The sequence below is a fragment of the Schistocerca cancellata genome, chromosome 9 (assembly GCF_023864275.1).
Source record: "Schistocerca cancellata isolate TAMUIC-IGC-003103 chromosome 9, iqSchCanc2.1, whole genome shotgun sequence".
NCBI classification, from domain to species: Eukaryota; Metazoa; Arthropoda; class Insecta; order Orthoptera; family Acrididae; genus Schistocerca; species Schistocerca cancellata.
The window spans coordinates 167,065,218-167,128,039 of record NC_064634.1 but is presented as its reverse complement, the minus strand read 5'-3'; the positions used below and the strand labels follow the sequence as shown (position 1 = coordinate 167,128,039).

General features: G+C 38.3%; 1 protein-coding gene across 2 annotated transcripts; it reads right to left on the bottom strand.

Annotated features, from left to right (window-relative positions):
* Nucleotides 1-12,675: 12,675 nt before the first annotated feature.
* LOC126100886 (nuclear migration protein nudC) lies at nt 12,676-61,996 on the bottom strand. 2 transcript variants are annotated; one of them, XM_049911555.1, is made up of 6 exons: nt 61,822-61,996; nt 60,780-60,857; nt 47,344-47,565; nt 31,642-31,830; nt 16,105-16,502; nt 12,676-13,298 (listed from the first exon to the last, which is right to left on the bottom strand). In XM_049911555.1, exons 1-6 carry the CDS (start codon nt 61,897-61,899, stop codon nt 13,247-13,249), a joined length of 1,017 nt encoding a protein of 338 aa, XP_049767512.1. In that variant the 5' UTR covers nt 61,900-61,996; the 3' UTR covers nt 12,676-13,246. The 2 variants fall into 2 exon arrangements, with proteins under 2 accessions (XP_049767512.1, XP_049767511.1); XM_049911554.1 differs by having other exon boundaries at nt 61,803-61,930.
* Nucleotides 61,997-62,822: the final 826 nt, after the last annotated feature.

The following is a 62,822-nucleotide window of genomic DNA, read 5'->3' as shown; positions in this document are numbered from 1 at the left end:
TGTGCCACCCCTGGGGGGGATTTCATAAATTGAGTGAGGTACATGTTTGTACTTTCTCGGCTATTTCTCTCCCTTCACCAAGTCCGCTTCATGGTTTAGGTGTTCCATGACAGATGGATTATACATCCAGTTTCCTTGGTGGCTATTATACATTACACATGGTTTTATGACTGATGGGTCATATTTTAGTTCATGTTGTCTGTGTAGCTGTGCAAGACAGGACCATGGCCTTTGCCTTCATTTGTATCTAACTGACTGGTTTCTTGTTCTTGGGGACAATGTGATGATCCCCCAAAAAGGCTGAAATGCATCATTGACATTAATAATTTTGCAGTCAAGACTGTTTTTGTTCAGAAATGCTGAAAGAGTAAGTATTTGTTGGACCACAAATAACAAAATCGATGAAATTTCCTACTGTTGAAACCAAACTCTCAAAAAGAATTGTGAAATGCTTTTTGGGCAGCAGAAGAGACGATAACTACATTTCCACTGAGAATGATCTGTTTGACAGCTACAAGGACATGGGGTGTAGAATGTAACTTAAAATTCATTTTTTACAATTCTACCATCAGTTCTTTCCAGAAAATTTGGGAGTTGCAAGTGATGAGCAGGGTGAACGCTTTCACCAATACATCCATACTATGGAACACCATTATTCAGGCCATTGGAACCCTTCGATGAAATGAAAAACAGAAGACAAGCAAGCATAGTTGTTACATTTTTTAAATATCAAAAATGATTACAGTTGAAAATACGTTGTGAACTAATTTAGACCTCCTACTGGTGTCATGTCATATTACTTAGTTCTAAAGTTCTGAATGTGTGTTTTCTTCTTTTAATTCTGACCATGTTCGCCAGTACTATTTTTGGTTCTGCTGCGTATATAAGAAAAGTGACAAGATAGAAAAAAACTGATTTTATGAGTGAATCTACAAGAAGCAGAAAAAAATTTTAAAGTTGATCTACATGACTACTCGGAAATTCACAATTAAGTGCCAGGTAGAGGTTTCATTAAACTACATTCGAGCCACTGTTCCTCTCCCTAACAGCACGCGGGGAAACCAAACACACAGTTCCTCTCTATGTAAGCCCTGACTTCTCCCACTTCATCACACTTATCATCCCTCTGTACAAAAACATATAATCTGTTATCTCTGTGGACTACCTGTAAGAAGATATTTGTAACTGTTTTGTTTATATAAGATATTTTCAATGTGTAAAGTCTACAACAAGTTGTTTGTGATGTTTAGTGTGTGCGAGACAAATGGACCATTGGAAAACCAAGTACAAATTCTTCTAAATTTCGCCTCTAACTTCACAAAAAGAATTGATACCCAACTAAAAATTCATGTGTTTTTATGTATTGCAGTAAAAGTCAACTAAATGAAGCGCGCACACACACACACACACACACACACACACACACACACACACAACATCAAAAGAAATGGCTTAATACACACAAAAACCACACTTGAAAATGGGAATTATTTCTCAAAAAGCGTCGTGCGAAAAGTAAAATAAAGAAAAATCGAGACTGGTAGCAGAAGATTTATTTATTTATAAACAAGCCCATTGTTTCCACAGTCACATGCTTTCAAAAACCATTTAGAATGGATCAAATCAGGTTATCATCCCTCTCCCTACAGGTGGGCACCAACAAAATATCTTGGCATTCGAGACTCAAATTGCCACTGCAACAAAAAATGCTCCTGTACAAACAATTGCCACTCCAACTCACACATCACTCTTTCCCCTATTTAGCAACACAAAACAAGCTACCCTCCCCAAAACCACCTCGACGTCCTTGACCAATCGCATCTGATGCAGATCTCACATCACACAGCAACACTCCAGAAGAGGACGGACAAATGTAGTATGGGGAGTCTCTTGAGTAAAAGTGCTGTGTCCTCTACATGTCCTGTCAATAAATTGAAGTCCCCAGCTAGCCATCCTCACAACGTCGTCTATGTGACTCTGCCAGTATAAGTTATTCACAACTCTAATCCGGAAGTGTTCCGCTGAACTGACAGCCACCAGACCTGGGCGATTCATCATGTAAAGGAATTTAGCAGATTCCCTTTAATACTTATGTGGGTGACCTCAAACCTTTCACTATGCACAATCAATTGCCACGTATCGCACCATACAGACATCCTGGCCAAATTGATTTTCAGTTGCTTTTGATCATCTGATGGCTTTACCAGGTGGCAAACCACAGCCTCATCTTGAAACAACGCATTATAGCCTCCTAAATCGTTTATATGGATTAGGAAAAAAGACACCTCCCGGAGTGTGTCGTATCTCTGCTCCATCCAATCACTACTACAAACTGTGACCCTTCTAACAGGAAGTCACAAATCCAGTCGCACAACCAAGATGACACACTGCATGTGTTCAATTCAATCAGAACTTGCTCACTTCGTAAGGTGTCAAAAGCCCTCAAGAAAGCCAGAAGTGGAATCAATCTGAGATTCCATGTTTACACCATTCATCACTTCTGTATGAATAAAGAGCCAGTTAAGTTTCACAAGAATGGCACTTTCCGAATACATGTTGGCTATCTGTCAATAAACAAAGACTTGAAGTAAAATGGACACTAGATTCCACAATCGGTATAATCTGTATCATTTCATGCAGGGAGTACCTTCATTTAGCATATGTTAAAATTCAGAAGTAAGAAACACATATTTTTTTGTTTTCTGCAAAAAAAAAAAAAAAAAAATCCCTGCCCAGAGATACAGGCCTCCAAAGATGACACTGTGAACACTAATTTCTTTGTTACAATGTTTATTTCTGTTGTCTTTGTTGCAGTTATTTCTTATCACTTTCTTTGTTGCAGTTGTTTCTTAGACTTTGTTGTAGTTTCTTGTCAGTTTCTTTGTTGTGACTGTTCACTGTAGGTGTCTATATTGTAGTTGTTCAGTGCTAATTGGTTTATTGAAGAAGCTTCTAAGAAATCCGAGACCATCCAGTGAGTTCTGTGTTTTCGGGAGGAATTTGCCAGTTGACATACTTGCAGTATGTTTTGTGAAAAGGACTATTTGAAATGTCTTCTGACTGTGGCCACAAGAGAGTGAAGTGTGTTGACTATTTGCATATCCATAAAAGAGTGATACATAAGACGAACAACAAAACAGACTTCATTCAGGTTGGGACTAAGTGTTCTCATATGAAGACTCTGTTTCAAAGTGAAGATGTCTCCAGTGATGACTTTTTGTTTTTGTGTTGTAAATGTTCTGACAGAATAACAAAAATGATAGTATCTGAACAACGTGAAGTATCCCATGGTGCAGATGATGCAGATTTTGCATCAGTAGAGGAAGAACTAAATACCCTGAATCAGTCAACTACAGAGGTAGGTGTTAGTCCTCTTAAGAAACGGTGGTCAGTGAAGTCTAGTCGTAAGCTCTATGCATCAGAAGGTGCAGAGAAATTACTAAAGCTATGGATGAATACACTACAGCAAAACTGAGCACACTATTCAAAGTAGAAAAACCATCTTCAGAAGAAAATGAACCAAAGCACTCCTGCACATCTTACCAGGAATATTTGACAAATATCAGTTCAGCTGTTGAACATTGTGCATCCTACAGTGAAAAGGTGCACGGTTTAACTATTATTCCAGAGACATTTTCAGAGAAAACAATTTTTAACCACATTCCATCAGTGTCAAATTAGATGGTAGACAAATCAAGAAATGCGATGTCTGTCAAAGGAGTCTTTGGAAGACCAGATCCCTATTATGGTCATCCTGATAAAGCACCTCAAGTTCAAATTGTGCAGTCATTTTATCTGCAAGATAAATGTCACTGTTCTCACTAGAGTGCAAAGTTGAAGTTCAAAAAGTCTTGAAAGTGAAGAGGTACATGACTCACAGTATTAAAGAAACTTTTGCAAGTTATAAGAGCAACTATACAACTTCACATATTGAAAGATCAAAATATTATGCACTATGACCTAAATTGGGTAGTTCCACACCCACCTAGAGATGTCTGCTTACTGTGTGAATCCTGAACTTTGTGTGGTAACTTTGAAGTACTTACTGGAGCACATGACATATGACACCTTGGTTGGGCGTATGAAGTCATTAGTAGTCTGTGACATAAAGTGAAATACTTGTTTGTTTCAAGAATGTGGTGACTACCCTGGAAAGGGAGGGCTGTCTTTACAGACACTTGGCCTGGAAGATGTAGCAGATAACTCTGCAGAAATTAACATATGCGACATGGGAGGAAAATAAACTAATTAAGAAAAACCTTGTACAGTTTCATTGATGAACTTGGTACATGGTCAGTGAAAGCAGTAACACTCCAGCACCTGAAGAAATTGCAACAACACATTGCAAAAGTGAAGGAGTGTGTACAGGCTGAAGAGCTATGTTCAGTGATTTTGCTGAGAACTGGTCTGTAATTCTCCCACAAGAAGTACAAGGGTATCATTGGAGTAATGACCAGGTTTTAATTTTCACAGGAGTGACATATTTTCAAAACAAGACCATAAGAGCTATGTTCAGTGATTTTGCTGAGAACTGGTCTGTAATTCTCCCACAAGAAGTACAAGGGTATCATTGGAGTAATGACCAGGTTTTAATTTTCACAGGAGTGATATATTTTCAGAACAAGACCATAAGTGTTGCAGTTATAAGTGATGACACAGGACAATGTGCAAAATTCTTCAGGTGCAAACAGGGGCAGAGAAGATCGTTATTTCTGACGGTGCTCCTAGTCATTTTAAAAATCGTTACCAGTTGTTTGAATTGACTAAGTCGCTTGTGCCAACTGAATGGGTATGCAGTGCTACTGGTCATGGGAAGCGGCCTTGTGACAGTGTAGGAGGCCTGCTGACGCACCATGCTACAAAAAAATCTTTCCAGACCAAATACAGCTGTGATTCAGAATGCTGAGGATTTTACAAGAGTCATGCAATCTTACACATCCAAAGCCCTCATTCTTTTGCCCAAAGAGGGAATCAAAGAAATCCATGAGCAGAAAAAAGGAGAATGGTCCAAACAAACTACTCCTGTGAAAGGAATTCAGAAAACACATCTTTGCACTCACAAGTGATGGGCGAACTCATATTGCACGCACTTTGAAAAGCAAGAAAGAAGAAACTCAGAAACAGCAGGGTAATATTCAGATTCACAACCTGAGAAGGGGGATGTTAGTGACGTGTGTATGACTGACTGGTGGATTGCAGAGATTATAGACACTAGTTATGAGTTAAACAAAACTGAACTATATGCTACCACATGGACCAGCTGCTGGATACAGGTTTCCAGTTGAAGGACAGCAACAATGTCATCAGTTCTCATTTCTGTTCACAATGTTTTGAAGATTGTAAGTGCTCCAGTTCCTATTGGTTCAACAGGAAGGCATCACTCTATATCAAAATAAGATACTGAAGCAGTGGAACACATTTTTAGTTCTTTGCCTGGCTAATTTCAGTATAAAACAGAGTGCACAGAAGTTGTATAAATTGAAATCTTTCCTTAAGTCTTTTGGACCTTTCACATACGTTGGAATTACTTAAAATGCTTGAAAAAAAGAGTCTCTTACTCACCTTTCAAAACTAAAATTACATTAAATTAGGCTAGGTTTTGATTTTTATGAGCCTCCTATGTGATATTAAAACTGGTTTTATGTATGGTAAAAATTTCAATTTTTTATAAAATCTGTTCAACCTAAAAGTAGAAGCTCTCCTTTTCAGGGAATGTAGAACTATATGGTACTAATCAACAGAAAAAAATCAAAATGTTATGAATTGGCTTTTTGGGAAGGGGAAAAAAAACTTTTTCCATAAATTATAAAAAAGTTCAGAACGCTACAGTAAAAGAACTTTTGACAGATAAGTCCAAATGGAGGATTTCTTTGTAATTGTAAAGCAATTATCTTTCAATTAAAAAGAAACCCAAACAAAATACCTAGAACTGTTCCAGAGATATAGCATTTTAAAATTTTTTCCAAAATTTGGTCTTCAAAATGGTATGCGCACTGTCATCTTTGGAGGGCTGTATCTCGGAGCAGAAATTTGGAGAAAATAAACAAATGTGTGCTCCTTACTTAGTCCTTTATTTTAACATATGCTAAATTCAATAACTTCCGAGACTATGAAGGTAAGATTTTCTCATAGTTTGCCTGAATTGGTATGGAATATGCCAATCAGGAATTTGAGGACAATGAGTTAAATATAATAGGTAATTAACAGTCATAATTGCATTATTAATGTGTTTTATTTAAAAGATGGGCATAGTATGGATCTAGTTTCCGAAGGAAATTAGAGACACTGTATTGTAATAGTATGAAAAACTTGCTGAAAATGGAAATGCAATGAAAAGCTGAAAGTGACAGTTCAATACTCGGCAAAGAGATAGTAGAAGTTTATTGTGCTTTTGTAAAACTGTATGTAGTCATTATTTATCTCATACTGCACCATTTCAATCAAATCTTTCTTCTTTTTTCACATATAGCACTTGTTACATCCAGGGCAGGTAGTTTCATTTTCTTGATCTCCTGCATTCACACACATTTTCCTCAACATAGGAATACCCCCCCTGGCCTTAATTTCATTTCACCTTTTTATGTTAATTACATGAATCTTGTGTTTGTCTAACCATAGCCACTGTACCTTGAATGTCACCAGATCTGCTGTGTTTGTATTACAATCTGCTGCTTTCTTTAAATCTAAAGAAGTCAGATGCATTCATGTTCCTGATGATCGATGATTTCATTTGTCTTGACTAGGGTATCACATCCTTTACATCTGCTGGAATAATACCTCTGGTAACTCAAAAATACTCCGTATGTCCAGTTATAGTGTAGGTTAGCAATCAATAAGGAGACTTACCTCCTGTGTAGGATGAGCTTTTGCAGGAATGCATTTATTACTTTAACTTTTGTATCCATCCCTCCATTTTTCAGCTTTTCCTCATTGCTCCCACAAGATCTTTTTTAATTCACTGTTCCTTACCACTCAGATTGTTACAAACATCTGCTGTCTCCGCTATTTTATCTAACACCGAGGACTACTTGCACAGAACACACAGCCTTACTACACATGTTAGCAGCAGTGGCTGTTTAACTGCATGCCATCTGTTGATTGCATTTGGTACTAAAGTTTCATTTGTGGCAGTTTGACCCTTTTATACATTATTGGGCTTGTCTTGTAAACCCCATTCCATACAACTCTTCAAAATACATTATTATGGCACTTAGAGCCTCTTTCATTTCAAGTCTTAAAATCATCTGATTTCTCCCAGTACAAAATTTTACTTAAGCTTGTATTTAATCACATACTCATCTCGACACCTTTTGCTCCCTTCCTCCACTACAGAGCTGGGTCTCTTTCGAATCAGATTTTGAATGGCTGTCCTGCACCCATTCCCCAGATTCCTTCCTCCCTGGAGAAGGAATTATTATACTGAATTACAGAAATGCTGTGATCACTTTTCTGTGTTTATATCTGCTGGACCGGTACGTACTCCTCAGTCTTTCTGTTTGTGAACAAAAGCCAATGACTGACAGACTCATATTCTAATATAACACACAATTCTTGGGAGAGAAATAAGATAAATGCAATAATGAGATAGACTGCCAGACAAGAGATCTTGCATCATACAATAATGAACAATAAGAAGCCAATTAAGTCTAATGGAAGCTCCACACATACAACATTAACAATTTGACACCAAATTATGGTTCTATTATTGGTCTTTAGTATTATTTCACACAATGCCAATTTATGTAATCAGCCTTCTTATGAGTCTAAGCCCATACACATATAATTCATTGACCTGAATAAAGAAATGGATCAGGGGGAGCACAATCATTATACTTTAATCATTCCATGGAAAGCTTCTAAAGACAAACAACAGAAAGTAATCACTGTCATCTCAACAATGAGCCGCTTAAAGACTGCTCTCTAACTTATATCAGGATAATATGTCAATACATACATCACTTTTTAGCTTCAGTTTTTAGTTTCCATTTCACATACCTTTCTAGAATGTTTACCTTCAGTACCTGGTGTTTACCACTTAACTGCTTTAGGTTTAGATGCAAGAAGTAAATTATTATGTGTGAAACATAGCTTTTATGAATAACTTCCTCTGGTCGAGGGTTATTTCATGTGGGTAGCCGTCCTTCCACATGCAGCAGCTGAAGGGATTTGTTTTACACTGACCTTTGTATGACCTAACAGACAAGAAGCAGGGATCTGAAGTCTTCACTCTCCATACCTGTTAAGTGAACTGCTGCTTCTCACTTTACACAGAATCAAGATGGGAGCCTTCAGGTAGGAAACAGTCAGCCACTTGTTACCAAGACAGGTGCACTAATACTTCGACCGTCATGTATAATTTCAGTACACATTGTCAGGTCTGCAGTTTTAATGTTTCTGTCCATTGCGCACTAGTTATCCTTAGTGTACAGCAGGAGATTTTTTTTTTTTTTGTGCATGTCTGTCAATGGAGAAAACTGACTATATTTGACATAATGTGTTTCATTCTGGTGTGTAAAGTAGGCTAGAACTGTGAGACTGTTTCATATCTGACCCTGCAAACACATTAGGAAAAGGCTGAACCTTCTAATGAAATGTGTTGATCATAAAAAAGGATTTTGGTACCACACGGGGAGAAAAGGTAAGTATCTGTAATATAATAATTCACATTAATCTTCAACAAGGTATTTATCATATAAACATGTCTAGCAGATATATGGAGTTCTTTCAGTGCTAAATTTTGTTCTTTGAGCTGCACAATTTTTCAGGCATAAAGTATAGAACATTGTTGCTGGAGATCACCAGTATTGATGACACAGTAGCCTGTGAAATTATTTTAAATAGTTTTTGCTGCACTCAATCTGCAGTGTCTAGTTGAGCCACATTCTGTATATTTAATGCCACCACATTGAAACACATCAAAATTTCATGCCGCAAATGTGAAAAAATTTAAGTACAACACAAAAGTAGATGATATCTTCCACACACTCAGAGTAGACATTGGAAGGTTGAATAATACTACAAATCATTCAATAAGACAACTTGCTATAGACTATAACAAACACTTTTCAAACAGTAGATGTCTCCTAGTAAAAAGACAAATTACATTGGTAGACAAACCAAATGCCTTGATCTGCAATAGGCATAGGCTAAGAACATCAAACATCCTTTTTTCCCAAATATTTAGCATTCTTAGTGAGGAAAAAATTTGTGCCCATCACATCTGCTTCTTCTATGCGAAACATTTTATGAGTAATTTTTCAGCAAAACAAAGGCAGGCAGCAGTTCAGCTACCACAAGCAGTATTTCAGCTGTGAGCACCAAAGGACTACTACAGGATGCGACTCACTGCACTCAGATGAAACGACCTTACTCATGAAAAGGGCCCTTATTGTGAAAACCGGTGTTTCAAGCATTTGCTACTTCATTTTAAAAAAATGAAAATATGAAATCTAAATCTTACTTCCCACTTTGTTTCTAAATAAAAGGTGAAGGAAAGTTCCACCTGTAAAGGTAAATGATGTTGTTATTGTGGTCTTCAGTCCTTAAGACTGGTTTGATGCAGCTCTCCATGCTACTCTATCCTGTGCAAGCTTCATCTCCCAGTACCTAGTGCAGCCTACATCCTTCTGAATCTGCTTAGTGTATTCATCTCTTGGTCTCCCTCTACAATTTCTACCCTCCACGCTGCCCTCCAGTACTAAACTGGTGATCCCTTGATGCCTCAGAACATGTCCTACCAACCAATCCCTTCTTCTAGTCAAGTTGTGCCACAAACTCCTCTTCTCCCCAATTCTATTCAATACTTCCTCATTAGTTATGTGATCTACCCATCTAATCTTCAGCATTCTTCTGTAGCACCACATTTCAAAAGCTTCTATTCTCTTCTTGTCCAAACTATTTATCGTCCATGTTTCACTTCCATACATGGTTACACTCCATACAAATACTTTCAGAAACGACTTCCTGACACTTAAATCTATACTCAATGTTAACAAATTTCTCTTCTTCAGAAACGCTTTCCTTGCCATTGCCAGTCTACATTTTATATCCTCTCTACTTCAACCATCATCAGTTATTTTGCTCCCCAAATAGCAAAACTCCTTTACTACTTTAAGTGTCTCATTTCCTAATCTAATTCCCTCACCATCACCTGACTTAATTCGACTATATTCCATTATCCTCGTTTTGCTTTTGTTGATGTTCATCTTATACCCTCCTTTCAAGACACTGTCCATTCCATTCAACTGCTCTTCCAAGTCTTTTGCTGTCTCTGGCAGAATTACAATGTCATCGGCGAACCTCAAAGTTTTTATTTCTTCTCCATGCATTTTAATACCTACTCTGAACTTTTCTTTTGTTTCCTTAACTGCTTGTAAGTCTACAAACGCTAGAAACGTAGGTTTGCCTTTTCTTAATCTTTCTTCTACAATAAGTCGTAGGGTCAGTATTGCCTCACATGTTCCAACATTTCTACGGAATCCAAACTGATCTTCCCTGAGGTCGGCTTGTACCAGTTTTTCCATTCGTCTGTAAAGAATTCACGTTAGTATTTTGCAAGAGTTCACGTTAGTATTTTGCAGCTCTGACTTTTTAAACATAGTTCAGTAATTTTCACATCTGTCAACACCTGCTTTCTTTGGGATTGGAATTATTATGTCCTTCTTGAAGTCTGAGGGAATTTCGCCTGTCTCATACATCTTGCTCACCAGATGGTAGAGTTTTGTCAGGACTGGCTCTCCCAAGGCTGTCAGTAGTTCTAATGGAATGTTGTTTACTCTCGGGGTCTTGTTTCGACTTAGGTCTTTCAGTGCCCTGTCAAACTCTTCACACAGTATCATATCTCCCATTTCATCTTCATCTACCTCCTCTTCCATTTCCATAATATTGTCCTCAAGAACACTACCCCTGTATAGACCCTCTATATACTCCTTTCCGCTTTCCCTTCTTTGCTTAGAACTGGGTTTCCATCTGAGCTCTTGATGTTCATACAAGTGGTTCTCTTATCTCCAAAGGTTTCTTTAATTTTCCTGTAGGCAGTATCTATCTTACCCCTAGTGAGATAAGCCTCTATATCCTTACATTTGTCCTCTAGCCATCCCTGCTTAGCCATTTTGCACTTCCTGTCGATCTCATTTTTGAGACTTTTGTGTTCCTTTTTGCCTCCTTCACTTACTGCATTTTTTGTATTTTCTCCTTTCACCAATTAAATTCAGTGTCTCTTCTGTTACCCAAGGATTTCTACTAGCCCCCGTCTTTTTACCTACTTGATCCTCTGCTGCCTTCACTATTTCATCCCTCAAAGCTACCCATTCATCACTGTATTTCTTTCCCCCATTCCTCTCAATTGTTCCCTTATGCTCTCCCTGAAACACTGTACAACCTCTGGTTCTTTCAGTTTATCCAGGTCCCATCTCCTTAAATTCACACCTTTTTGCAGTTTCTTCAGTTTTAATCTACAGTTAATAAGCAATACATTGTGGTCAGAGTCCACATCTGCCCCTGGAAATGTCTTACAATTTAAAATCTGGTTCCTAAATCTCTGTCTTACCATTATATAATCTATCTGAAACCTTCTAGTATCTCCAGTGTTCTTCCATGTATACAACCTTCTTTCATGATTCTTGAACCAAGTGTTAGCTATGATTAAGTTAAGCTCTGTGCAAAATCCTACCAGGCAGCTTCCTGTTCCATTTCTTAGCCCCAATCCATATTCGCCAACTATGTTTCCTTCTCTCCCTTTTCCTACTCTCGAATTCCAGTCACCCGTGACTATTAAATTTTCGCCTCCCTTCACTACCTGAATAATTTCTTTTATCTCATCATACATTTCATCAATTTCTTCAACATCTGCAGAGATAGTTGGCATATAAACTTGTACTACTGTAGTAGGCGTGGGCTTCGTGTCTATCTTGGCCACAATAATGCGTTCACTATGCTGTTTGTAGTAGCTTACCCGCATCCCTATTTTTTATTCCCTACTAAACCTACTCCTGCATTACCCTATTTGATTTTGTATTTATAACCCTGTATTCACCTGACCAAAAGTCTTGTTCCTCGTGCCACCTAACTTCGCTAATTCCCACTATATCTAACTTTAAACCTACCCATTTCCCTTCTTAAATTTTCTAACCCACCTGCCCGATTAAGGGCTCTGACATTCCACGCTCTGATCCATAGAACGCCAGCATTCTTTTTCGTGATAATGACGTCCTCGAGTAGTCCTCGCCCGGAGATCCGAATGGGGGACTATTTTACCTCCGGAATATTTCACCTAAGAGGACACCATCATCATTTAATCATACAGTAAAGCTGCATGCCCTCGGGAAAAATTACGGCTGTAGTTTCCCCTTGCTTTCAGCTGTTCACAGTACCACAACAGCAAGGCCATTTTGGTTAGTGTTACAGGGACAGATCAGTCAATCATGCAGACTGTTGCCCCTGCAACTACTGAAAAGGCTGCTGCCCCTCTTCAGGAACCACACATCTATCTGGCCTCTCAACAGATACCCCTCGGTTGTGGTTGCACCTACGATACAGCTATCTGTATTGTTGAGGCACGCAAGCCTCCCCAACAACGGCAAGGTCCATGGTTCATGGGAGGGGGGGAGGGGGGAAAGGTAAATATAACAAAATATCAAACATTTTGCTAGTAACATCTGAACGTACAACCATACGTCTTTCATAAACTTTTATTAAAATTCACACATGAAATGTGGTTTTAGGTGTAAATGCTTAAAGGTATTGACCAGTAAATGTGAAGTGACAGAAAAACAAAAAACAGAAGTTTAAATCACAAGCCTTTATACTTTAAGCACACAGCTTTGAAATTTCTGAAAGATGGTTGCATTTTGACATATTTGAACCATATTGAGCAGCAGAGCCAGAACAAAGAATAACTGCATCGAATAAGAGTTAAATTTCCATGAAACAGTGGTGATTCAGTATGTGAGTTTTTCTCTATTACATCCTTAGTTCAACTAGTATTTGGAGCAGTCCTCCATGTAATCTTGTCCTCAAACAACTGAAAAGCCAATTTCTTTAAAAGTCTTCTGTCAGAATCATATATACACCACAATAAAGGACACAGACAACAACTTTCTGTGAAAGAAACAAATATGCTGATCCTTTTCATATTCTTACAAAATTATACTAAAAAGAAAAAAAATATACATATAATTGAACTGTCCAGTTTCTCAGTCTTAGTAACACTTGCTGTAATCAACAACATTCACTTTCTTTCACAATATTAATTAAATTTGCACTTTGAGAAGTCCATTTCTGGATGCTGTTCCATAAACCTGGAAAGACAAGAACAAATTAATTCATCCATAGAAAATACTGCATTATAAAAATAATAAAAATAGGGACACACAAAAGAGTAACACATATGTACCAATGATATTATGAAAAGGATAGACTGTTACTGATCACATAGAGGAGACATCGAATCACAGACAAACCTTTCTGTGACTCATGTCTCCTGTGTATCGTGAGTAGCTATCTATCCTTTCTCATAATATTGTTGTTATTCAATCCTGATCCTTCCACTGTTTGACATTTGTACCTAGGGATGTATAGCTGAAGCAGGGCAGACAAACATGTAGGACATATGACAACACTCACTAAAAAGAGCCACATGAGGCAGCTCCACCTCCAACATTTTGATCACTTTTCAGTTTATCTGCGCTGCCTCAGCAGTTACCGTTTGGGCAAATTATAAGTGGTGATTTTAATCTTGACTTATTTATTACACACATATAATGTTAATCAGGTCTTGACGAAAACATAATAAAATACAGTATAATATTAAAAAGGAAAAACATTTCCTATACAGCATAGATATATGCATGTACTGTAGTAGTATTATGATGATTTAAGTTTTCCAACAGTTTCATTTGATTCTCCACACAAATAACCAGGTAAGCTATTATTTCTGTCAATTATATATGTGACCATTCATTACCTAAACATGTTGAAATACTCAGTGTTATTACATTTAAAAGTGTTACCACTCTCTCTACAACACATGTCCTGTTTCTAAATGGGTACTTCATTTTTAGGTGTATACAGACATTTAGCACCTGGCAGTACTCCACTTTAAGAGTACTGGAACGTACACTATTACTACCTTAGCTCGTTACTTTTCAGGTGTAAACATGGAGGTTCTACCACCCCGGCAATGTTATCTGCTAGCCTTGCCAGATGATACATAGACAGCCATATGTGTCAAAAACAAGTCTGTCAGTTTTCACAGTGTGTCAACATTGCTTCACTTGTTTAGTTGAAATAAAAGCAAAACATAATAATGTATGGTGCTAAATGAACCTCAAATAATGTTACGGGCAACATAGTTTAATATCATAAAATTGTTCTTATATTTGTAACACTGTATATGGATGTGGTAACTAACACTCTTTCATAAAATACTGGTTCAAAGACTTACATGACATTTTCTCATGTTGTCTTGAATGGCTACAGCCTTTGAAGTAATAATATCAGCAATAGCAGGGAGATATGAAATACCTTCTGATTTGGGATAGAAACACTAACAAATATCTACAATATCTACTTATGTTATTACACAGTACTTTGACAGCTTGTTTCATGCTAAAATAATGATTCCCAAATTGTTTTCTACATGATTCAAAGGCGAGCAAACTGCAACAACGTAAGTGTAACAGAATGATTAATTGTGGAATGTATTTGGAAGATTAAAAAGAAGTCATGAATATGTGAATTTCTCATAAGATTTCCACTTATCAAATAATTTCACATTTGCTAATTAATCTTCTCTTTGTGGAAATTTAACACCTGTAATAAAACCACAGTTAAAAATTGAAGATACTATATTTTACTGTATCTGAGTTGCTGATGTGTTATATTGCATTGCTTATATTATTTCAGTTACTCACTGAAAATACTGAGGACAATTTAACTTTGGTCCATTATCACACTTCCAAGAAAGTTACATGAAAGCGAGCAAACTAATCCATAGTTTACATTTTCAATAATGCAAGACCACTGGAACTTTAGGACAGATGACACAATGGGGGAAAACACACACACACACACACACACACACACACACACACACACACACACAGTAGAAACAAATGAATGTATTCTCACTTCAAAAGAGACAACAGTATTGACTGATCTCATGACAAGCAGAAATTAACTGTTGTAGCAATTTTTATACACCTGGTACAATGTCAGGCACATCTACACATGGTAAGACATATTCCCACAAACTTTTGTAAAACCACTAAGCTGGTAGGAACTACGCTTATCAAAGTTCACCAAAAGCATGTTAATATTGTAGAAAGTATACTTCCCATGTTTCATGGGGAAAATACTTTGGTGGGAAGCAAATTTCCCAAGGGCCTTAACAACAACATTATGTGGTTGTATGTATACTTCCCACAGCCTTAAAAGCTGTATTTAACAACAAACAAAAACTGCAGCTGGTCAGCAGACTGTCACTAGCTGCCAGGAGCACACGGAAGTGGTATGATGTATTCCCATAAATGCATAAAGAAATACTGTTACTGGCAATTACATTTCCCACAGCCCATGAAAGGGTTACTGTCTAGTAGGCACAATGTCTTTACAATGATCAATGCTCTGACTGAACAAGAATGAGATAGAAATTAGTTGTAACCTTACTGAAAGAATTATTTCAGCATTTGTGATAACTGGTTGAGCATTTGATCCCCAAGCCTTCAAATTTGAGTTCAATGTTCCGATCACTGAACCACCTAGGTACAAACAGTGTACAGGTGTCCACTTTCTAACTGTGCAGTACTCTGATGCCGAAAAATAAACAACAAAATAAAGTATATCAGAATTTATAGACAACAGTGTCCTTTCCATCCATATAATTTTCAGAGGAACTGCACCAGCATTGCCTTGGGTGATATAGAGCAACCACGGTCAAACCTAAATTAGGGGGACCGCATAGTGATTTGAACTCTGCTACTTCCAAATGTAAGTTCAGTATCTTACTCATTGCACCACATCTCCTTGAACATTGATAAATAAATAGGAGACTAATCATTTGAGAAACCTTCAATGAAAGACTCATTATCAAATGAATAAACTTACTTTTTAATTACATCTTGTTTCTTCTGTTCGTCTGATGTTGGAAGGCCCATTTCTCGTTGTCGCTGATCATACATCATTTTCTCTACAAGTCCACGTGTCTCTCCATCTAAATCTGACAACTTGGATGGTTCTGGATTGATTTTACGTGTAGATATTTCTGGGTCTGTCAGTACTAGTCTGCTCCACCATTCCATTTTGTTCACTTTTTCAAGACTAAGAAACAGAGTTCGTCCATCCTCTAGCACCCATGTTGATTCTTCTATTTTTATTTCTGAATGTAAATCTCCATCTATAATTGGAGGCTGGCCACGGATTCCACACACCAGGTGCTTCTTTGTTATGCTCACCACCAGATCTCGTGGGCGTAGAGGATTTGGAGTATTCAGAGGTACACGTAACTGCAGATTAACAGAACAATGCACTTTTGTAATATCCATAGCAGCAACTGACATAGCTAGTAATTTGCATAAAAAATAACATGTTCTTTAAAGAATTATGATTTTTCCACAAGAGGTCTATTTGGTGCGCACACACACACACACAAATTTCTTATAATTTATTCTGCTTGTGCTTGATAAATGAGATTTTTAAAAAACGAAGAATATTTCACTGAACTTGCAATACTGATCTGTGCAACTTTCAAATCACCAAGAGAAAAAATCTGAGCAAAAACCATTAAAATCACAAATCCCAATGCTTGTTGGTTACTACTGAATATCAATAAGAACTGAAAAGCAACTACAATATGGATCGGGGGAAAAAGGGGGGGGGGGGGGGGGCAGCAATTTAAATACAAGAAATTATACGTAAAAGCAAATATTTGCAACTGACACCACATAATCCATTGAGTATGAATATGTGAAATACTGTTTATGTTTTTTTGGGACAAGAACACAGCACCTACTATTTTGACAAGGCAAGCATACACTCAACAGGTCATTCATCTTTCAAAAAACTGCACAACATACTTAGAGGTAAGAGATACTGCTCTAGTACGATGTGCTTCGAGTGTTTCAGAGCAAGGAATGATCGAATTTTTCCGACCCTGTTGAATTCCGTAAGATAGTACCAGGTGATAAGCAGCAGCATTAGTACAGCCAATCAGAGCAGCATACTAGAATCGTGTTTGTACTGTATTTGAGTCACATTATTTTCTTTCTTTTTGTCCCTCTTATCTTCCACCAAAAAGTCGTATCACTACAGTAAATCACTTTTCTTCGGACAGGAAAAAGCAGCAGGAGCAGGAGCAGCAGCAGCAGCAGCAGCAGCAGCAGCAGCAGTAGTAGTAGTAGTAAGAGTTGTTGTTGTTGTTGTACAGTCATGGCAAGATGAAACAAACATTTATTTATTGATACATTCATGCAAATCTTGCAAGAATACTATACATTACTTAAAACAGTTACAGCCCACCTTGATCCAATATGTGCATACGCAGTATACAGCTAGACAACAATGAACCGTGTCAAAATGAATATTTATTTAATGGTACACCCATGTACATACAGCGTCCACATCTCGAAGCAGGTATAGAACAGTATATGACTTCACTGTAATATGCACATGAAAGTGTTAAACAATAAATGATCCTTACTTTGAGAGTCCTTAATACAATTTAATACAATTATTTATTGCACAAGAAGCAAACATTATACAGATATCATACATATGTCTTGTTGAAAAGAAACCCTGAAAGTTTTTTTCATGTATACCGCCACAGCGTTGCTTGGTAATTTGCCGATAGTCAGCACTAGTCACAAACATGGCGAGTTCAGGTGCGGAGCGAGCTTTCTGTGTGTTGGAGTTTGACAAAAACAAGTGTGCTACAGCTGGTCAACGGATGTTTAGAACCAAGTACGCTAAGAAGCCACCAACAAGGTAGGCCATTTACCACTGGCACACCAAATTCATTATGATGGATTGCTTGTGTTCAGCAAAGAGAAGTGGACGTCCCAGTGTCAGTGAAGTGAATGCGGAGCACGTACGAGACACATTCATAAGGGCATGTTGCAGCAATGGCTGATGCCTCAAATGCAATCGGACTCTCCTTTCATCTTTCAGCAGGATGGGGCTCCACCTCATTTTCATTGTGAAGTTCGTGGGTACCTGACCACGGAGGCTGCCGTATCAATGGATCGGCCATGTTACAGAAGGAGACAGCAGTTTCATGAAATGGCCTCCCCGATCATTTGATCTCACTCCGTGTGACTTTTTTCTGTGGAGACACATTACAGATCTCGTGTATGTACCGCCTCTACCACATGATAAAGCAGAGTTCCGGGAGATAATACAGGAAGCGACTGCCACAGTCTACGATGCCATGCTGGGACGGGTATGGCAAGGATTCAATTACAGTGTTGACGTCTGCCAAGTCTCTCATGGTTTGCATATCAAATGTTCGTTTAAAAAAAAAAAAAACTGAAAGTGTTTCCAGACTTTATGTACACAGTGTATTACCTAGACTACCTTGGCATGGATGGACCACAATGATTTATCATTATTCCTCTTGTTCCTTCCCAAAGAAATATGTTTCGTTATAGTGACAAGTATTTGATTGAAGATTAAAGGGATGAAAATAAATAAATAAACAATGATCTGATGAATGATGAACCAGCAGGCTTCTAGTGTGCTACTTAATCATGTTATGTTAAAACCACTGCTCGATGACTGGAACTCTTATATGGTACAGTCTAAGAAAACTTTCAGCTCTGATTTCTAGAAAATGTTTAAGAATTATATCATACTATAGCTGTATTTTTATATCTGAGTATGTGCTACAACTGTGCAAAAGATGATCCTAATTGGTGATCTGTTGGGTGTATACTTCCCTTGGGAGTCACTGTACTGACAGAAGAAAAGGTTGAAAACATAGTAAAATACATAAAATGATACAAAAATGTTTACAAAACATGTAACTTCAAAAATGGAAATGATTAACTAGTTACACCTACTCAGGGACACAGCTGCGTATTTCCTCTAAATAATTTAGAGGCAAGCTGTGAAGTTTAACAGAAATTTAACTAATACATGACAACACAAATTGTCGTCACCCAAATTAGAGAGCAACTGCATAGTGAAATTATGGCTTGCCTCCCACATGTTAACAGTGTATACTCTTCTGAAGTATAGTACACATCTAGCTGCATGCCACAAGCAGTGTACACTGGTGGGTTTACTCACTGGACAATAAACCCATGTGTCAGCAGACAGTGTCAAGTCAAGAGGTGTGTTAGCAACTTTTGTGTAGCTGAAAGTAGCTAGGCCAATGTAAGCCACCCATTCACTCACTGATACATGACCTGAAATGTTTCTTCCTGTCCATCCTCAGAGCACCCTAGACATCACACAAAATTACCCACATGGCCACGGCCAAAATCCAAGCAATCATTGCAATGAGTGGTATTCAAGACCAATCACACTATGAATTCTTCCACAGATTCTTTTAAAAACCTTTATTGGTGGGCTCAGATTAATTCTGTGCAATGTTACACATATGCTAACAATCTAAATAAGGGTCACTAGCTTCACTTTGAGCTCAGCGGCAGTGTTAATATTATTACTACATGACACCACTAATCAATGCCTTGTAGCAATTCAATTGCTTTCGAAAGACTCTCAGATTCAACCAATGGATTGGGACACACAAACCCCAGTCACTACACTGTCCCAAACTGCTATTCAGTCTCTTCTGCCAATAAACTAAAATAGGATAACAGCCCAAAAAGATGATGTCACACTTCAAATTTCCACTGGGGGAAAAAAGACAATGAAATTATCTTCTGATAAACTATGCCTAGTCTGCATCATTCATGAAACACACCTTCAGCTAGTTAACAGCTGCAATTTCTGCTATATGGTGTCTTCCTATAGAATAAGTGTACACCCACTGAATAGCACTGGCCAGCTTATACACAGGAAAATGATTATGCTGGTTCCTATGCCTAGATTCAGGTACATATCAGTGAACTCTTTAGAAACATCTTACAACACTACCTCTGCAACAGAGAATACATGACTCCTATATGCCCATGAGGAATGTCAACTGACTCTAAAGACTGGCTCACAAAATTATCTCTACATTCAGGTATTTGGCCAATCAGCCGTAAGTGCAGATTACAGGCACTTTACTAAACAGTTCCCCTCAGGGGCACAATTCTCCTAGATATGTCACCATGAGAGTGCAATGCCAATCATGAACCTGTAGTACTGCCCTGAAAGGAAGCATCATACTACAATGATAAGACAAACCCAGAAGGCCCATTCATAGAGTTGTTGAACACTATTTTATTTCCAAGTAGTGCCAAAAGCCTTTTCAGAAAAAATATTCCTATCTACAGTTGCAAACACAAAATGGCCTCCTGTATTGCTGCCTTAGGAAGTATTATATTGTTGAATGCAGGATACTGGTGGGAATCACACTGAAGGTGACAGAATTTCTGGTTTCTACAAGCCAAACTAACTGTCCTCTTGAAGTGCACAAGCTTCCTATTTTAGATGTTATGCGCTTCCATTTTATTTTTATTTTGTGAACTAAGACATTTCGACTGTGTAGCTATTTTCAAGCAAACTGTTCACCCATCAACTACATGTATGTTCTGGGTTATAGTCATACAATTTCTTGGGCAGTTTGAGGTTAGCAACATCATCAACAAAGGAAACTTCTTTCTTTCAAAAAGTTTACCACAGCTGTGGACCCTGTGGTGACTAAATTACCCAAACTAAATGCCTGTTGATAAATAATTTGCCATCCATACAGAGACAGTGAGTGCTATACTGTGATAAACACTTGGCTACTCGGGCTTGGTTTCGAGGGAGGGGGAGGGAGATCATAAATGGTCCTCTCCCCCTCCCCCAACGAATCTAGGCATTGTCCTTCAGACAATAACAGTGAAGTCACTGATGACAGTGCCACTAAAGCAGAATCATTAAACACGGTTTTCCAAAACTCCTTCACCAGAGACAACAAAGTAAATATTCCTGAATTCCAATCAAAAACAACTGCCAAGATGAGAAACACAGCAGCAGATGTCCTAGGTGTGGCAAAGTAACTTAAATCACATAATAAAGGCAAGGCCTCCAGTCCAGATTGTATACCAGTCCGGTTCCTTTCAGAGTATGCTGATACAATAGCTACATATTTAGCAATTATATACAATCACTCAGCAATTATATACAACCACTCTCACAGAAAGATCAGTACCTAAACACTGGAAAATTGCTCAAGTCACACTAATACCAAAAAAGGGAAGTAAGGGCAATTCACTGAATTACAGGCCCAAATCACTAACTTCGATTTGCAGTAGGGTTTTGAAACATATACTGTGTTCGAACATTATGAAGTACCTCAAAGAAAACAATTTATTGACACATAGTCAGCATGTATTTAGAAAATATCATTCTTGTTAAACACAACTAGCTCTTTATGCTCATGAAACAATGAGTGCTATAGACAGGGGATGTCAAACTGATTCCATATTTTTAGATTTCCAGAAGGCTTTTGACACCATTCCTCAAAAGCGTCTTCTAACCAAACTGCATGCCTATGGAAAATCACCTCAGTTGTACAATTGGATTTATGATTTCCCGTCAGAAAGGTCACAGTTTGTAGTAATAGACAAAGTCATCAAGAGTAAAACAGAAGTAACATCTGGCATTCTCCAAGGAGGTGTTATAGGCCCTCTATTGTTCCTGATCAATATTAATGACATAGGAGACAATCTGAGTAGCCCCCTTAGATTGTTTACAGCTGATGCTGTCATTTTCCATCTTGTAAAGTCATCGGACGAACCAAATTGAATTGCAAAATGATTTAGATAAGATATGTGTATGGTGCTAAAAGTGCCAACTGGCCCCGAATAATGAAAACTGTGAAGTTATTCACATGAATACTAAAAGAAATCGGCTAAATTTCGATTATGCGATAAATCACACAAATCTGAAGGCTGTAAATTCAACAATATACTTAGGAATTATAATTACAAATAACCTACACTGGAATGATCAGATAGATAATGTTGCGGGTAGAGCAAACCAGAGACTTTGATTCATTGGCGGAACACTTACAAGCTGCAACAGGTCTACTAAAGAGACTGCTTACACCACGCTTGTCTGCCCATTCTGGAGTACTGCTGTGCAGTGTGAGATTCGCATCAGGTAGGACTCACAAATGATATAGAAAAAGTTCAAAGAAGGGCAGCTCTTTTTGTATTATCACAAAATAGGGGAGGTAGTGCCACCGACATGATACATGAATTCATTGTGACGGGATCTTCATGAAATTTCAATCACCAGTTTTCTCCTCTGATTGTGAAAATATTCTGTTGGCATGCACCTACATAAGGGAGAAATGATCATCATGATAAAACAAGAGAAACTGGGGCTCACACACAAAAATTTAAGTGCTTGTTTTTCCCACACGCTGCTCGAGAGTGGAACAGTAGAGAGACAGTTTGAAGGTGGTTCACTGAACCCTCTGTCAGGCACTTTACTGTGAATAGCAGAGTAATCACATAGAAGTAGATGCAACACATTTAAGAGCAATCTGTTTGGCACTGGTGTTTTACTGCAGGCCACATAAACAGCAATCACCCATGAAAATGGGTGATCGTACTCCCACTGATATAGATCAGATATCCACAATGAAGAGGTATCTGTCGAGAGACCAGACAAATGTGTGGTTCCTGAAAAGGGCCAGAAGTGTTTTTGGTAAATGCATGAGCAACAGTCTGGATGATTGACTGATCTGACCTTGTAACATCACAAAAACGGTCTCTCTGTGCTGGTACTGCAAATAGTTGAAAGCAAGTGGAAACAGCTGCAGTTTTTCCCAAGGGCATGCAGCTCCACTGTGTGTTCCCCATTCGGATCTCCGGGCAGAGACTACTCGTACTCAGGAGGAGGTTGTCATCAGCAGAAATAATTACATATGTTTTTGGATGGGGTCTGCCTTTAGCAAAACACAGTTTTGTTTTTAATCCCAAACATGTGTCACTGCAGTTGCAGCATCATCAGTGTTGTTTTTATTATTTTATGGCTGTTAAACATAAAGAATGTTTGTTTACTGTTTATATACATGTAAATATTAGTTTTTAAATCATAATTACAGATTTTGAAGTGCACATAAAATTATGTATTCATACCTTTATACCACATGGTGTGGTTTTCCTACTGTATTATGGTTTTACAGTGTCTTTTCTTTTACAGCTTGTCATCTGCAACCATATACAATTTAACGTAGACAAAATACTTAAGCAAAAATTACAATTTCGAAGTGACAGCTCAAATCGCAGAACTCCACAGTGAAGAAGGCGAGAAAAAAAGAAAAACTACGCTGAAACATAATGTAAATAGACACACACACACACACACACACATCACACTTTCACATAAAATTAATTAATTTCAAGCAAGCCATAACTGTTTCAAAATCTTAATTTCTGCATAAATATTTTGTCTACATTACGTTGTATATGAATATAATAGAGGGAAACGTTCCACGTGGAAAAAATATATCTAAAAAGAAAGATGAGACTTACCAAACAAAAGCGCTGGCAGGTCGATAGACACACAAACAAACACAAACATACACACAAAATTCTAGCTTTCGCAACAAACGGAAGGAGAGGGAAAGACGAAAGGATATGGGTTTTAAGGGAGAGGGTAAGGAGTCATTCCAATCCCGGGAGCGGAAAGACTTACCTTAGGGGGAAAAAAGGACAGGTATACACTCGCGCGCGCGCGCACACACACACACACACACACACACACACACACACACACACACACACATATCCATCCGCATATACACAGACACAAGCAGACATTTGTAAAGGCAAAGAGTTTGGGCAGAGATGTCAGTCGAGGCGGAAGTACAGAGGCAAAGATGATGTTGAAAGACAGGTGCGGTATGAGCGGGGGCAAATTGAAATTAGAAATTAGCGGAGATTGAGGCCTGGCGGATAGCGAGAAGAGAGGATATGCTGAAGGGCAAGTTCCCATCTCCGGAGCTCTGACAGGCTGGTGTTAGTGGGAAGTATCCAGATAACCTGGACGGTGTAACACTGTGCCAAGATGTGCTGGCCGTGCACCAAGGCACGTTTAGCCACAGGGTGATCCTCATTACCAACAAACACTGTCTGCCTGTGTCCATTCATGCGAATGGACAGTTTGTTGCTGGTCATTCCCACATAGAAGGCTTCACAGCGTAGGCAGGTCAGTTGGTAAATCACGTGATTTACAGTCGCAGAGGGTGGGCTTACTGGTAGTTGGGAGCTCCAACGTCAGGCGCGTAATGGGGCCCCTTAGGGATATGGCAGCAAGAGAGGGGAAGAAAACCAATGTGCACTCCGTGTGCATACCAGAGGGGGCGGGGGGGGGGGGGGAGTCATTCCAGATGTGGAAAGGGTCCTTCCTGATGCCATGAAGGGTACATGATGCATCCATCTGCAGGTGGTCGCTCATGTCGGCACCAATGATGTGTGTCGCTATGGATCAGAGGAAATCCTCAGTGGCTTCCAGTGGCTATCTGATTTGGTGAAGACTGCCAGTCTCGATAGCGGGATGAAAGCAGAGCTCACCATCTGCAGCATTGTCGACAGGACTGACTGCGGACCTTTGGTACAGAGCCGAGTGAAGGGTCTGAATCAGAGGCCGAACCGGTTCTGCGACCGTGTGGGCTGCAGATTCCTCGACTTGCGCCATAGGGTGGTGGGGTTTCGGGTTCCGTTGGTTAGGTCAGGAGTCCACTACAGGCAGCAAGCAGCTACATGGGTAGCAGGGATTGTGTGGCGTAGACTGGGCAGTTTTTTAGGTTAGATGGCCTCGGGCAAGTACAGAATGGGCAACAGCCTCAAAAGGTGCAGGGCAAAGTCAGGACATGCAGGGACCAAGCAGCAATCGGTATTGTAATTGTAAACTGTCGAAGCTGCATTGGTAAAGTACCGGAACTTCAAGCGCTGATAGAAAGCACCGAAGCTGAAATCGTTATAGGTACAGAAAGCTAGCTGAAGCCAGAGAAAAATTCTGCCGAAATTTTTAAAAAGGCACAGACAGTGTTTAGAAACGATAGATTGTTGCTGTTAGTAGTAGTTTATCCTGTAGTGAAGTCGAAGTGGATAGTTAATGTGAATTATTATGGGTGGAGGTTACACTCAACAACCGAGCTAGGTTAATAATTGGCTCCTTTTACCGACCTCCCGACTCAGCAGCAGCATTAGTGGCAGAACAACCGAGAGAAAATTTGGAATACATTTCACATAAATTTTCTCAGCATGTTATAGTCTTAGGTGGAGATTTCAATTTACCAGATATAGACTGAGACACTCACTCAGATGTTTAGGACGGGTGGTAGTGACAGAGCATTGAGTGACATTATACTGAGTGCACTATCCGAAAATTACCTCGAGCAATTAAACGGAGAACCAACTTGTGGAGATAACATCTTGGACCTCCTGATAACAAACAGACCCGAACTTTTCGACTCTGTAAGTGCAAAACAGGGAATCAGTGATCATAAGGCCACTGCAGCATCCCTGAATATGGAAGTTAATAGGAATATAAAAAAGGGAGGAAAGTTTATCTGTTCCTTCTCTAAATCCTCGCACAAATGAAAAAATGGCTGACATCGAAATAAGTGTCCAAGGAATAGAAAAGCAACTGGAATCACTCAACATAGGAAAGTCCACTGGACCTGACGGGATACCAATTCGATTCTACACAGAGTACGCGAAAGAACTTGCCCCCCTTCTAACAGCCGTGTACCGCAAGTCTCTAGAGGAACGGAAGGTTCCAAATGATTGGAAAAGAGCACAGGTAGTCCCAGTCTTCAAGAAGGGTCATCTAGCAGATGCGCAAAACTATAGACCTATATCTCTGATGTCGATCTGTTGTAGAATTTTAGAACATGTTTTTTGCTCGAGGATCATGTTTTTGGAAACCCAGAATCAACTCTGTAGGAATCAACATGGATTCCGGAAACAGCGATCGTGTGAGAACAACTCGCTTTATTTGTTCATGAGACCCAGAAAATATTAGATACAGGCTCCCAGGTAAATGCTATTTTCCTTGACTTCCGGAAGGCGTTCGATACAGTTCCGCACTGTCGCCTGATAAACAAAGTAAGAGCCTACGGAATATCAGACCAGCTGTGTGGCTGGATTGAAGAGTTTTTAGCAAACAGAACACAGCATGTTGTTTTCAATGGAGAGACGTCTACAGACGTTAAAGTAACCTCTGGCGTGCCACAGGGGAGTGTTATGGGACCATTGCTTTTCACAATATATATAAATGACCTACTAGATAGTGTCGGAAGTTCCATGCGGCTTTTCGTGGATGATACTGTAGTATACAGAGAAGTTGCAGCATTAGAAAATTGTAGCGGAATGCAGGAAGATCTGCAGCGGATAGGCACTTGGTGCAGGGAGTGGCAATTGACCCTTAACATAGACAAATGTAATGTATTGCGAATACATAGAAAGAAGGATCCTTTATTGTAAGATTATATGATAGCGGAACAAACACTGGTAGCAGTTACTTCTGTAAAATATCTGGGAGTATACGTGCGGAACGATTTGAAGTGGAATTATCATATAAAATTAATTGTTGGTAAGGCGGGTACCAGATCGAGATTCATTGGGAGAGTCCTTAGAAAATGTAGCCCATCAACAAAGGAGGTGGCTTACAAAACACTCATTCGACCTATACTTTAGTATTGCTCATCAGTGTGGAATCCGTACCAGATCGGGTTGACGGAGGAGATAGAGAAGATCCAAAGAAGAGCGGCGCGTTTCGTCACAGGGTTATTTGGTAACCGTGATAGCATTGCGGAGATGTTTAGCAAACCCAAGTGGCAGACTCTGCAAGAGAGGCGCTCTGCATCGCGGTGTCGCTTGCTCACCAGGTTTCGAGAGGGTGCGTTTTTGGATGAGGTATCGAATATATTGCTTCCCCCTACTTATACCTCCCGAGGAGATCACAAATGTAAAATTGGAGAGATTCGAGCGCGCACGGAGGCTTTCAGACAGTCATTCTTCCTGCGAACCATACACGACTGGAACAGAAAAGGGAGGTAATGACAGTGGCACGTGAAGTGCTCTCTGCCACACGACGTTGGGTGGCTTGCGGAGTATAAATGTAGCTGTAGATGTATTCTGGAACTATCCACATTCCATTAATCAGAGTTTTTTCTCTCCTCCTTTTCTGATCACACCAGCTGAATAGTGTGAGGAGAAGCTGTATGACCTCCCACTTTGTCAACATATACATCCATTTCCATTTTGGAATCACCTTATTCAATTAATACAAACATTCTCTTACCTGATGAAACAGGTTTCTTTAGATTCTGACTTGTGGATATGGATTTTGGTTTTTGTTGTTTTTATGCAAGCTATTTTGATAAGACTGAGCTGTGTAGTGTATCTAGTTTTGTCACTGATGGTTGTCTCTACAGTTTGGTAGTGATCACTGGTGGAAGTGGTTTACAAGGATCTTAATCCCGTCTCACACAGAGTAAGGTTCACCATAAATATGTTAGGTGGTGAGCTTGACTGTTGGCATTGAGGGAGGGGAGATGGCTAGCTCATATGGCCAAGCTCTTACACAGTGTAATGTTCAGTACAGAAGCTGGCTGGCTCACCAGAATGTGTGAACAGCAAAAAGTGCTAGATCTGCAATCTGTCTCGGATCTTAAAGAAACTATTCCATAAAATAATTTAATTCTATCATGCCTCATAACATCTATAGTCAGCATCACAATGAGTACCTATCATTCCACTAACAGTCATAGTTATTGAGATATTTAAACATTAAGTAAACCACTGTAAGAAATTCTAACAGTTTGCAATGAAAACTAGTGATTGGTATGAATCTACATTTTGTGCATGTTAGAGCACTTATTATTGTTAATGAAATGTACCTAACACACTGAATTATTCTTTAAACTTGGAAGGATGTCACTATCTATCTACAATTTTGAGAAAATGGATTGTATGTACACACTTTGTTCCAATCACATGCCAGGAATACAGCCAGAATGAAACATTCGTAACATCCCTTTTATCTCAAACAGTGTGATATATCTAAATTAGATTTTGGGAAACAATAGCATGCAAAGAAGAGTTTTTTTTTTTTGTTATATGGTTCAAGATGATGAAGATGATTAGTGTTTTAGAGCTCACAACAGCGAGGTTATCAGCACCCGTTCCCAAAAGTTCAATTCAGAGCCAAATTGTGAGAGAATTGGTATCGTTCAAATTGCAAGATTGGACACAGCACTGAAACTTCCTTATCTACTGCGATACTCAGGTAACTACAGATTTTTTTTTCAATGAAATAATGTAATTTTTAATGGCCAATGACAGCTGGTGAAATAAAACTTGCTGAGGCTCATGCAGCAATATATATTTACTTTTGTACTGAGAATGGGCCTTTTCATAAACTATTGTCCTGTATTTCCTTCATTTGCTATTTTAATAATACCCAGTTTCAGGATTCTGTCAAAATTTCTATTGCATAAGAATGTTTGTGAGATGAATATTAGTGAACTCTGCTGTGTTTTGCCTAAAGAAGCAAATTTTAACAGTCAATCAGATTGGTTACATAGTAATCCAATTTCACATGTAGGATTCTCTAGTATATCAAACATTTTTCTCCAACTGATTTAACAACCCAAAATTAAATCTAATCTCTGAAGTTTTCGAATTTAATAGTTTTGTGAGTGTGGTTTAAAAAAGGAAATTTTTTATTAATAAAGATACCAAATCATCACAATTTCACAAATTTTATCAGATTCAGCTTATATAAGCATCTCCAAATTGTTTTCAGATTTTAGCACACTGATGCTGCACACAGCAAATCAATGTCACAACTTTCTATTTCCAAGAGCTGGACTTCAAGCAGCATCAAATACGAACTTTATCAGTAAACCCCTGCCATCTTTTGCCACTCGGTAGATGAGAATTTTATTATTAACAGTATTAAACAGATTGACTCTTTGCAGCTGTGTGAGGAAACAAGCAGTAGAGTGTGATAGCCTCTTCTTTGAAATCATCCGAAAATCATACAACTATACCAGTCTGTTGGTATTTAGTCACTTTAAAAACATCCTTAGGTCTTACATCAAACTCAAATTTAATCGAGTTACGTACATAACCACATAGTCAATTTAATCAATTAATTTCATCTATTTTCAATTTCTACAATGTCTACATTTAAATATACATATATGTAGTGACAGGACAAAAATATGGAAACACTGTGAGAAATGTATGCTTGAACAAAAATACAGATGCTAACGAAGACTGCAGGTTGCACTGTTGTATTTGATCCTGAACAGCAACTGTGCAATGTCCTCAGAATGTTGCAAGTGTCAGCCGTGGTCAGAACAGTTTCCTGTGCAGTTGTAAGTGCATTATCCTGGAGCTAACAAGGGGACCATACACACTTGCTCTAACCGATTTGATTCATATTGATAGGGTGTGTAAAGTTTCAGTCATCCATATACAGGGTGTTACAAAACGGTATGGCCAAACTTTCAGGAAACATTCCTCACACACAAATAAAGAAAAGATGTTATGTGGACATGTGTCCGGAAACGCTTAATTTCCATGTTAGAGCTCATTAAAAATATATCATTTTTTCAAACCAACAGCTCAATTCATGGAATCAATACTAGAAATAAGAATAATCTTCACAAGGATTTAAAGTCACTTAGTCTTGTACAAAAAGGTGTGCATTATTCAGGAACACACATTTTCAATAACTTGCCAGCAGCCATAAAAAGCTTAACAACCAATGAAATTCAGTTTAAGAGAAGCCTAAAGAATTTATTGGTGGCCAACTCCTTCTACTCCATTGATGAATTTCTTAGTAAAACCAACTGATTTGTATATAAGTACAACATAATTTCTGCACAATTTCAGTGCAGTAATGTGTTCACTGAAAATTTGTGTGTGTGTGTGTGTGTGTGTGTGTGTGTGTGTGTGAGTGAGTATAATCTAACTTCTGCACCATTTCAGTGCAGTAATGTGTTCATTGTAACTAAGTATTACAGTAGTTGTATTACATGTTTATTACCTTATAAATAAATAAATAAACTTTTTTATTTTAAATTCAGTGCATTAGTATTTGTAAAATGACTCTTAGTGTTCATTAAAAATGACTATCATTCCACTTGGGACCTGTGGAATGGTACATTAGCTTATTTGTTTTAGTTGTAAATATTTGTCATGTATTGTTGTTTTTCTGACATGTTCCACATCCAGGAGGACCTCCTCACTACGGATCAATTGGAATGAAAGTAAATCTAATCTAATCTAATCTAATTTTAGTTTCGTCAGTATGTACTGTACTTCCTCGATTCACCGCCATGATTTCATATGGGATACTCTACCTGTGCTGCTAGAACATGTGCCTTTACAAGTACGACACAACATGTGGTTCATGCACGATGGAGCTCCTGCACATTTCAGTCGAAGTGTTCGTATGCTTCTCAACAACAGATTCGGTGACCGATGGATTGGTAGAGGCGGACCAATTCCATGGCCTCCACGCTCTCCTGACCTCAACCCTCTTGACTTTCATTTATGGGGGGGCATTTGAAAGCTCTTGTCTACGCAATCCCGGTACCAAATGTAGAGACTCTTCATGCTTGTATTGTGGACGGCTGTGATACAATACGCCATTCTCCAGGGCTGCATCAGCGCATCAGGGATTCCATGCGACAGAGGGTGGATGCATGTATCCTCGCTAACGGAGGACATTTTGAACACTTCCTGTAACAAAGTGTTTGAAGTCACACTGGTACGTTCTGTTGCTGTGTGTTTCCATTCCATGATTAACGTCATTTGAAGAGAAGTAATAAAATGAGCTCTAACATGGAAAGTAAGCGTTTCCGGACACATGTCCACATAACATATTTTCTTTCTTTGTGTGTGAGGTATGTTTCCTGAAAGTTTGGCCGTACCTTTTTGTAACACCCTGTATACTAATGTGTGGTCACTAGCAGCCAAGGAGTCCATAGCCGACCGAGTAAGCACTTGGTTTCACAAGATGGAGGACTCAGATCGAAAATGGTATGATGGGATAATTGCACAGTGTCTGAACCAAAACTTGTGTAAAAAATCAGTATACACAAACATCAAGATGAGAATATACATAAAACTGATCTCAATATTTATGAACTTCCAGCATGCTGGAGTAGCTTGGGTCAGAAACTTCCATTAACCAATAGAACAAAACACCAGACCAAAGTTGGAAACTGTACTTTTTTATTCACTTTATGACTAGTTTCAGGCCGAGACCCCATTTTGAGATCATCATAACATTGTCAAAAACGGCATTTCCAAAGATGTCACAAATATGCAACGAGCAGTTACAGCACTGTAACTGTTCGCTGCACATTTTGACATCTTGGGAAAGGCAATTTTCAACTATGTTATGATGATATGAAAATGAGTCTCCCCCAAAACTAGTCATCGAGTGAATAAAAAAGTACAATTTACTTAGACTGGTTTTTTGTTCTATTGATATTAAAATGACACTAACCTCCACTTCTGATAGAGTCTGTGTCCACCGGTAGTTGGGAAGATCGCATCCATTGCCAGAGTTTGGTTTTAGCTTTCCTTTTTCTTTTGGATCTTCTTCCTCCTCAGCTTCACTAGCCTTGTCCCCAGAAGCATCCACATTCTCATTACTGATTTCCATGGGAATCTGATTAGTCCTTTTGTTTTTCTCCTGTAACAATGAAAGTAAAAAGTCTTAGACACAACAATCTAAATTACAGGGCACAAAATACTGAAATACATCTTAAGCTACACTCTTACACAGTACAGTGTATGATTAAAAGTACACAATGTAACAATCATTCTTCTCCTCCCTGCATGTGGTACAAAGGCAATTATCGATTTGTTTTTTGACTCACATTACAACAGGGTCACTCAAAACTGAGTATAACGCTTACTGGAATGTGCACCATCTTCCCTGTACCATCTCCCAAGTACTTCTTTGAGCATTTTTGTGATTCATTCGCACTCAGTGTACAAACTCCCTGTTAATTCAATTTGGAGAGCATCTCAGATGAATGAAAAACTTTCTGCAATTTCTTCATTTATTTCTACAAATAAGCCATTCACTTAGCATCTAAAAGGAGGCACGCTAGAGTCTAGACAATAGCTGTTTAATTTATTTTTCATTGTGGTTGCCGTACTAGTCTACTTGGCTATAATTTTACATTACATACAATGCATGCATTTCTAGTACTTTCCATCAAACAGTGCAAGCATCTGTCCCAGGCCATGTGCTGGTGAGTGGTTCACTATCTACAAAACAACTGTACATGCAAACTACTACTAAACAACACACTGTATTTTACATCAAACTAAAAATTCATTTTTAGGTAGCACACTTTTAGAGGAAGAACATGAAGAACCAGTTTTAAATTTAAGCTGGGGATGCAGCTATCTGCTTACATCAATCCTTTACAACATTTATTATATTTCTCAATATTGGTAAGGTGCCATTGACACTCCACTCACAACATTTTACATGTTCCCTGCCAAACCTGTAGATAACAAGCACAAATCCATCTGATCGGACCTAAACATCCCTGTTCAGACTTATGGTAAGTGGCAGCCCATGTTAATGTGTAATTGGGTACTTCTCTCCACATTATTGGATCTATTTTCAGCCTCTCCACTGATTATGATGGATTTAAGGTGCTGATCAGCATGGTCATCAACACCCTTAATGGATATAAACACACACACATCCTGGTTCAAACGATGTCTGTTCGCACGAGGAAAATTGCTACAATAATAACCCAGGAACATATAGTAGCCATCCACTCTATCACTAATATTTTCTCCCCAACACTGTACATTTTTACTGTTGTCAGCTACGATGATGAACACATCTCCCAGCTAGGATAGTGAACACATCTCAAACCAAGCTGAGGGTTGATCTTAAGTCAGCATGTGAATCATATGTAGCTAAAATGTGTTGTACCAAGAGTGGTATTCCACAAGCTTCACATACAGGTGAATCGTCATGCTAGAAGAGGAAACTGTGTGTCAACAGACACTGTCCTATTTGTAGCCTGGTGAGTGGTAAGCACCATTTCTTTTCATTGGTACGGCAGGCATGAGGTTTACCAAGCCTGCACAGTCAATTTGATAGTGTGCATTTTTTACTTGCAACCAATCATCTTTCTACTGCCACATGATCCATATATCTTATGATAAAGTGTGCAGGGGGACAGCACACTGAATCATAAAGCCATTTGTTGGCTACATCATTTTCCCATATCCTTGTCCTGGTGCTCAATGGGTGGCAGGGAAAGAAGATGGGAAAATTTCTACTTTGATGGCATAGGCAGCAGCCCATACATAAATGAGGAAGTCAAACATAATGAGCTTCCATGTCCTCTCTCCAGCACCATGGCCATATTCAGTGTTTGCCCCCATCTTTATCAGGTCTACACAAACTCGATTGCTTTTGAGGATTGAAAATGCTTCACTTAACAGATTTCTACAGTCAAATTTTTAATTTCCCATTCATTTCGACAGACAATGTATTTTTTTTCTGTGGTGTGTTTTTTTTCCTCCACCTACTAACCAATAGATGGCAATCTTTAATATTAAGAGGACAAAATCCCATCATCAGCAATAGTCCATCTACAGATGTGTCAAAGGCACCTATATTTCCTAAAATGATCTCTCTCTCTCTCTCTCTCTCTCTCTCTCTCCCCCCCCCCCCCCCTGCATGTCCTAGTAATTGGCCTACAGCCACACTAGAAGGGAGATGAACCTCTTTTGACCTACACTGAAAATTTCATTTTATAACAACAGTCCCATGTTGCTTACTTGCTCAGTATTTGGTTCCTAAGTCAAATCTGAAAAGAGAAATGCAAAGGCTCAATCTAGATATAGTAGGGGTCAGTGAAGTGAAGTGAAGTGAAGTGAAGTGGAAAGAACACAAGGATTTCTGGTCAGACGAGTATAGGGTAATATCAACAGCAGCAGAAAATGGTATAACAGGAGTAGGATTCACTATGAATACGAAGATAGCGCAGAGAGTGTGTTTCTGTGAACAGTTCTTATAAGAATCAACAGCAAACCAACACCGACAACGATAGTTCAGGTGTACATGCTGACATCGCAAGCTGAAGATGAAGAGAGAGAGAATGTGGCTGAGGATATTGAAAGGGTAATACAGTATGTAAAGGGGGATGAAAATCTAATAGTCATGGGGGACTGGAATGCAGCTGTAGGGGAAGGAGTAGAAGCAAATGTTATCAGAGAATATGGGCTTAGGACATGGAATGATAGAGGAGAAAGACTAATTGAGTTCTGTAACAAGAAACCATGGCTAAAAGAAGAAATATTTCAATTGATTGATGAAAGGAGGAAGTACAAAAATGTTCCGGGAAACTCGGGAATACAGAAATACAAGTCACTGAGGAACAAAATAAATAGGAAGTGCAAGGAACTAAGACAAAGTGGCTGGAGGAAAAATGTAAAGACATCGAAAAAGGAATGATTGTCAGAAGGACAGACTCAGCAAATATGAAAGTCAAAATAACCTTCGCTGACATTAAAAGCAAGGGTGTAACATTAAGAGTGCAACGGGAATTCCACTGTTCAATGCAGAGGAGAGAGCGGATAGGTGGAAAGAATACATCAAAAGCCTCTATGAGGAGGAAGATTTGTCTGATGTGATAGAAGCAGAAACAGGAGTCGATTTAGAAGAAATAGGGGACCCAGTATTAGAATCAGAATTTAAAATAATTCTGGAGGACTTAAGGTCAAATAAGGCAGAAAGGGATACATAACATTCCATCAGATTTTCTAAAATCATTGGGGGAAGTGGTAAGAAAACGACTATTCACATTGGTGTGTAGAATGTATGAGTCTGGTGACATACCATCTGACTTTCGGAAAAGTATCATCCACACAATTCCGACGACAGCAAGAGCTGACAAGTGCGAGAATTTTCGTATAATCAGCTTAACAGCTCATGCATCCAAGTTGCTTACAAGAATAATATACAGAAGAATGGAAAAGAAAATTGAGGATGCACTAGATGTCAATCAGTTTGGCTTTAGGAAAAGTAAAGGCACAAGAGAGGCAATTCTGACATTGCAGTTAATAATGGAAGCAAGACTAAAGAAAAATCAAGACACATTCATAGGATTTGTTGACCTGGAAGAAGCGTTCCGCAATGTAAAATGGTACAAGATGTACAAAATTCTGAAAAAAGTAGGGGAAAGCTATAGGGAGAGACAGGTCATTAGTATATGTACAACAACCAAGAGGGAATAATAAGAGTGGATGAGCAAAAATGAAGTGCTAGGATTAAAAAGAGAGTAAGATACAGATGAAGCCTTTCGCCCCCACTGTTCAATCTGTACATCGAGAAGCAATGATGGGAATACAAGAAAGGTTCTGGAGTGGAATTAATATTCAAGGTGAAAGGATATCAATGATATGATTCGCTGATGACAGTCTCACAGTGAAGAAGAATTAAATGGTCTGCTGAATGGAATGAACAGTCTAATGAGTACACAGTATGGATCAAGAGTAAATCGAAGAAAGACAAAGGTAATGAGAAGTAGTAAAAATGAGAACAGCGAGAAATCTATCAGGATTGATGGTCACAAAGTAGATGAAGTTAAGGAATTCTGCTACCTAGGCAGTAAAATAACCAATGACAGACGGAGCAAGGACGACATCTAAAGCAGACTATCTATGGCAAAAAAGGCGTTCCTGGCCAAAAGAAGTCTACGAATATCAAATATCAGTCTTAATTTGAGAAAGAAATTTCTGAGAATGTACGTCTGCAGTACAGAATTGTATAGTAGTGAAACATGGACTGTGGGAAAACCGGAACAGAAGAGAATCGAAGCATTTGAGATGTGGTGCTGCAGACAAATGTTGAAAATTGGGTGGACTGATAAGATAAGGAATGAGGACATTCTGCGCAGAATCGGAGAGGAAAGGAATATGTGGAAAACACTGGTAAGGAGAAGGGACAGGATGATAGGACATCTGTTAAGATATGAGGGAATGACTTCCATGGTACTAGAGGGAACTGTAGAGGGCAAAAACTGTAGAGGAATACATCCTGCAAATAATTGAGGATGTAGGTTTCAATTGCTAATCTGAGATGAAGAGGTTAGCACAGGAGAGGAATTCGTGGTGGACTGCATCAAACCAGCCATAAGACTGATGGAAAAAAAATCGAGGTCAAATGATCAGGTAGATATATATGTATCTTGACACATTTTGACCTGTAATGCATTCACAAAGTATATTAATTATGGGATCTCCTTAAAATGTTCCCTAATAACACAATATTAGATGTGTTTTGCCACCTTTAACTTAATTTGGTTACATCATATCTTGAGTATCCCAATTTATTCAATTTGTTTTTTCGAGTTGGCCAGCGCCAATGAGAGATCGTTAGCATAGGTCACAGCTCTAAGAACTGCAACCTCTGGTTGCAACGTGTTCAACAATGCTCTATGTGAAAGATTAAGAATTAAAATTAGACCTCACACCGCACCCTGGTCACCCTTTCACAACCATCTTTTAACCCATGTCAGGTGAACTTAGCCTGGCGTCTCTATTTTTGTAGTAGTCTCATAGACAACCATACAATGACTGAGGACTCTCCATCAATGGCCACCACACATTGTCAAAACCTCCTGTTCCCATGACCCCACCCACTTAGGCTCACTTGGAGACTGATCAGCTCAATGACTTGATTGATTGCATCCTCCATAAACCTGCATTTGGAAATCACCATTTATTCATTCCATTTAGCTTAGACCTTAACACAGTTCTTATCCAGGAGGAGGAGAAATGCGATGGTCCCTTAGATCCACGACCAATGGTTGGCCAAACTTTTGAAGCTTCTAAGATAAAAAAAATCCTATAAATCCTATTGTGAGGTACCAAAATAAAAACTTTTTAAAAATCTTACATTTGTTTATCTCTCTGTTTAAAATGCAATGTCTCAACTGACTGACTCACTAACTTGCTGACTCATCATTGCCCATCCCAAACCACAAAGGACAAGAACTTGGAGATTTGCAGATGGTGTTGATCTTATACTGTAGGCATCATTTAAGAAGGAATTTTTTGAAATTCCACCCCTAAGAGGATAAAACAGGGGATGAAATTTGTTACTATTAAGGCAATTCTGAAGCTAGACCGAAAACTAGTACTTGGTTTCTCCATCAGAAATAAAGAAATACTGCTACAGCATTTTTACAAGTTTAACACCTATGAGGGTCAAATCACTGGTGAAAGAAAAATAAAAACCTACGCAGACCATACAGTCTATGCTAATGAACTCGCAGGCGCCAAGTTAGTTACAGCTACAGACTTACATTTCTAGTATACATGAAATTAATTTTTAATTAAACTGAATGTAAGAAAAAAACTCAACTGTACATAAGGAAGAACTTTTAAAGTAGTTAGTAATAAAGTACTGTACAAACTTAAAAAACACTTTTTCATCAGACTATTAACTTCAAATGAAAGGATAGCACTCTCTTCTCTCATCAATGTTTTTTATTTTTAATGTTGGGAGAGTATGCAGGGGCTGCCTTTCATTGTTACGTGTTAAGCTCAGATTTTTAGCCGTCTTGTGCTTTCTTTCCTTGAAGCAGAATCCATTGCGAAATTCTCTTCAATCCCCAAATGAATGGTTTCGAAGGGACAATCCATGTTTCCTTTTCAGGGAGTATACGCGGACAAGGAAAAAAAATTCCTGGATTTTTCCCGGTTAAAAATACAATTTCTCCTGGGTGAAAACACGCGTTTTCCATGTTAAGTGACAATGTATTTTCCCTTATCAATCGTAGAATTTCCTGACACTTTAGAAAACGAATCTCAGGGAAAAAGACACGTTTTGGAAATATCTTTGATGTGCAGCACCCTGTACGCTGGGTATTTTCGTATTACGAAAATATACATTGGAATTCTACCAAACACCGCATGTTACTTTCCAAATAATTGAAATTGAAATAGCGATGTGCATCTGTAAGCCAGTCATAGCTCATGTCACGTGATCTCGCCAGCCGATGGCAGCGGATATTCAGAGCATAGAGCACGTGATGTAGTCAGCCAACAGCAACATCACTGTTAAGTGGCACAAACACACAAACAGGGAAAGTTAATAGTTTAAATTAATATACATAGTGTTGTTACAATAAAAGCAAAGCTTTCACATATAATATTGGTTTAGGAGGTTAATAAGCTGCATGAGAAGCTAAGCTTTCGCATATAATGTTTATCTTTTTTGCGCGTGTTACACTTGAGCTATATCACACAAACGTGCCAGTAAAATTTTTAATAATGACATAAATGTCTGATCTTCAGGGTTAGAAATTCTTCTACATGGCTCGTCATCGAAGAGTTGATTTTTAAATGAGAGTCAAACGCTCTGTGATTTAATAAATTCATGGTACATTCTCGCACATAGTTCAACATACGTAACAGAATATTTACTTTAAAAGTAACTCTTTTCAAAACACCATTCGCAATATTTTCCCGCGACCTGTTAGAAATAGTTTTGTTTCGGCATTTGCCAGAGAGCGCAGATAACAGGCGACACCGTCTTGCGCAGCTATCATGACTTAGGAAGCCCGTATATACGTACGTGTAAAATATTAAAAGATCATACATTGTCATAAAAGAAACAAGACTTCAGAGGATACTCCAAAAACATCAGAATTTTCAGATTCCCAATGAAGTAGACCTCGACCTTTTCAGCGTGGTTTTCGGGACGTAAATTTTCTCTGAGCAGTAGTACTGTATATGATGTTTGGTTCTTTATTATGGCAAAATGCCATATGTGGTAGAAGATGATAACGTGCACTTGAAATGCAGCGAACAATTGAAACTAGCCAGTACTGTGGAATTACACATTTCATTTCAAATACATTGACTGCCTCTGCAGTAAAAGTTTATAAAAGTCAAAGTTCTTTAGCAGACAGACAAAAATAACTTCACTGTTCCGCAAGCTCGACTGTCAGAAAAGCGGAAACAAATAAAATCTGAAACTAATGACATATTTTAGCATTCTGTAATTATGTGAAAGCATTTTACTTCACTTGATAGCTCCCGGCCAAAGATATCCGTTTTGTTTTCATTTAACATGAGAGTAAACTAGGGGGAAACAGCAAAATCACTAAAGGTAAACACGGGTCACGTGGAGACTACCCACTATAACTCAGACTGCTCTGCGCATCAGCCCCGGATCTACTAGACGCGAACCGTGTCAATATTAAAAAAATTGAATTTTCAAAAATATGTTCATCTTGTAGCGCATATCTTTCTGAAACATAAAACACATGTGTTCGAGGAAATGTTAAGACATTATTTGGTCTTAAGTGTGCCAAAGTGCAGTGCCACGCCTTTTCATAAAGCATTCTTCTACTGCACGTCACTGTACTTCGCTCTGTGGAATTGAAACATGTATATTTTGTAATGGATGCCATCAAACTATATTCAGGACAGTGGAAATTAAAATGTCCTGTGGTGCCTCTCCTGCTCCCAGTCGGCCGGTTTGACAGCCTGCCTCTCTTTAAAAAAATCTCTAAATTAATAGCGGATGGGATTATTTGTAATCGGGAGAACAAGAACTCTTCAGAATATTTGCACTCTTTATTGCCTATTAGCTAATAACTTGCTGTTTTGTGTGATATAAAATTAAATATAAGACACATAAAACCAATAAAGACAAGAGATAAGCAAGGAATCACATTTCTTCAATCCTTAGCTCCTAGCGTTTTATTTCTTTCTTTTTTTCCCTCTCCAATCTTGCTACAGCTTTACATGGCGTGCTTTCCTTTCTGTGAAAGAATCTATTACCTCATCAAAGTTCGTCAAACGTTTTGCTACATGAAAAATCGAAATGTTATTTAATACTGAAAAAGCTGCCAACGCAAATAATACCCAAGACTGGTGTGGTTTCTCAATCTGATTACGTCTCTTGTTACTGTCCGCTAGATAAAATAGGCCTTTCTAATATTGCAGCAATTTTGTTACACACACCAAATAAACGAAACTGTTTTGGCACATTGTGTGATGTCCCCGTTTCCTCTCCTTCCTCGTTCTAACAAACAATCTTGTCGTCACCAATTCTGTAGCTATTCCTGCCATTGTCAAAATTTGTTCGCCGATTAACTTCACTAACCATGCCAGAATCAGAGGTTTAGTTATCCCACGATCATTTTCCCGTTAGGCGCTATTACATGTTCGTACAACACGTTTTCCGCATTACTTCCTAAATAGAACTTAAGCGGCTGATAGCCGGGGACTTCACAACTGGCCCTTATTAGTGTAGCGATCTAGCCAAAAATTTTATGACAAAAATTCATTTTCCTGATCTTTCTCACCTGTTATTCCTGTCAGTCGTTTATTTCCATTCTGGTAGTCTGAATATAGAGATTTCACTAGTAATTATAACAACGCTGATCATTCGCAATGCCCGAGCGGTTCTAGGCACTTCAGTTCGGAACCAAGCTGCTGCTATGGTCACAGGTTCGAATACTGCCTCGGGCATGGATGTGTGTGATGTCCTTAGGTTAGTTAGGTTTAAGTAGTTCTAAGTTCTACGGGACTGATGACCTCGGATGTCAAGTCTCATAGTGCTCAGAGCCATCATTCGCAAACCCAATCAACCACATAATCAGATAGCGATTGGCATTCATCCGTTCGGCTTTACTCCGCTCAGCTCGTATAGCCCCGTCCCCTTTTGGCTGCGGAAAGTTTATTTCTAGATGCAAGAAGGAGTCTCCTGACAGACATCACGCATCCAAAAATCAACTTATGATTCATTCAGAAATCAACTTAAAATGTGTTCAAAAACCAACTGGAAAGCATTTCAAAATCATATGAATAATAGACAAACGTGCGCTGGATGCTAGGCGCTTTGTGAAACAAGCTCTTTTTCTCAAGAATATGAATTTGGCACCCCCAATTCCCGGTAGCATCTAGCTGCTTGCTGCGACTGCTTGCACAGCCTCAACTGCGCATGCGCACGAGCCCGCTCATAACTCTAAAACAAATCTAATGTAAGCAGTTGTGACTTCATGCTCATCGGAGGCAGTTTGTTTTTATGAAGTATTGCATAGTCTTCCTAAAGCCTTTGACACATTTTGATATTGGCAGATTGCATGAGCACTGTGTGTCGTCGTATACAGCCCATTTCATTTGCGATTTAAGTTATTTTCGTTCTTCTCTCTCGATGTTTTATTGTTGAAGTATTATTCTGCAGTAGCGGGATACAGTAATATCCTTTGTTAGAGTATCGGTTCTTACCAGTCAAAATTACAAAAGCTCAGTATCAATGAATAAATCGATCTTCACGAGACAGTTAATATGTGATATACCGGGTAATCAAAAAGTCAGTATAAATTTGAAAACTGAATAAATCACAAAATAATGTAAATAGAGAGGTACAAATTGACACACATGCTTGGAATGACATGGAGTTTTATTAGAACCAAAAAAATACAAAAGTTCAAAAAATGTCCGACAGATGGCACTTCATCTGATCAGAATAGCAATAATTAGCATAACAAAGTAAGACAAAGCAAAGATGATGTTCTTTACAGGAAATGCTCAATATGACCACCATCATTCCTCAACAATAGCTGTAGTAGAGGATTAATGTTGTGAACAGGACTGTAAAGCATGTCCGGATTTATGGTGAGGCATGGGCGTCGGATGTTGTCTTTCAGCAATCCTAGAGATGTCGGTCGATCACGATACACTTGCGACTTCAGGTAACCCCAAAGCCAATAATCGCACGGACTGAGGTCTGGGGACCTGGGAGACCAAGCATGACGAAAGTGGCGGCTGAGCACACGATCATCATCAAACGAGGTGCGCAAGAGATCTTTCACGAGTCCAGGAATATGGGGTGGAGCGCCATCCTGCATACTCATCGTACGTTCCAGCAGGTGTTTATCAGCCAGGCTGGGGATGATGCGATTCTGTAACATATCGGCGTACCTCTCACCCAACACGGTAGCAGTTACAAAACCAGAATTACGCATTTCCTCTAAGAAAAAAGGCCCGATAACGGTAGATGTGGTAAATCCAACCCATACCGTGACTTTCTCATCGCGCAATGGAGTTTCCACGAGAGTTCTAGGACTTTCGGTAGCCCAAATTCTGCAGTTGTAGGCGCTGACAGACCCTCGGAGCGTGAAATGAGCTTTGTCAGTCCACAACACATTACTCAACCAATCGTCATCTTCCGCCATCTTTTCAAACGCCCACACCGCAAATGCCCTCCGCTTTACTAAATCGCCAGGTAACAGTTCATGATGCGGATGGATTTTGCATGGATAGCATCGGAGGGTACGCCTAAGTGCCAACCAAACAGTAGTGTATGGAATGCCGGTGCGACATGCGACTGCACGAGAGCTGACTTCCCCATGCATAGACGAACCCACTACAGTCTCCATTTCTTCCTGAACTGTCTCAGCAGCATTACACCTTGTGCTCGGTCGGCCACTACAGTCTAAACAACCCATGGCTTCGAACTTCAAAATCATTCTCGCCACAGCTGCATTTGTCAATGGACCTTTACGCGTTCGAATCCCCTTCCTATGGCGATAGGATAGTAACGCTCAACTAGCACATTCCCCATTCTGATAATACAGCTTCACTAAAATCGCCTTTTCATGATTCTCTCTTCATTACAGCTCCTTTTATACACGATTGTCATGCGCAGTCACATGTTTTGCTGTCCACCGCCATCTGTCGGACATTTTGTGAACTTTTTTTTTTAATTTGTTCTAATAAAACCCCATGTCATTCCAAGCATGTGTGTCAATTTTTACCTCTCCAACTACTTTGTTCTGTGGTTTATTAAGTTTTCAAATTTATACTGACTTTTTGATCACCCAGTACAAATGAAAAACAATATGCACACCTTATGCCTATACAGTGTTCCTGGAAGGAATGTTACAGTCTTTACACATGATGTAGTGTGCAACAGGGGAACAAAAAAGGTCCCTATAAACTCTGGTTGTAAACCTTATATCTTAGGAGTTACGGTTTACATCACTACTGTCAATGACCCCCATGTCTCTGTGCTACACTTCACAACTTGTGCTCAATGTGACAATCATCTGTTGCAACTCAGCCTTCCACCCTATGTCTCATGGAATCTGGCATTCATTGGAACATCCTTGGTTGTTGCTGGATGGTGTTGCAGGTATTGAAGCATATACACACCACTTATGGGGATCACATACAACAAGGTCTTTACAAGTCCCCAAAGCAAAAAATCTGCAGAGTTAAAGTCAGAAGAATGGGCAGGCCATGGTACTGGCCATCCCCAACCAACCCATCACTCCTGAAAGACTCATGCTAGGTGATGCCTCATGCAAGGTTGACAAGGGGCCTATGCCACATCATGCATGTACATTCGCAGTCTTCATGCAATGGCAAAACAGTTAGATGGTTCTGAGGGAAATGATGATACTTAGAACCATTAAATTTGTTATGTAGAACCTAGGGACCTAAAAAGCTGTCCCTGTGATGCCTGAATGCTTGGACTCGTTGCATATGGTAGGGATAGAGTGATTGTTCATGGAAGACCATCCAGACAACAGACTTAGCAATACCTTCTGCTGTAGCTATCCTCCAGACACTTGTTCCAGAGTTGTCCATCCTATGTTCTAATACTCAGTGCAAGTTGTTTGAGGTCTGCCATGATCCCATGTTCATGGTGCAAAGTCAATGGAAAAGGGTACTAAACATCTTTACAGATGGTGTATGGCATTGTGGATATTTGGTGGCAGAGGTTAAAAGACCGTTGGCTCCTTCCATCTGCTTCTTCATGGCAGAAGACCGTACCTCCCATCTCTTGTGTTGAATAGTAGGCCTCCATCGAGAGCTGTACAACCAGTGACAGACACGGAAATAAATTACAGTAATGTACTGCTGTGTCACAACAAACAGTGTGCTGTATGAACACTATGGGTACACTAGATAAAAGTAACATACTTGACGAATACATTACATACCGTAGTATGCTGCTGAATACTGTAAGTGTTCCTTGGTTGGGTGCATGGTTGATACCATTGCAAACACATTGTGCTGCATATACGTCTAGTACGTATGCTGTTTCCTCATTTGTCTTGTGCCTAAAGTGCTTGGTGTGCAAGATAGGTTCCTCGTCCACATGCAGGACATAACTCCGAAGATTTGAGATTTATGTTCAGTGTTTATAGGACCTTTTTCCTTCCCTTAATGCATACTACATCCTCTGTAAATATTGCTTCCAGACATCCAATAGTGTAGCTCAAGTAAGGGCAAGTACATTCGCCGCTAGACCCCTAGTGCTTATCGTCAACACCATTCAGAACACTTCATGTCCACTGTTCTGTTTCAGATTCCAGCCAAACACAGTGACTCTGAAGTTGTGACACTATAATGGCCTGGTCAAGTGGCGCTGTATAGTATGTGTGTGCAAATGATTAAACTATCAACAAAAGTACTTATATTTAAACAGATTATGCAATATGAGAGATGATCACAAATGTTTTGACTGATTTTTATTCTATCCATTAACTTGTACTACAGTAGCCTTAATTTAATTTCATATTCCTTGCTACAAAAGCAAGGTGATTCCATGATAATATTACAAACTTTCAAGGATGAATTAGTGTAAATGTATCAATTTAAGGTAACTGACCCTAGTCCGGAAACAAGGAAGTCAAAAGTTTTACGCAAAAATCATTCAGATACCTCTGACAGTGAAATACTTGAACCGCTGCTGCTGTTACAAAGATCGCAGGGTAGGCAACTTTCAGGGTAGACCAAAACAAGATAAAAATGTATAGTAAACATGTGTTCTCACATGAATACCTTAAGACCTATGAACTCTTGTTCATCTTTGCTACAGTGAAACAAGCCTCTTCTACAGAAGAGGTGCTCATAGCTCTTAAGGTAAGCACTTTAGTGATCATAATTGCTGGACTTTTTTCTTGCTTTGACCCATACTACCTCCACCAAAAATACAGAAACCAAAGAACTTGCAGTGGAAGAGATGTGTTTCACAGTATCAAAGATGAACAAGTGTTCATAGTTCTTAAGATTTGCATTTTAGAACTCATGTTTACTACACTTTTTTCATATTCTGATCCATACTACCACCTCTGTAAGTTGCCTACCCTACAATCTTCGCTAAAACAGTACCAGTAGATGTATTCCACAATCAGAAGTATCAGAACAATTTTTGCTTGGAAGTTTCGACTCTGTCCTTTCTGCTGCACAATACCTTACCTCACATTGATACATTTACCCTTCTCCATCATCCCTGAAAGTTTGTAACATTACAGAATGACCATCTGTGTATCACATTTGAAGATGACCATCTCTATAACATGCATTCAAGAATCCATGTTACTTCCATTTGAAATTTATAACATAACTGATCAGTATGGGTCATGCACACTGGGGAGTTTGCAGTACTGGAAGACGGACAATGAAAGATTCACTTTCACACAACCTTTAACCCACAGTACTTACCCGCTACGCCCCTGAGATCAGTGACGAAATTTATCAACATCAATTAAAATTAGCATATCTTAAAATACTACTGTCTCTCTAAGTATTTTTGTTTATTACTGAGCAGGGAAATTACACTCTCAAGAAGTTCTTAACATCAGTTCATGTTTTTGGATTTGGCTGTGCATTATTACATGTACAAAAATATTTTTAAAAAATACGGCTGCGAGCTGCACAAACACTTGATTTGTGCCACATGCAAACTGAGGGCCAAAGTTTAATGATCAGAGATGCAGAGTTTCTATCTAATGTCACATCTTACAAGGGCTTTACTAAAGCAGGTTTTGCTTGAACATGAAACTGCACTTAATGTTGTTATAATTCTTTTTGCAGAGTATTGTGCTCAGTGGACAATGAATTTAAACTTATGAGGTTGTGTGTGGTACATTGCAAATTCAATACTATTCTATGTATTTGGAACTATCACAAAAAGTTAATGACAAAGAACCAGACATAAGTGAGCGTATACATCTCAACTCTGCAAAGTGTATGGAGAAATTTGATAGCTCATGTGCAGACTCAAATACTGATTAGCATAAAGAGTTTGTTGACTTGACGTGCTAATAGAAACAATGCTGATTCAAATAGATCACTACAGCAACAGTGAGACCTCACACAGTGCAGAAAGCGATAACAATAGGTTCTTTCCATTTCATTCTTTTCTGTCTTGTAAAATTTATTCCAGCTAAAAGATGCACATACCAGTTCAAATTTTTACTTACCGTTACAAATTTCATTACTCATTTATTGACAACTGCTAGTATACATCCAATTTCCATTTTCCTGCTTCTTGAAAGCCTGACTGCTGTTCTTCACAAGTAATATCCACTAACAAGACAAAGCTACACCGGCACACAAGCAGTATGTCGCCACTCTTCGCTGATGGAATACGCACTTAATCTGCATTACGACAGTGGCAGTGCACTGGTATAACTTCTCTGTTCAACCACAGCTACTAATGCAAATACAAACTCTTAACCAAAAAATGTGAGAATTATACATTAGTAAAGATATGTGACATAACCAGCAAATTTTCAGGCTTTAAATTTGCAATTTTTCTGCATCAACAGCTACAACAGCAAGCTTCATCATATGGTCTTGCATTGGCATTATTCTGCAGAAACGACTAACCAGAAAACAATGAAAATCTGCCGGTAAATAGAGAAGAGTTGTAGCTATAAACTATACACAATGTTTTTGAGGAAACTGCAGTCTGGCCTTTGTGACTCTTCAAAAACACCTCTACGCAAAATAACACTGGGACAAGCTATAACACAACTTTTAATATTCACATGTGAAATAAAAGTAGACAGTGAGGTGCTATGCATCAACATTATCATGCGAGAGGAGCCTGAAGCTAGGAGTCAATCATTAGGAAACAGATGATAGAATTTTTAATCACATTTACAGTCCAATTCTTGTCCACTGGTGAGCACAGAAGCTTAAACTCCAACTCTCTTTTATAAAAGAAGTTCTAAATGCTGGCACGACCAGCAATATCTTTACATTTCTATAAAAGTTGAAGGCTGTAGTGACGAAACGAGATTATGCAAACAAATACAGCACATGAAACTAAAATAAATAAAAAATGCTTTCATAATGAAACTGCACAATTAATCTATCAAACTGTCTCAATGCATATACTAACCTGATCGATTTCATCCTGCAATTTCTTGGCCTCTTCTTCAGTAAGTTCAGTAATGGACGCTGCTTCTTCAGCCTGTTGTTGCTTCTGTAGTTCCTGTTCCTTCTTTCTCTGTGCTTCTGCTTTTTCACGGCGTCGTTTCTCACTGGCTTCTCGTTCCTCAGCTTTCTGTGCTTCCATGTCTAATGCCACCTTTTCATATTTCTTGAACTTTTCCATTACCAACTACACAAAAAATGAAGTCACCCTTCAAGTTAATGTATCATGTGCTTCAAAATACTTCTTTTCAATGCATTTAAATGGAAAATACAGGATACAATATAAGTAATGGACGGAATAACTCACCACATAGCTGACACTGTGTGGTTAATAAACAGATAAACAAGACTAAAAACCAACATTGCTCACCCAGCCTGTGTTTACAACACATCCCAAAATATCTTATTTTGTGACTTAGCGTATGGTTTCCTGGAGATAGCAAGTGTTTCCTGATTTACATTTATCCTTTAAATTCACAATGAAGTAAGAATTATGTTTATTGATAGTCTTTCTCAAGCAGGGCTTTATCACAAACTTGAAGTGACTATTACTCTATTTATCCTTTCTCACAGAGTCAAAATGTGTTTCCAATCCCTCTTTTCTCAAGTACCTAGCTTAGGTATTTCTTTTCTAACACACAACTCAATCATTTACTAACACACACAGACAAGGTGCAGTCAACCAACAAAATTCAAAATTTGTTCCTAAGAGCTCTGCACCCTATAAAATCTTATAAAACGTCAAATAATTCACAGTTATACTTACAAGGACTATCTGAATTATCATCTCCACTTTTACTTAAAAAAATGTAGCAGTATAGAAACAAGTCACCACTGACACACACAGTTGGTCAATGAGCCCAGAGCTACAGCAGTTGGAAGATCACACTACTGTTCATTTGCCTACAATAGCTCTTTAAAAGTGTTATGCAACTCAAGTGTTCTGACATATATGCAATTTGTTCTTTAATACAGTTTTTAAAGGTACAAAATTACAAAATTGTTGCCAATCACATTGAAATGTAAGGAACCTCAAGTTACAGAGGACTACTACATAAAAATTACACGACTTACAAAAAAAACTTGTAAGTGGATATAGGTATACAGGCCACGGTGTTATTGTTGTACTAAGCTCAGAACATGCAGACAAAGGTCACAAAACTTGAAGCCTGCAGGTTGCACACAGCCCTTTAAGTTTATTTCTGCAGACTCCATCACCTATTATGCTATGTAAATACTGTCACCTTGAGCGCAGGTGCCAAAACCCAACTAGAAGTGAACATTTTGAGAAGTAACTACCATTTGACAGACCCTAACGAGTGCACTGCTGCGCATTCATGAATCAACAATAGATCAATCCTGATCAAAGTTTTTGTCAGTAGTCTATCATCATCATCATCATCATCATCATCATCATCATCTTGTCGCTCAACACGTATCGGTACAAGCTGGTAATATTCAAAGACTATGACATCATGATGTTTTCCACTGGTGCCAACAGCAGCGCCAAAACTGCTGCATCCTGAAAAGTTTGGCACACAAAATTTAAGTTTCTGAAGTTTAATTTCAGCTGTGGGTATGCAGTAGAGGTGAGGTCGGGCAATAATATACGTTAATCAAGTAAGACACTGGGCAGTATTGTTGACCTTATATCAAAACATTCCAGGCAGACATGGTTGCTACCCTGGTCACGGCTGAAGCACCGACACACTGTGACCAAAAGCGAAGTAATACTTTGTACCTCAAGAGCACTTGCATGCTACCGACCGAGGAACTCACAACTGCAAATATAACACGGCCTAACAACCTGTGCTTAGCATAGAGTGAACTAAGAAAAGCTATCAGGCAAGTAGTATGGCGAACCCGCTCCCCTCCACCCCACCAGCAGAACTATGTCAAAAGTGTGGCTATAAGGGCATAAATAAGAGAACTACAGACTTTTTGAGTTTCAGAGAAACCGTGTCTATAGCTGGGTGAAGAAGACTGGATGGCTACCTGTCCGATTAACGCATTGAGTTCTGGCACAAGGTGCTCCATACGTGTGGTGTGGGGCCTGCAGGACTTGAAGGAAACTTAACTGAAATGGGTAGCTGGTGCCCAGACAGCCTCCACCCTCTGAGGGTCTTCCAACTGATGGACTGTAAACCCTGGGGAGTGATGGGGACATTCCTGCTCGGCACTGGGACATCTTGTGTCGGCTACTGCACCAAAGAGCACGACATGGGGCAATGAATACACACAAAGGTGCCTAATCAACACAACTTCAGACGGCCTGGGCGGATTGTGCCCATCTTTCAAGGCTGGCGACCCACATGGCACCTCAACAGCTGGCACCGTGACTTAGGACAACAGACCTCACCAGCGCTATCGAGGTATCAGTACATCCAACTGTTGGCTACATAAACACCTGTAAATACTAACTAATGTTTAACTGCATGTTGCAACATGAATCTGCCCTCTCCCTCACCATTTCTTTTGCCCATCATGACATGTAGCTGCCCAGAATAGGATTGGTCCTTGCAAAACAGCTGTGTTGCAGCTGCTCAATGAATGGGTGTCCAGTGTTAATAAAACAATTGATGAAGCTTTTCCTGGTCCATTAGTCATTTTTATTACCACAAAAATGTAACACATTTGAACACGAACTTCTTTATAATACGCCTCCACGAAGCTTGTTGCACCTATGTACCATTTCTGCTATAGCTGCTAATGGTGCATGGTGCCCGAGTTTGTAGCAATGTAGAAGAAAGAGAAACATTTTCCCCACCCTTCTCATCCCTCTTCATGCAACAGCTGCATTGACAGATTTTAGTCTTGTACAGATAAATTTGTTTAGTGGATGAAAATAAGTTCTATTTTCCTTTTGGAAAAGAGTTATAAATTTGTGTAATTATTCTGTGTCTGGTATGTTTATATACATAAAAATATTATTTATTACTAAAATGTTTTATTGTTTTAATGACTTTAACATAGATTCATTTATTTCAATGTTTTGTATTCAGCATTTCAACTGAAACCAAGTGGTAGAAAACATTAAAGAAGAATTGCAGGCAAATATAAAAACTTTTTTTTAAAGTGGGAATTTGAGTTCTTTTGCTGTGAAGTAAATAATAAAATAACTGGCTTGATATGCAATCCTGCTATTAGTGTACCAAAATTATGCTATTAGTGTTCCAAAATTGTGTACTATTAGTCATCATTATAACAACACAGGTCAACACACAACAATTACGAAGGATTAATGAGACAAGAAATATTTGAAGAGCTTGAGTTGGGACTGAAGAATCGTGTTTTAACCAAGAACACAAGACAGTGAAGTAGCAATGCACATAAGTTACAGCTTGTTCGAGTTGATAACTAAATACTCTAAACCTTTTACTGAAGGTGATCATCTGAGAGAATGCATAATAAAGACTGCAGAAACTGTTTGTCCAGGAAGTGTGAAGGCTCTTCGTCAAGCAATCACTTTGTCTTGGAACACAGTTACAAAAAGAGTTACTGATTTGGTTGACACAAAGTACTCAGATCCAATTTAAAAAAATCTTCGTTTCAAAACTTTTACCATTGCCTGTATGAGCTACTGACATTTGAGGTGTATGTCATTTGGTTATGCTTCTTCATGCTTGTAACAGATTTAATAATTCTGAAGATTTGTTCTAATAAGTTTCGATGCAAAACACATGTACAGGATGCTACAGTGGAACTGCTTTATTGACTACAAAAAAATCATGGTTTTGTTTCATTACTGTCAAAAAAGGAAGCAAAATTCACAAGTCAAAGAGTCATCAGCATTGGACTAGAAATCAGGAAGTATTGTGCATAAAAGCAACGTATACTTGAGTTTCGAATCAGCAACAGATATTTCACTCCGATCATTTGCATATGCCACATTACAATGCAGTATGTTGGCTATTCTGAAACAATTCTCAGACTTAAAAGAGGGAACATGTCAGTTCTTAACAACTTAAAATAAAGATATAATACAGTTTTTTTAGAGAAAATATGGTTGCAATTTTTACCCTTTGTGGTTGAAAACACTTACACAACTAAAATCTGAAACGTTAAGGAAAAGATCAGATCATCGTGGACAATGTTTTATGGGGAAAACAGTTGAAAAATAAAGATTTAATATAATTCCCAACATGGAGAAAAAAGAAAAGAAAACTTGTTAATGTGAAACAACATCAAACAAAAATATATGCAGAAAAAATCTTGAGCCTCAGAAATGAGTTTCAATCAAGATTTGCCGATTTTAAATCATTGGAAAAAAGTTTTACATGTTCTTTTTCATTTGTATAATAGATATGGAATTAGTACCCAATCAAATAAGATTGAGACCCTGTGTGATCCACATCTGAAGATTGATTTAATGACATTGCATGCCTATATTCCATACATATTTGTCTGCCCAAGCAACCATAAGTGGAATGACCATGTAAAATAAATGGGAAAATCTGATGCCAGATTCATAGGAACTATAACTCATCAATGAAGGAAATGGCTTAGAAGGCTATTCTGCAGCCGATTATTGAGTACTGTTCATCAATATGGGATCCTTACCAGGTAGGACTGATAAGAGGACAGAAAGAAGATCCAACGAAGATGGCATGTTTCGTCAATGGATCGTTTAGTCGCCATGAGAGCATTACTGAGATTCTCAATGAACTCCACTGTCAACCATTACAAGAGGCATTGTGCATCACGGAGAGATTTACTACTAAAATTTCGAGAAAGAACTTTCTGGGAAAAGTCAGACAACATTACTTTCAGCCACATACATCTCGCATGATGACCACAATTTGAGAAATTAAAGCCAATAAAGAGCCTTACTGACTATCATTCTTTCCATGTGCTGTTCATGGGGGGGAGGGGTCAGTTAGTGGTACTAGAAGTAACCTCCACCCCACCCACCCTTAAGATGGCTTGCGGAGTTATAAGGGGAGGAAATTTTTGAAAATTTGCATTTGAATTATTTCCTTGTTTGGAAGTACTTATCAATCTAGACAGCTATTGTCAATCATTAAAGGAAAAAAATCTCCTGCCAGATCTAAAATTTCAGGCATTAACCTTCGGGCAGTTTTTAAAGTACTTACTGAGAATAAGTTCTCTTAAAATAGGGAAGAGAGTAGCCGGGAAGAAAGTGTCGGGAAGAAAACATTAGGCCTAATCTTATAATTGTATCTGCACTTTGTATTATGGCCAGCCTAAATTTGAACCTTGTTTGTCTCCCCGATGTCCACTTTTGAATTTGACGCTCTTGATGTAGAGAAATCATCCACTCAGTATTGTCATATCCAATTAGTCTGCACCTGCAGATAAACAACACACTGAACAGATTTATAAAGATAGTTGCTGTGGCACGTTCCCAGAAAATTCATGACAAGGACTTGGAACTGCACACACTTATTGACATTTGCCAGCTTACGAATGGTGTCAGTACTGAACAGCTATAATACAGCATACAAAACTTGGAGAGATGCTTTATCCATTGATGTGTATTTTCTGTATATTTTGTAGTTTTCCTACAGTTGTCTCCTGGAACTTTGGTGTTATTTGTGAATATACCAGTATGGACTGAATGTGATGAGAATTGGTGTCATATTTAAGAATGGAAGAATGAACTTTCAAGATGATGATATTGTTAAAGTGGATCTCTATTTGTAGTTAGCAACAAAAACTGACGAAATGCAACAAAAACTGACGAAACCATACGTGAAACTTTTATCTCTAAAATCTCAACAGTCTGACAACTTTTCACACACCTGTGAAAGCATTTTGCATCATGTTACACCTAAGAACTTAGCATGCCATAAGTTATGCACGCCTGGAATTCCAAAACTCCATGCTCAGAATTCAAATCCCATTATCTCAGACTGGGGGACCACCCATGTGGTAGAATGTTACGTACAAGGAATCTGTCAACAAACTGGGAGGTACATTAATTAAATTTTTTAAATCAGAATGGTGGTTAGATAGAAAATGTAATGCAAAAGCATAGATTCAAGATTTTTAAAACACCTTTCTTAACTATTCCAGTATTTTGTTTATAACTGAACAGAGGTTATGAATACAGAGGATACTATGAATGCTCACAAATGACTTGACACATTACAATATGTATCATCATTACCTAAGTGAACTCCTGGTGTCATCTAGGAAATGCAAATTGTTAAACACATAGTACCATACAATTAAAGTAAACAACTTCGCAATAAAGAGTGACACTGTAGGGTAAATACTGGCAGATTCATAAGGTGCACTAAGAAGCTTGAGACAAATATGCAAGAGGCCTGACAGTAAACAATAGAGTAACCAGATGAAGGAGCTGAATCATGTAATTTAAGCAACAGATAAAAAGCTGGATTCAATGTTAACATAAGGCATTTGAGTTTGATGCCCTAGCAACCTCACAGTCATTACAAACAGAATACCATCTCAGTGGAGCAAAAAGAATCAGCAGCAGTCATTTAGAAGGTCGTATTTATGGACACAAATAATTTGGGGAAGTGCAAAAAAACCAATGTCAGGAAGGCTAGAGGGATAACTGAAACCTGATCGTCCAAAATATGAGTTCAGCACTTTACACACACAGTTACCTTACATACTACAAGCTATGGTTTAGATATGTGAGATAATCAACGAACTAGTTATAATATCAATCTACAAATTGGTTTAAACAATAGCACTTTACTAGACAAGATCCTACTGAATGTGGTATGCCCTCATGTTAACTTGAGCTAACTTACTCAGTTAGTTGTAGGGGGATTTACCAGTCATCACAGGCTCTGAACTGTGGTGCAGACAACTACAAGAATACACTGTTTCAGTGGGAACTTTTATGGAATTTTTGGTCAGAAAAAAAGTAAAATTCATGGTTTGGATGATTTAGGAAAACCACAGAAAACCTAAATCAGGATGGCTAAAAGGGGGACTTGAGTCAAGCATCTTATCACTGCACTACTTCACTAAGTGAGATAACTATGTCAGCGAAGCAAGTCTTGCAAATGATTTGGGCAAGGGCCTATATCAAGGGCAGAGTCATTACGTACAATATGTTACTGTCAGGTCATTGGAAGTGTCTGATTCCATCCACTTGCTTTAACTCGTGGCTTAATGGTAGTGTGACATCACTACGGTGTGGTGTTTTTGCATTAGTTCGAGTTTGTAGAGGTCATGGTTTTATATTTGGTAGTGCACAATAGTGGTGGACGTTGATGTGTGGAGTTGTTTAACATGCAGCACTGGATTCATTCGAGTATTATTTATCACTGTGGTAACGAGTGTTTATTTGAGTCTGGATTTGAAAATGTATGCTTTGATTTCAGTGAGTTGTTATGTTTTCATGTTTTTGCATTTTTATTAGGTTTGATGAGTTTAGTGTTTGCTGCATGGATATGACTGATAAGTTTACTAGCTTATCATTATGTGCTGCTTTGGTTGAAGATCTGCTGTCAATAATAAAATTTCTACAGTTAGATTAATAGCAGAATATGTTAGGTGATAGGCCTGTGGGCAGTGCATGAAGTTGACGAGACTACTGGTGTCCCTAACCATAGACCTATACATATGGTGTAGTCTCCATGACATTATTTAGTGTTTGGTATAGCGTGGTACATGGTAGGCCATAAGGCAGATTGCTTTGCTCATATATATATATTTGCTAACCATAGTATTCAGTTGATTAATATAGTGATAGCTTCATTAATACATACAAAAAAGTTCCCAGAACTTCTGAAGATAGACGCTGACTGTGGATATTGTGTCACAGACTCAGTCTGTTTGACTGTTCAGACATGTCACTAAACCCACCCAAAGATGTAAATAACCAAACATGAGATGCACTTCTTAGATGGAGGGAGTCAGACAGCCGATTAGTTCCAGTCATTCCACCAGCAAGGAGGTACACGGATCATGTTGTCTGTAGTTCAACCATGCCTAGACAGTCAATAGCGCGGTTCGATTGCATCCGCATTGTTACTTTGTGCCAAGAAGGGCTCTCAACAAAGGGTCAATCCATTACAAATCACCCAGGCGATGTTGCTCAACACTTTTGATTTTCTTGATTTCATGACTTCCCTATAGACAGACAATTACAAAACACTGTTTTAAACATTTTTATAAGTCCTAGTTTTTCTGGCAGCTGTTTTTACAATGGCGGTTGGGCAAATTTTAGTGGAAATCGACATTTGCGGAAAGTTTATTTGCCAAGTTATTTTAAAAGATATCAGAATAATTCAAAAACCAGTGTGCTCAGCATGAAATGAACTTCAGGCATAACTTTTTTTAATTTTTTCTATCATGCAAGAGAGTCACTCAAACTCTTTCTGTAAGGACTCGGAAAAAATTTATCAACCTTCACTTTTTAAGGCCTTCAATTTTCATGAAGGAAGATGTTATCTCTGTGTTGTGTACTTACTACCTGCAGTAAAAGTTGCAGTCCTGAGAATGCACTCCTGTTTTTCTAGAGCTTTTCAAAAATGGCCAAAACCCTAATAACATCAATTTTCGCAGGTCAATATCTAAATAGGGGCTGAATGAAAACAAGTGAAAATTTTACAGAATGTTCTTTATTCTCATGGGAATATCTCACAAAAAAATTCTGACAGACTCAACTACATTGAGAATAATAGAGCAGCAAATTTCAGTAAAAACGCTACCCCTCTACATGCTCGTGCAGTGCCGAGTTAACAAACAAGGGCTTGAAATTACAGTTGACATTGGTCAAATGATGTTTAAATCATTACATACAATAAATGATCAAATATTTCTACTTTTAAATAACAATGGGCAGAGATAACAATTGGTAAGAGTTCTAATTCTTAAAATTAACAGTACATTTGTTGTACTACAATTGCGTACAGTATACACACAATAATCTTTCTCCATGTATGCAGATTTAAAACTTCATGTTGTAACTACTTGCCAGCTGCAATTTTCATTAGGGAGTCAAACAAACACGATATTTCATTGCACAGTTTATCAGTTATGTTGTGTGTTCTACCAGACACTTTGTGAATTCTATTGGAGTTACTTTTCATATTACTTTCTTTGCAGGACCAAAGACAATAAACAAGTGAATAAGAGTTTTGTTAGTGTAGATCTGAAGTCTTCCATCTTCAACTGTTTTCAAGAATAGTAGATTTTTAAAGTATTGAAATGAGTTGTTTTGTGAGTGAACTAATAAGTGAACAGTGCCATAAACAACACTACAAGAAGAAAGTGCATCAAGAATTAATATGAGTGAGTGACTTGCCAGCTGAAGAACAATGTTTGTTAAAATTAAGAATTTCGAAAGAAACTTCTAATATTTGTTATTATCACAAAGATAAATATTTAGACAAATACAACCACATTTTTGGTAAAAAGTGTTGTGACCCATTTGGTACTCACAAAAAGCTAGTTAAAAATGGTTTGCGTAAAATCCTAGTTGAACACCTAAACCAAAAAAAGTGGATATTAACCTAATTCCTGGACAAGCTCTATGCCCAACTTGCACATCAAGAATATTTGTAAATAAACCAGCTGAAAAAGTGGCAATTAGTGTTGAGAATGATCCTGAATTTCTTCCTGGGTCTTTTGAATTGGTTGAGGATGATCCTTTGCATCAAGTACAAAAACCAGCGACTATCAACTTAAAGAAAAACTGATAAAATTACAAGTGCTGTCAAGTGAAAATTGGAAGAATCTTTCCATAATGACTTAGATGCTCAGAATGGAAATAGTACAGAAAATGTACAAAGTGAGTATGATATACTTTTCACCAAAATGAAAGAAAAATTCAAAGTTTCCAGTAAAGATGACAAAATTAAGATAATTAGCCTCTTGCCAAGATCATGGTCAAAGAAAAAAATAATCGAGGAATTTGGTGCATCTGAATACATGGTGATGTTAACTAGGCAGCTAGTTATGGATCAAGGTATCTTACCACATCTTTCGAAAAGACAAGGTGCCAACAAAATAAGTGAAGCAGTTGTTAATAGTGTTAAAGAATTTTATGAGGATTATGACAATAGTCGCATGTGTCCTGGTAAAAAGGAATGGGTTTCAACTGTGGTTGACAATGTTAAGGTGCAGAAGCAGAAAAGGTTAATTCTTCTCTCGCTGAATGAGCTCTACAGCCTCTATAAACAAAAATACCCAGATAACAAAATTGGCCGCTCTATGTTTTGTGTTCTACGACCAAAGTGGCGTGTCTTTCGGGTTCATCAGGAACTCATACTGTATGTGTTTGCAAGCATCATCGAACACAAAGCTTATGATGGAAGGAGCAAAGCTTAATGCAAATTATACAGACCTGATAGCTTTATGATATTGATATTGATATTGATAATGAAAATTGTATGTATTCTTGACATATGTGCAGGATGTCCTGGACCAGATACCCTACTTGATATCTTAAAAAATGAACTTGACATCTTGCCTGTAGTTTTCAAACAATGGGTACAAACTGATAGAGTTCAGCTTATTACACAGGTAATGCCCAGTGAGGAATTTTTACAGTCTTGTCGATAAGCTGATGCTTTTAAAATCCCATCACTTTATCTCAAAAGCTCAAGCTCAATATTTTAAGGAAACAAAAGAAAACCTGAAAGAAACCCACTGTTTAGTGACTGGTGATTTTGTAGAAACTGTACATTTACAGTACAGGATGAAATTTAAAGTTTTCACTGGACTAATGCACAAGCGACACTGCATCCGTTTGTCATCTACTCTAAAAAAGAAGACAATGTGTGTTGCAAATCTATTTGTGTAATTAGTGACCACCTAGAACATAGTACCAAGACTGTGTATGCATTTCAACATAACACATTAGAGAAATTAAGAATATCATACGTAATGTTGAAAAGATAATCTACTTTAGTGATGGTGCAAGCAGCCAGTACAAGAATAAGAAAAACTTCATTAATACCTGCCAACACAAAAATGATTTTGGTTTACCAGCAGAGTGGAGTTTCTTTGCCTCATCACACGGAAAGAATTCTTGCTATGGGATAGGTGGAACAACAAAAAGAGAAGTTACACGAGCTTCCCTTCAAAGACCTTACACACAACAGATACTGACTCCACACGATTTGTTCAAATACTGTCAACAGAATATTACTAGAATTAGATACATATTTGTTTCTTCAACTGAAATTGAACAAATCAAAATAAAGCTGACAGAGATTTGATTGTTGTTTACCATTGAAAGGAACAAGAAGCTATCACAGATATGTTCCCATAAGTGACAATCAAATAAGATGTTTTGTTACTTCCAAAGGCTCCAACTTTGATGATCATCAAACTTCAATTCCAAAAATGACACTGCTTGGGTGTCAGCCAATAAAATAGTACGAAAGCTGACTCCACTAGAACTCACAACAGTGTCTGGTAGAACACACAACATAACTGATAAACTATGCAATGAAATATCGTGTTTGTTTAACTCCCTAACGAAAATTGCAGCTGGCAAGTAGTTACAACATGAAGTTTTAAATCTGTATACATGGAGAAACATTATTATGTGTATACTGTACGCAAGTGTAGTACAAAAAATGAACCGTTAATTTTAAGAATTAGAACTCTTACCAATTGTTATCTCTGCCCATTGTTATTTAAAAGTAGAAATATTTGATCATTTATTGTACGTAATGATTTAAACATCATTTGACCAATGTCAACTGTAATAATTTCAAGCCCTTGTTTGTTAACTTGGCACTGCACGAGCATGTAGAGGGGTAGCGTTTTTACTGAAATTTGCTGCCCTATTACTCTCAATGTAGTTGAGTCTCAGTCATAATTTTTTTTTTTTTTTTTTTTTTTTTGTGAGATATTCCCATGAGAATAAAGAACATTCTGTAAAATTTTCACTTGTTTTCATTCAGTCCCTTTTTAGATATTGACCTGCGAAAATTGACGTTAGAAGGGTTTTGGCCATTTTTGAAAAGCTCTAGAAAAAAACAGGAGTGCATTCTCAGGACTGCAACTTTTACTGCAGGTAGTTATGTAAGTACACAACACAGAGATAACATATTATTAGTGAGTCTCTCTTCCTTCATGAAAATTGAAGGCCTTAAAAAGTGAAGATTGATAAATTTTTTCAGAGTCTTTACAGAAAGAGTTTGAGTGACTCTCTTGCATGATAGAAAAATTAAAAAAAAATTATGCCTGAAGTTCATTTCATGCTGAGCACACTGGTTTTTGAATTATTCTGATATCTTTTAAAAGAACTTGGCAAATAAACTTTACGCAAACGTCGATTTCCACTAAAATTTGCCCAACCGCCATAGTAAAAATTGCTGCCAGAAAAAAAACTATGACTTATAAAAAATTTTAAAACAGTGTTTTGTGAATGCCTGCCTATAGGGAACTCATGATAAAAAACGAAGAAAATAAAAAATGCTGAGCAACAAATTTTATTCATATTGGGTGATTTTAAATGGATTGACCCCAAAGGAAGTGTTCAGGTGTCTCAGAGTTAACCTAAGCAATGTTGTTCGGACATGAAGGAGATACAAAGAGACAGGAACTGCCAATGACACACATCGCTCAGGCTGCCCAAGGCCTACTACTGCAGTGGATGACTGCTACCTATGGATTATGGCTAACAGGAACCCTGACAGCAATGCCACCATGTTGAATAACACTTTTCATGCAGCTACAGGACGTCGTGTTACTACTCAAACTGCGCGCAATAGGCTGCATGATGTGGAACTTCACTCCTGATGACGATGGTGAGGTCCATCTTTGCAACAATAACACGATGCAGTGCAGTAAAGATGGGACCAATAACATCCAAAATGGACCACTCAGGATTGGCATCACATTCTCTTCACCAATGAAAGTTGCCTATGCCTCCAACCAGACAATCATTGGAGATGTGTTTGGAGGCAACCTGGTCAGTCTGAATGCCTTAGCCACACTGTCCAGCGAGTGCAGCAAGGTGGAGATTCCTTGCTGTTTTGCGGTGGCATTATGTGGTGCCGATTTACACCACTGGTGGTCACGGAAGGCACTGAAACAGCTGTACAATATGCGAATGCCATCCTCCGACCAATAATGCAATCATATCGGCAGCATATTGGCGAGGCATTCGTCTTCATGAACAACAATTCACGCCCCCATTGCGTACATCTTGTGAATGACTTCGTTCAGGATAACGACATCATTCGACTAGAGTGGCCAGCATGTTCTCCAGACATGATCCATATTGGAAATGCCTGGGATAGATTGACAAAGGCTGTTTATGGACGACGTGACCCACCAACCATTCTGAGGGATCTACGCAGAATCGTTGAGGAGTGGAACAATCTGAACCAACAGTGCTTTGATGAACTTTTGGATAGTATGACATGGAGTTAACCATAGGCAAATTGTGTTATAATTTGTTTTACTACTCTATACTTTTAAATTAAGACTTACTTTTTCTCCTGCTCCTTTACCCCCACCAGTAAAGAAATCAGTTTTCCTTGCTAGGAAACTGAAGATGGTGTCCAGTAGCTGAAAGAAGTATGACGTATTAATCCTTTGGAACAGCAGTGCAGTGTTTGAATACAATTTACACTACAGCAAGATCACTCTTACCAATCCTAGAGGTAGGCCACTAGCACAATAACTGTTGAGCAGAGCATAACATTGTTTCTTTATGTCTATGGCCTTTCGGAGTCAGGAACTTGAAATATGAAATACTAAGGGTTTTCTGTTTTAAATATATATCAGCATTCATATCTGACCGAGCTAGATGTTTACATACTAAGCATAAATTTCTTAATCTGCAAAAGTTATCGCCTCACATTCCTGTACCTTATTATCAAAGGTTTGGGCAAATTTTTATTATCTAGTGTTTTTAGCTCAACCAATTTAGATAGGTCTACTCAGATTGTTAAATAATATGCAGAAGAGAAGAAAAAAATTACTATCACTAGGCCTATAATTCGGGCAAAATACCTGCTAAAGACATTTTGCAATTCCATCACCTAAGTGTCTCACGCATGACATTTTCTAATACTCCACACACACATTTATGTTGCTTATTTGATGTTCATGTAAACTGAACAACACCTGCCAACACTAAACACTACGTCTGAAAAGCAGACAACCATGGTGACAATAAGTATTTCCCACATGCTTACTGACAAGGAATCCAATAGTTTCCTGTTCTAATTTCAAATAGTGCGTTTGTAGTATTTTCGAAAATATTGAGAAGTATAGAAAAAACAATATTCCGGTAGAGTTGCACATGAAACTGTTAAAGATCCAGCCTTGACAACATATTCCTGAGCTGAACGATCGATGTTTCTAGAATCAACAACCGTAACATACTTAGTACCTTGCTAAATTGTTAAAGTACATAGAGTCACCAAAGCATTGAAATCTGGAATGCATACACTAGGAACTAAAAAGAATTAAAGCAAAATAATACAAATTCTGTGACATAATACACACACGTTGCATTTGACTGTACCTCTTGGACACCACCTTCATGTTGCTGTGCCATAGCAAGCAACATTCCATCAAATTTTTCTGGATCATTTGGTTGCATTTTTCACACACCAACAACAAAAATAAAATCCACAAACACCGGCAACTCTTAACCCACCAACTCGTTGCTACGCGCAGTAGAACTTCGAATTCAACAAAGATACTATACATTGAAATCAAACTCGATCTTCGACTGAAATCGAATATCGAAAAATCCGTAATTGAAAGTAGAATATCTTTCAGGCCAAAAGAATTGAGACATGGATTGAGCTGTTAAGCATACGCCACAGCACAGAGCAAATTTCCTTTCCACAGGCAATGAAATCTTGCACGTTTATTCCCTCACCATAATCTTGAGAAAGAATCCTCAGGCCGGAAAACGGAAACCCTGGATTATTAGAGGGATCAGAATTTCCTGTTGAACAAAAAGAAATTTATATGACTCCCTAAGGCTACCTAAGATCCCATCAAAAAGAAGGACTGTAATATTTTAAAACTCCAAAACTATGTACGTAACATCTAAAATTGATAACACAAATAACAAATCAAAAACCATCTGGTAAGTTACAAAAAGATAGAGTGGTAAAAAAGTAGAGTATATGATTGACATAGAATTAATTCAGGGTGGAAATATTGTAAAATGGAAATATTGTAAAAAAAATAGCTAACATCACCAATAAACATATTTTAACAGCTGTTGAAAAAATTGGCTGTGAAGGCTCAATGGGTGATGAAATAGCCCTTCTGCATAAAGCTAACAATGCCAGATGAAGATAGTCCCCATAACAATTAGTGAGAATAATAAGACAGAGAGATGAAGTCAAGAAACCCTTTCAACAAAGACACTTAAACACTGTCATGGCTGTATAAATGCAGACTTGTATCACATTTTTAATAAATCCCTAAAACAAGGCATTGTTTTACTTAGATTAAAATATGCTATGTGAAACCACTTTTCAAGAAAGGTTAAAAAACTGATGTAAC

Coding starts and splice junctions, on each gene's coding strand:
- LOC126100886 (XM_049911554.1), bottom strand. CDS start 61,889: ATGATCCAGAAAAATTTGATGGAATGTTGCTTGCTATGGCACAGCAAC. Junction 16,503..31,641: donor AGACTCTATCAGAAGTGGAG/GTTAGTGTCATT, acceptor GTTAATCTGCAG/TTACGTGTACCTCTGAATAC. Junction 13,299..16,104: donor AAACAAGATGTAATTAAAAA/GTAAGTTTATTC, acceptor TTGTCTTTCCAG/GTTTATGGAACAGCATCCAG.